This window comes from Apodemus sylvaticus, chromosome 2 (assembly GCF_947179515.1).
Source record: "Apodemus sylvaticus chromosome 2, mApoSyl1.1, whole genome shotgun sequence".
Taxonomy (NCBI): domain Eukaryota; kingdom Metazoa; phylum Chordata; class Mammalia; order Rodentia; family Muridae; genus Apodemus; species Apodemus sylvaticus.
In genome coordinates this window covers 83,878,244-83,950,332 of record NC_067473.1, presented here as the reverse complement: position 1 = coordinate 83,950,332, position 72,089 = coordinate 83,878,244, and the positions used below count along the sequence as shown (strand labels likewise).

Below are 72,089 nucleotides of genomic sequence, written 5' to 3'. Positions count from 1 at the left end.
AAAGTGACAGTGCTGGGGTCTCAGGCACAGGAGAGCTGGCAGGCCGACCAAATCAGCTACCACCTATTCCCAGATCCAGACCTTTGAGTTGGCCTACCCCAGCACCTACTCCATCTATGATCTGATGGAGCAAATGAAGAGGCCAGTCCTGCAGAACCAAACCTGCAGGAAAACCATGTCATAGGGCAACACTAGAATATCTGAGAGGAGACTGGTCTGGATCCAGTATTGGTAATGTGGAAGAAGCTAGAGGCCTTGAAAAAGTGACTCATTGTAATTAACATTGGTCAAAAGAGTATACTGTGTGACACACCATGACACACCACAGCTTCCTCAGCAAGGATGTTTTTAATTTTTTTTTATAAGGGAGGTTGCAATGGCAGAGGAAAGATTCTGAGGGACATGAGCAGGATTGGGATGCATGATGTGAAATTCACAAAGAATTGATTAAAAGTTAAAAAAAAAAATCCTGTACTAAGACTTGGCAGAAGAAAAATGCAAAATGAAGCATTTGAGTAGTGAAAAACAAATAATAGTTATATTGTCATCATCATCATCATCATCATCATCATCATTATTATTAATTATATTAATCAGGGTTCTCTAGAGTAACAGAAGTTATAAAATGAATATCTATCTATCTCTATCTCTATGCATCTCTCTATCTCTATCTCTCTATGTCTGTCTATCTATGTATATATTTGGTTTATTAGAACGACTGCACAAGCTGTGATTTATCTAGTTCAACAATAGCAGCCTATGCATGAAAGTTCTAAGAATCTAATAGTTGCTCAATCTTTGAGGCTGGGTGTCTCAGTTGATCATCATTATACGCCAAAATCCTGAAGAAGCAGGCTCTAATGACAGAAGGACTGGGCATAGTAGCAGAGATGAGAGGAAAGGAGGGGGAGAGATAGATAGATAGATAGATAGATAGATAGATAGATAGATAGAACTTCCTTCCTTTAAGTCCTTTATATAAGCTTCCATTAGAAGGTATAGATCAGATTAAAGTTGGATCTTCCCACTTCAAAAGATCCAGATTAAAGATTTTTACTCAAAGTCCTGAATTAGAAGTGGGTCTTTCCACTGAAATGACCTAAGGTGAAAAAAATCCCTCACAAGTGTGTTCAGTCATTTGCATTTTAGTTAATTCCAAACCTACTCAAACTGACAATCAAAAATAGCTATTGGGGTTGTAGTGATGACTCAGTGGTTAAGAGCACTGACTGCTCTTCCAGAGGTCCTGAGTTCAATTCCCAGCAATCACATGGTGGCTCACAACCAACTATAATGGATCTGATCGACAGTGCACTCATATACATTAAATAAATAAATAAATCTTAAAAAATAGCTATCATAAGTCCACCCCTTGTCAACCTGACACACAATCATGTCTCATTAGGCCATGCTTAATTTCCAAATGAAAACAATAGCCAGGCTATAATTACACCTAAACATGATAAAGCTATCCCATGTATCATCATAAATGCATTATATATTTAACCAGGCTATAATTATTCCCAATATGTTATAAATAGCCCTTGTAAAATTGCATTTATTAAATTTAGTATTTAGGATCTAAAATTCAGAATAGGCAGCAATGTCCCTTGATGGACATTCTTTTAGTATCTCAAAATTAAATATGATAACCATTAATAATCTCTTAACTGATGCTACATTACATGATCAGAAAACGAGAAAAACTCAGAAATTTCTACATATCTGCACATTCACACTCTTAACAAAAATACAACAAAAACAAACACTCCTGTCAGTTATAATCTTGAAACTGGTGACAAGAACTTAGCTGGTATTTATAAGTACCATTCTCTACTTTCCATTCTGTATTTCCTTCACCCTCAGCAAGTACTTGAGCAGGTCTTGGTTCCTTTCCTAGAGGAGTGACCCATACTTTCATTCCTGATGGGTCTGTGCCCTTTGATTGTTGTAGTTCCCCACTGACTTTAATCACAGGGCACAGTAGCACCAAGAGACACCCTAATGGATCTTCTGAATCCCAGACATAATCCTTTTAACCTCCATTGAGGAGAAACAATCAATTTCCCCTTGGTAATCTAGATCAATCACCCCTCCTAAAACTGATATCCCTTTCTTGACAAGGGGTGGACTTGTGATAGCTATTTTTTTTTTAAAGTAATTCCAAAGTAGGCAGGGGTAAGTCTGAGCTTCCAGTGCAATGGACTGTCGTGGCTTCTGTCAGGAGTACTCCCCACCAGGGAACAAAATTTCTAGGCCGGCAGAACTTAGAGTTGCAGGAATAGGAAGCAAAAATTTTCCTAGTGGGTCATTAGGGGTGATAGTGACTGGAATTATTCCCTTTTCCATTGGCTACAGACCATGAATCACTGAACAATCACATCTGGCTGTTTCTCCTTCCAAACAAAATGTATGGAAGTTCTGCCAGATTTCCCTTCATCAGTGTCTTTCAGGGTTGCTCCAGAAAGGAGATGTAATAATGATGCAATTGTTCACTTCTAGATAGTGTCTGCATAATGTTCAGAACCATGAGCAAACCAGGGCCTAGTCTTCTCTACTTCAGACAGCTGATGGAAGGACACACCCCATAAAGCTATAGGTGCCAGCTTTGGCAGGAGACAGCACTGTAACAGGAGTAGAAACCATAGGAATTTGGAGAACTTATTCATGTAATTTGATTGTGTGCTCAGGACCTGCTTGGGCCTGACTAGATCCATTTGATAATAGATTGCTGCTATGCAATCATACATAATGACTTGTGGATCAGATAACAGCCAGCTCAGGATGAGCAGCTTGGGTCAAATAGTAGTGGAAACTGAGCTAAGGCCCAATGCTAAGAGCTAGCTCTCAAAGGGAGAATAGACTGCAAATGATGGTAGAGTCTTGCTCCAACATCCCAAAGGTCTCTTCTGTGATTCACCGACAATGGCCTGCCAAAGACTCTTAAAAAGCATATCTATCTGTCATTCCATGAACCATATAGTCTGCAGAATTCTGCAGTGGTAGAGCAGCCTTCATAGCAACCTGGATCTGTAGAAGAGCCTTCTGCTGTTTTAGGCCTCACAAAAAATTAGAAGCTTTCCAAGTCATTTGTTATATGGGCCAGAGTAATATACTCAAGTACCTAATGTGATATCTCCAGGCTTTCTGGGCATTTTGTCCTTCCATTCAGGACTCCTGCTGACAGATTGACTCAACAAGTTTAAATCTTGAAGCTAGGAGTCTGCTAAGTTAATAATTCTATGTTTTTTTAATTAGTCATAGGGTGATACAGTTCTGACAGAGTTGGGTAAGAATGAGTGGCTCAATAAAACTAGCCCAAGACAAGGTAGTTAGACTCTAGCACTGCAGCATTCCAGTCTTTCCAGAGTATTATAGTTCTAATCTGTCAACCAGTCCCTGTACGCAATCTTCCTCTTTTGGAGGGGGCTGGGAGTGTTGGTTTCTTGAGACAGGGTTTCTCTGTGTAACCCTGGCTTTCCTGGAACTTGTTCTGTAGACAGCGTTGGCGGGAACTCTTGTCTCTACTTCCCAAATACTCAGTTTAAAGGGGCCTAACAGCACACCCAGGTTCAATCAATCTTTTCAGGAGCTCTTGTTCATAGGAGGATGAGTTCACAAGAGGGAGTTTGTTGTTAATTTATAGGTGTGAGCTTTAGAGAAAGAATCACTGCTGGCCTAGGGACTTTGGGTAAGATTCATGGCAGGAGCTGAAGTGAGGCAACCAAGAGGTTGGTCACTCCAGTTGTCCCAGTCATGACTCTTGCGCCCCCTCTACATTGTAGTCATGTCCTCATATATAGATTGCAAACAGGATGTTCATTTGAGGGAAGAGAACAAACAAGAAAACAGAAATCCTTCCTGAAATCCCTGTCCTCTACTCCAGCCACTGCCTTTCAGCTGCAGTGTTGAAACTGAACCAAACATGGTATCTTGCACAGAGCAGCAGTTTCCTGCCATGAAAAAAAAATCCGATGGAGAAATGGTTGTTCCTATAATAGCTTATATGAAATTAGGCCTAATGTCAAAGGTATAGGATTCCTTGGATTGATGGGAGAGAGGAGTGGGGAGGAGGGGCTATGATTGAGTTTCTGTTGCTGTGATTAAAAATTATAACCAAAAAGAATCTTGGAGATTAGAGGGTTTATTTCATCTGAAAGATTCTAGTCTATCACTGAGGGAAACCAAGGCCAGACCTTAAGGTAGAAGTTTGAAGCAGAAGCCACAGAGGAAGGCTGCTACTGGTTTGCTCCCAGGCCTTCTGAGCTACCCTTTTATAATACCAAGGCTACCTGCATAGGGATGGTACTTCAAATGGTAGGCTTGTGTCTCCTATGTCAATGAGCAATAAAGATAATGCCCCACATATGCCACAAGCCAATCTGTATAGGCAAACACTCAACCTGTACTTCCAAGGTGACTATAGTTGTGTCAAGTTTACAATACAAACTAGACAGTATACTAATAATTTCCCCCTTTTATGAAAAATAGATTTTTCTTTCCTACTATATCCTGATTACCGTTTTTCCTCCCTCTACTCCTTCCAGTTTCTCTCAACCTCCCCTTCTCATTCAGATCACTTTCTTTCCCTTAATAGAGAATAGTCTTCTAAAGGGTGATAACATTGTATTGTATTGTATAGTATTGTATTGTATTGTATTGTATTGTATTGTATTGTATGGTATGGTATGGCATTGTATTGTATATGATAAAACAAGACTAATTGATCAGAATAGGAAAAAATAAACCAAAGGAAAAGAGACCAAAAAGTCATTATACACACACACACACACACACACACACACACACACACATCACATACTCAGGAATCCCATAAAAAAAAAACACTAAACTGGAAGCTGTAATACATACATAAAAAGATATAGAGAAGAAATATGAAAAGGCTCCAACACATCTCTATGAGACAAGGTACCTCCAAAGATGCCATTGAATATATTTTCTGTTGGCATTTACTGTTGGGCATGCAGACTACCCTTAAAGAGCAGTTTGCTTACCCACTGAGATTCCCTTGGAAAAAAACTAAAATGTCATTATGAAGTAGTTATCAATTGGAGGTTGCTGCTGGGTTAGGCATGGTGTCATGTGCTCGCTTCTTTTCTCAGCTCTGGGGCACAATCTGGTGCAGACCTCTGCTGGCCCTGTGCATGCTGCTCAGTCTCTGTGAGTTCACATGAGTGCAGATATTGTTGGTTTACAGGACCTTGTTTTCCTAGTGTCCTCTATCTCTCCTTTCTCTCTCTCTCTCTCTCTCTCTCTCTCTCTCTCTCTCTCTCTCTCTCTCTCTCTCTCTCCTTATTTTTATTATTTACTTATTTTATTATTTTATATATGGGTATATACTGTTACTGTCTTCAGACACACCAGAAGAGGGCACTGGATCCTATTTCAGATGGTTGTGAACCACCATGTCATTGTTGTGAATAGAACTCAGGACCTTTAGAAGAGCAGTCAGTGCTCTTAACTGCTGCATCATCTCTCCAGAAGGCCCCTCTGTCTCTTAGACTCTTTCTGCCTCCTCTTTCATGGGGTTTCCTAAGCCCCATAGGGAATGTATTTGATGAAGGCATCTTGTTTAGGGATGAGTGTTCTAAGGTCTCTTAATCTCTACATGTTGTCTGGTTGTGGGTCTCTGCATTTTTTCCCATTTGCTGCAGAAGGATGCTTCTCTGATTGTGGCTGAGCATGTCATTGATCTATGACTATACATAGCATATGAGTAGATGGAATGTCATTAGCAGTCACTTTATTGCTATGCTTTATTTTTAGAACAGTAGTAGTTGGTTTTCCCATAGGTCCCTGAGTTCTTGGTCTCAGGTTCTTTGTCATCAAAGCAGTGTCAGGTATGGGATTCCTCTCGTAGACTGTACCTTAAGTCAAAGAAGATATTGCTTGGCTATTTCCATAAGCTTTGTGTCACCATTCCACTAGCTTATCTAGACAGGACACCATTGTAGATCAAAGGATCTGTGGCTGGTTTGATGTTTACAAATCTCCTTTGGTGGATTATAGAGTATTTTTCTGTACCAAAGATGCTGGACCGGTTTGAATATGTTTGGCCCATGAGAAGTGGCACTATTAGGAGCTGTGACTTTCTTCGAGGAAGTATGTCACTGTTTATTGGGTTTTGAGGTCTCTTTTACTCAAGCTCTATTCAGTGTGAATGAGTCCTGGCTGCCTGCATAGGAGAGTCTCCTTCTGGATGCTTTTGGATCAAAATGTAGAACTCTCAGCTCCTTCTACAGCCTGCTGGCTGCCACGCTTCTTGCCATGGTGATAATGGACTGAACCTCTGAAACTGTAAGCCAGTCCCAATTAAATGAGTTCCTTTATAAGAGCTACTTTGGTCATGCTGTCTCTTCATAGCACTAAAACCCTAATTTAGACAGATGGCAAAATGTAGCTGGTCTTTAAGATCATGTAGTAGTCAAAATTATGGATCTGATACTCTGGGGTCAGTTAGTTTTGGATCCTTTGCTCATTTTTCCTGTGTTTGTTTACCAGTTTATCATCTGCTAAGATGAGTCAGGATCTTGCTGACCATGTCACTTTAGAAGCATTGAGGTCATTTCTCCATGTTGACTACCCTTTTTTGCAGAATGAATGTTGGTTAGAGTCAAACATCAGGGTTTCCACAGCTTTTCTGACCACATAGACAGAGCTGCAGGACCTTATGAGAGATGCCTCATCATCTCTTAGGACATGGCTGACCTTGGAGGGTAAATATCAGAATACATTAGCTTTCATTTAGTTCCTTTGTCCACATTGGCACAGAATTAGTTATTTTTCAGTTGCTGTAATAAAACACCATAATCAAGACTACTTATAGAAAAAGAGTTTATGGGTTTTGGTTTATGGTCCAGAAGGTTAATGTGATGGTTCAAATGAGAATGGCCCACATAGGCTCGTCTATTTGAATGTTTGGTCTCCAGTTTGCAGAACTATTTGGGGGGACTAGGAAATATGGTCACTAGAGGTGTGTCACTGGGGTTAGCTTTCAAATTTTAAAAGCCCACATTATCACTAGTTAGTTTTCTCTCTCTCTCTCTCCTTCTCTCTCTCTCTCTCTCTCTCTCTCTCTCTCTCTCTCTCTCTCTCTCTCTCTCTCTCTCCATTCATGCTTGTGGATAAAGATATAAGCTCTTAGCTACTGCTCCAGTGTCATGCTTTCCTGCCGCTGCAGTGTTCTGCCCCATGATGGTCATGATCTCACCCTCTAAAACTGTAAGCTTCCAATAAACCCTTTTACTAGTTTCCTTGGTCAGGGTGTGTTTTCACAGCAGTAGAAAAGTATATAAGAAAGGTAAGTGCCCATAATGATGGCGACAGGCACGGCAGTAGGAGAAGGAAGCAGAGAGCTCGTATCTTGAACAACTGCAAGCACAAAACAGTGAGTGAACCATAAGTAACACCAAGCATGACAAATACCAAATCCTGTAGTTTCATGTCTGCTGCCAAGAGGCCTAGATAACTCCACCCCTCCAGCTGTTTCTCCTGTATTGCATATCTCTCTTGTGCTGCTCCCATTCCCTGTACAGAGTTCTGCTTGGCAGATATATCATGACTCTGACATTTCCCAACATCTTAGAGTTTCCAACAGACATGGTTTCCAGCCAGGCTTCACTTTTATATTTTTACACAGTGGTGCCTCGAGGCATACTGCTCGTTCTCAGGGCCTTCACACAGAGACTGCTGACATGTGCCACCTGGTACCATCAGCCCTCTGAAACCAAGGAGGAAGAATCTAGTACCTACTGCTCTTTCACTGCTTTGCTCTATAGCCAGCATCAAGTAGATGGCACTACCAAGTTCTATCATCAGGCTGGGATGGACTTTCACCCACTGATCCACATTAGCAGCAGCCTTGATTTACTTTCTAGGAGCAGAACATTCCTCAGCACTTTTTGTTTCAAGAGTTGGATGCTTAGCTGAGTGGGATCTTGCTCTGAAGACAGCCTTCCCTTTGTTCCAGGGCAGGGCAGGTGCTTCTTTTATATTTGTTTAATCAGTTCTTATTTTATGTGCATGGTTGTTTTGCATATTTATTATAAGCTGCCATGTGGGTCCTCGGAATTGAACCCCAGTCCTTTGGAAGAGCAGCCAGTGCTCTTAACCACTGAGCCATCTCTCCAGTCCCAGAAATGCTCTTCTTAATGGCCCTTATGCTCATCTCTTGGCTGTAACATTTAATTCATTGGTGATCACATTCTCTTCAAAACTACATCTGTGTTTCCTTTTACTCCACTTGCTCTTTTTCATTGATTACTAATACCACCCATGCTGCAGACTAAATATTATGCTTTCTTGAAATTGCCTCCATCAACAAAAAAAAAAATCGTGTGTTACTTTTAAATTTACTCTCAGAGAATTTTTAGGAAAAAGGAAAAAGGCAGCCAAATTCTTTGCCAAATCTCACAAAAGTTGTCTCTAGCTCTGCTGCTGAAATTGCTCCTTCTGAAATCTCTTGAATTGGGCCTCCATGGTCCATATTGCTTTCAACATTACTGTCTTTCTGGTTCCTACAAGGGGATGGCCCATTAGGCACTGCTTACAGCATTCAACTGCTTTTTATGTCCTGAGTAGCAAAATTTCTACATTCCTCCAAAACCTAATATGGTCTGGTTCATTACAGCAACAGTCTAACCATCTGGGTGGAATTTCTATATTAATAACTTTTATGTTTCTGTAACTATTTAAAAACTATTTCTTAACAAAATCAGAATTTACTTTAAATGTTTGGTTTTACTTAAGTTTTATCTAAATGGAACATTAAAGTTAGAAATAAAAGATTTATGTAGCCTCTAGGTGTTGAATAAAAAGACGTGGAGGTCTTAAGAATTTGAACAAGGATGGTTTCTGTAGATCAGCGGTTTGAACACTTGGTTCAAACACATGCCACACCATGACTGTGGCAATGTATACAAAAACAGAAACAAACCAATGTTTATTTTGGCTTACAGCACTGAAGTTTGGAGTCCATATCAGTGAGGACGGCATGGCTGCAGCAGGAGGAGGAGTGTGTGTATCTTGAACAAAGCCAAGTGTGGCATAGAATCTTTAAAACCTCAAATTCCTCTCCGGTCTATAGTAACACATTTCCTCCCACAAGGTTGCCACTCCGAACCTCCCCAAGCAGCATCACCAACTGGAGACCAAGTGTTCAAACATCTGGTCTACAGAAGTTATCCTACTCAAACTATTAGTCCCCAAGTATGTTTATTCAACACCCAGGACATCAATTTCATCAATCTTGTACTTTCAATTGTAGTGTAACATTTGAATAAAGCTTAAGTAGAACCAAACATTTAAAGCAAATCCTGATTTTGTTAAGAAATAATGATTTGTATATCATAAGAAAAATATACTGATTTAAATAGAACTTTGCTGTTAATAAGTTCAGCTTTGATCTTAGAAAATTTAGTATTATATATATCATCTGTTTCATTATTTACAGACCTCATGTAACTTATTAAGACCTTCCGTGACTTCTTTTTGTTTGTTTGTTTTGGGGTTTTTTTGTTTTTTTGTTTTTTTGTTTTGTTTTTATTCAAGACAGGGTTTCTCTGTGTAGCCCTGGCTGTCCTGTAACTCATTCTGTAGACCAGGCTGGCCTTGAACTCAGAAATCTGTCTGCATCTGCCTCCCAAGTGCTGGGATTACAGGCATGCGCCAACACCTCCCGGCCCTTCCATGGCTTCTTTAGGCTTCCTAGCTTTTTGATTTTGGATGAACACTTACCATATGTGTACTGGTTAGTTTTGTGTGTCAACTTGACACAGGCTGGAGTTATCACAGAGAAAGGAGCTTCAGTTGGGGAGGTGCCTCCATGAGATCCAGCTGTGGGCCATTTTCTCAATTAGTGATCAAGTGATGAGGGCCCCTTGTTGGTGGTTCCACCTTTGGGCTGGTGCCCTTGGGTTCTATAAGAGAGCAAGCTGAGCAAGCCAGGGGAAGCAAGCCAGTAAGAAACATCCCTCCATGGTCTCTACATCAACTCCTGCTTCCTGACCTGCTTGAGTTCCAGTCCTGACTTCCTTTAGTGATGAACTGCAATGTGGAAGAGTAAGCTCAATAAACCCTTTCCTCCCCAACTTGCTCCTTGGTCATGATGTTTGTGTAGGAATAGAAACCCTGACTGAGACAAATATGGAAATTTTTTTTTACTTTAATATTTTTATAATTATATACTTTTGAACATTTTATAATTATATACTTTTGAACACAACTTCTTCCCTATTTACGGTAATATAAACCATAGTTCTCTAAATGAAAGAGTTGATATAATATAGTAAATATATCATATCATATATCATATCATATCATAAAAGATATTTCCATGTCTGCAATGAAAAGGACAACTTGCAATGTCTGTTCCGTTCCTGAGAGCAGATGTCTATGCAGTCTCAATCTAGTGCTGCAATCCCAGGGAGGTCCTATAGAACTGCTAGCTTTCATTCTACACTGGAACCCAAAGATGTAGTTTCTAAAGCCAGAGACTCAGGAACAGGATAGATAAACTTGCGAGTGAACCTAAAGTCCAACGGGAAAAAGGCACCTTCCTTCTTCCATGTTTTTTAATATGAATTACCACCATAAAGTGTAGGTCAGATTTAGGGTAGGTCTTCTCTTTTTTTTTAATTTTCAATATTCTTTGTTTACATTCCAAAATCTTTCCCCTTTCCCACCCCCCCCCATATGTTCCATAAGTCCACTTCTCTCCATCCATTCTCCTATCTTCCCCCCTTCCTTTTCTCTGTCCTGGTACTCCCCTACAATGCTGGATCAAGCCTTTCTGGGATTAGGGCCCTTTTCTTCCTTCTTCATGGGAATCATTTGATATGCTAATTGTATCTTTAGTATTCAGAGCTTCAGGGCTAATTAATATCCACTTATCAATGATTGCATTCCATGTGTATTCTTTTGTGATTGTGTTACCTCGCTTAGGATGATATTTTCCAGTTCCAACCATTTGCCTAAAAAAGTCATAAATTCATTGTTTTTAATTGCTGAATAGTACTCCATTGTGTATATATACCACATTTTCTGTATCCATTCTAGTTGTCTGATTAAAGAAATCCCTCATTGGAATGTCCAGAATTTAAAAAAATGATACAGAGAAATGTGAAATAGGAAAATCAATAGAACTGAGAACCGTAGTAGCATACACTCCTCAATTCAAGAGTTACTTTGGTTTGTAAGAACCAACTGAAAGCTTCCTGGGAACTAGGGTAGCATCCGATTCCAGATATGCCTTAATGGCAAGGACTCAACTTCCTGACAAGCAATTAGTACCCACAAATCTGGAGAAATCAAGCTTTACTTTTTAAAAAATGTATTCTTTGACATAACAAAAATATGATTGTCTATTTCAGATATGGCATCAATTTATTTTCTGTAAGGATTTGGAGCAATTAAGTGGAGTTCTAAAAAAGAAAAAACTATCTATTTTGGCCTATGGCTGTAAGAGAATCTCTAAGTTCCCCCTTAGAACCCAGGAGATACATTAAATAAAATAATCCCTCAAAATCACAAGATCCTATGCTAAATGTGGTAGTTGAAAAAGAATGGTCCCATAGGCTCATAGATTTGAATGTTTGATCACTAGGGAGTAGTGTTATTTGAAAGACTTAGGAGGGTGGCCTTGTTGGAGAAAGTATATTATTGGAGATATCTCTTTACAGTAATAAAACTTACTAAGACACTAGGGATCTAGAACTCACTTTAGTCTGATATAAAAAAGGCATTGGACTTTTAACCTACAATCATGGATCCCACTCTCCAGTCCACAGCTCTGCTTGCCTCCCAGAGGTCTTCTCCCATCTGGGACACTCAGGACACCCAACTCCATCTTCTAATCCATGCCTTTACCTGCAACTGACAATCTGCACCCCACTTCCCAGCACACAGCTATGCCTGCCTTTTGGGGAGGCTCACTGCCAGCCATGACAACCAGTACCAAAGGCTTGCTACTCCCAGGGACTAACATGCCAGCCAACACCATAGACAACCAGATAGCTAAAGGCAAGTAAGTGCAAGAAAACAACAGAAGCCAGTACAGTATGGCACCATCAAAACCCAGCTCTCCCACTACAGCAAGCTCTGGATTTACTAACCTACATAAAGAGTGAGATTATGACATTAAATCCAACTATGAAGATATTATAGGCCTATAAGAAAAATATGAATAATCTCCTTAAAGAAATACAGGAAAACACAATCAAACAGGTAGAAGCCCTTAAGAAATAAACAAATAAATCCCTTAAAGAAATACAGAAAAATACAATCAAACAAGTGAAGGAAATGAACAAAACAGTCCTAGACCTAAAAATAGAAATACAAGCAATAAAGAAAACACAGAAGGAGGCAACCCTGGAAATATAAAACCTAGGAAAGAGAACACAAACTACAGACTCAAGAATTATGAACAGAACAGAAGAGATGGAAGAGAGAAACTCAGGCATATAAGATAAAATAGAAGAAATTGATACATTGGTCAAAGAAAATGCCAAATGTTAAAAGTTTATAACTCAAAACATCCAGGAAAATTGGGGCAGTGAAAAGACCAATTAAGAATAATAGGAATAGAAGAGGTAGAAAAATCCCAGTTCAAAGGACTAGAAAATATCTTCAACAAAATCATAAAAAAAAAAACTTGCCTAAAGAATCAGGTGGTTATAAATGTACAAGAAGCTTATAGAACACAAAATAGATTTAACCAGAAAAGAAACCCTCCACACCACATAATAATCAAAACACTAAATGGACAGAACAAAGAAAGAATATTAAAAGCTGCAAGGGAAAAAAGGCCAAGTAACATTTGAAGTCAGATATATCAGAATTAGACTGACTTCTCAAAAGAGATTCTGAAAGCCAGAAGATCCTGGATGTTTTGCATACCCTATGAGACCACAGATGCCAGCCCAGATTACTATCTCAGCAAAACTTTCAATCACCATAGTTGGGGAAACCAAGATAAAACCAAATTTAAACAGTATCTTTATAATCATTTCACCATACAAAGGATACTACAAGGAAAACTCTTAACATAAGATGGGTAATGATACTGAAGAAAACACAAGAAATTAATCATCTCACAGGGAAACCAAGAGAATCGCATACATACATACAGAAACACCAACAACATAAATTAACAGGAACTAACAATTGTTGGTCATTAATATTTCTCAACATCAATGGGTTCAATTCACCAATAAAAAAATGATACAGGCTAACAGAGTGAATTCGTAAACAGGATTCATCATTCTGCTGCATATAAGAAACACACCTCAGCAACAAAGATGGACACCACCTTAGAGTAAAGGGTTGGAAAAAGGGTTTTCAAGCAATCAAACCCAAGAAGCAAGCTAGAGTAGCCATTCTAATATCTAATATAATAGACTTTTAACCAAAGGTAATCACAAGAGATGAGGAAGGACACTTAATGCTCATCAAAGGAAAAATCCACCATGATTAAGTCTCAATTATGAACACTTATGTCCCAAATGCAAGGGTAACCAACCACATTTGTAAAAAGAAACATTATTAAAGCTTAAATCACACATCAAACCCCACACTATAATAGTGAAGGAAGTCAACACCCCACTCTTACCAATGGACAGGTCATAAAAACAGAAACTAAACAGAAATAATGAAACAAACAGATGCTATGAACCTAATGGATCTAACATATCTGCAGAACATTTTACCCAAAAACAAAAGAACCTCAGTGAACCTTCTCCAAAATTGGCCATATAATCGGGCAAGCTCCAACCAATACAGGAATACTGAAATAACTCCTTGCATCTTTAAATTCACAATAGATTAAAGCCCAAATTCAACAACAACAGAAAACCTACAAACTCATGGAAACTGAGCACCTTTTTGCTCAATGATCACTGGGTCAGGGAAGAAATAAATACATTAAAGACTTTCTAGAATTTAATGAAAATGAGGGCTCAGCATACCAAAACTTAAGGGACAAAATGAAAGCATTGCTAATAGAAAAGTTTATAGCACTAAGTGCTTTCATAAAAAAAAAAAAAAATTGGAGAAAGCTCAACTAACAACAGCACACCTGAAGGCTTTAGAAAAAAAAGAAGCAAACGCACTGAAGAGGAGTAGAAAGCAAGAAATAATCAAACTCGTGGCTGAAATTAATCAATTAGAAGCAAAGAGAACAATACAAAGAATCAACATAACCAAGAGCAGATTTTTTTTTTTGAAAAAAATAAACAAGATTGACAAACACTTAGCCAAACCAACTGTAAGGTAGAGGAGAGACAATATCCAAATTAACGATCAGAAATGAAAAGGGAGATATAACAACAGAAGCTGAAGAATTTCAAAAATTCACAGGTTCAAAAGCCTGTACTCCCCAAAACTGGAAAAATCTAAATGAAATGATTGATTTTCTAGTCAGATACCAGTTACCAAAGTTAAATCAAGATCAGGTAAACTAAACAGTCTTATAAGCCCTAAGGAAATATAAAGAGTCTTAAAAAGTTCCCAGCCAAAAAAGAATCCCAGGTTACATGGATTTATCACAGAATTTTATTAGATTTTCAAATAAGAATCAATGCCAATACTCTTCAAACTATTCTACAAAATAGAAACAGAAGGAACATGGATGGCCAAATTCTATGAGGCCATAGTCACACTTATACCTAAACCACACAAACACTCAACAAAGAAAGAATTTCAGATCAATTTCTCTTATGAACATGGATGCAATAATTGAAAGAAAGAAATCATATGATCATCTCATTAGATGCTGAAAAGACTGTGACAAAATCCAACACCCCTTCATCTTAAAAATGTTGGAGAAATCAGGAATGCAAGATATATATTAAACATAATAAAAGAAAGACACAGCAAGCCATTAACTAACATCAAATTAATGGAGAGAACCTTAAAGCAATCACACTAAAATCAGAGGCAATACAAGGCTGCCCACTCTATTAAATATGGTATTAGAAGTTCTAGCTATAGCAATAAGGCAATAAAAAGAGATCAAGGGAATATCAATTGGAAATAAAGAACTATAACTATTTGCTGATGATATGAAGTATACATAAGTAATGCTGCCCCCAATTCTAGCAGAGAACTCCTACAGCTGATAAATAGAAATCAGTAGCTCTCTCTTATACAAATGATAAACAGGGATGAGAAAGAAATTAGGAAAACAACACCTTTCACAATAGCCACGACTAATATATCTTGGTATAACTCTAACTTAGCAAGTGAAAGATCTGTAGGAAAAGAACTTCAAGTCCCTTAAGAAAGAAATTGAAGGTATCAGAAGGTGGAAAGATCTTTCATGATCATGGATCAGCAGGATTGTAACGTAGAAAAGATGGCCATTTACCAAAAGCCTTCTACAGATTCAATGCAATTCCCATCAGAATTCCAACACAATTTTTACAAATCTTGAAATAGCAATTCTCAATTTCATATGGAAAAAGCAAAACCCAGGACAGCTAAAACAATACTGAACAATAAAATAACTTTTGGAGGAATCACCATCCCTGATCTCCAGCTACTATAAAGCAATAGTGATAAAAAAAAATTCTCTGTATTGGTATAGAAATGGACAGGTTGATTAATGGAATTAAATCAAAGACCAGAAATAAACCCACACACCTATGTACACTTGATTTTTGAATAGGAAGCCAAAACTCGGAAATGGATAAAAGAAAGCATCAACAAATGGTGCTGATCTAACTGTATGTCTGCATGTAGAAGAATGCAAATAAATTCATATTTATCACCCTACACAAAACTCAATTCCAAGTGGATCAAGAACCTATGTAAAACAGGATTCATTAAATCAAATAGAAGAGAAATACATGTGGGAAATAGCAATGAATGAATTGGACAGGAGACAACTTTCTCAATGGAACACTGGTTGCTCAGGCTTTATGATTAACAAATGATAAATGGGACCTCATGAAACTGAAAAGCTTCTATAAAGTCTACAGATTTGAAAAAGATCTTCACTAATGCTACGTCTGACAGGGCTAGTATCTAAAATATATAAAGAACTAAAGAAGTTAGAGTCAAACAAATCAAATAATCCAATTAAAAAATGGAATACAGATCTAAACAGAATTTTCAACAGAGAAATCTTGGATGGCCAAGAAACACCTAAAGAAATGTTCAATATCCTTAATCCTCAGGGAAATGCAAATCAAAACCTCCCCAAGATTCTATTTTTACAGCAATCTAAAACTCAAGTGATGCCTTATGCTGGTGAGGATTTGGAGAAAGGGGAACACTCATTTATTGTTGTTGGGATTGCAAACTCGTATAACAGCTCTGGAAATCAATCTGGCAATAGAGATAGTTCTACCTCAAGACCCAGTTATACTGCTCCTAGGCATATAGTCAAAAGACGATCCACCATACCACAAGTACATATGCCCCACCATGTTCAGAGCAGCTTATTTGTAATATCCAGAAACTGGAAACAACCCAGATATCTTTCAACCAAAGAATGGAAAAAGAATATGTGGTTATTTCCACAATTAAATACTACTCAGCTATTGAAAATAAGGACATCATGAATTTTTAATGAATGAAACTAGAACCTGCAGCTGCTGGGCCAGCATGTGGGGTAGAGGTGGGGGAGAATCTCTAGGATGTGCCAGAGACCTGGGATGGGGGAGGCTCCCAGGAGTCAAGCAGATGACTTTAGCTTAGAAGCATAACAACAGGTATATGGAACCTGAGGAGGCCACCTCCGATCTTCTTGGACATCATTTGATGTGTGGATTATGTTTTGGGTATTCCAGTTTTCTAGGCTAATAACCACTTATTAGTGAGTACATACCATGATTGATCTTTGGAGACTGGGTTATCTCACTTAGTATGATGTTCTCCAGCTCCATCCATTGTCTAAGAATTTCATGAATTCATTGTTTCTAATGACTGAATAGTACTCCATTGTGTATATATACCACATTTTTTGTATCCATTACTCTGTTGAGGGATACCTGGGTTCTTTCCAGCTTCTGGCTATTATAAATAGGGCTGCTATGAACATAGCATAGGACACTAACCCACCCACAAAACTTCTGACCCCAAATTTACCCTGTCTACAGGATATGCAGTGACAAAGATGGAGCAGAGACTGAGAGAATAGCCACCCAATAACTGGCCCAACTTGTGACCCATCCACGGGCAAGCACCAATCCCTGACACTACTAATGATACTCTGCTATGCTTGCAGACAAGAGCCTGGCATAACTGTCCTCTGAGAGTCTCTACCCAGCAGCTGACTGAAACAGATGCATATGTCCACAGTCACATATTGGATGGAGGTCAGGGACTCTTATAAAATAGTTGGGGATGGACTGAAGGTCCTGAAGGTGATAGGAACTCCACAGGAAGAAAAATAGAATAAACTAACTTGGAGCCTTAGGAGCTCTCAAAGACAGAACCACTAGCCAAAAAGCATACATCAGTTGGACTGAGCCCTGCTTCCCGTCCCCCACCCTGCCACACACACTTAGCAGATGTATCCATGTGGGTTTCCCAACTAGTGGAGCAGGGGCTGTCCTTAAAGCTGTTGCCTGTTTGTGGAATCTGCTCCCCCACAGGGCTGCCTTGTCTGGCCTCAGTAGGAGAGGATGAGCCTAACTCTGCAGAGACTTGGATTCCAGGATGGGAGGATACCCAGGGAGGCCCCACCCTCTCAAAGGAGAAGAGGAAAGGGGATGAGGGGGGAGGGACCTTATGGGGGAGAGACCAGGAAGGGGCATTGATTGGGATGGAAATTTAAAAAAAAAATGCATTTACTTTATCACATAGGAACATTGAAAATACATTTTGTAAACATAGCCACCCTTCTTAATGAAAGAACACCTGAGTTAGGTTAGCATGCATGTAACAGAAGCCATGTGTGTATGCAGCAGGGGCAGGTGGTTGGAAATATAAGCGTCTAAAAGCAAAGCAGTGAATCAGAAGGAAACAAGGAATCATGCAGGAGAATGAGTTCCATTCCAAATAACACGAAGAAAATCCAAGGTGATGGGAACACTGAAAGAAATGAGGAGGCACAGGAAAGTGCACTCGGTGCTTTGCACTGCTATGGGGGAAATGGGGGAACAGTGACAGAGCAGAGAGGGTAGGGTGGCGGGAAGCATTGTGTGTACACTCCAAATTTTGCCGATATCCCCAAGAAAGGGAGGAAGGGATGGGAGAAAATAGGAACCGTTTCCCTCCTTCACAGGAGACAGAGTCAGTTCAAAAGACTTATATACCTGGGACAAGACAGAGTGATAAAGCCTCAGATTGAATCCCTCCTAGAAAAAGCTTATTCAGAGAATATTCACTGTAGGTTTGACCCACCAGCCATTGCTTATCAACCTATAGTCCTAGAACAAGATCAATCAAGTGATTGATTGATGGTGACTTCTGATATTATGAAAGACCAAACAAGTGAAAGATCTGTATGACAAGAACTTCAAGTCTCTGAAGAAGGAAATGGAAGAAGACTACAGAAAATGGAAAAATCTCCCATGCTCATGGATTGGCAGGATTAATATAATTAAAATGGCCATTTTGCCAAAAGTAAAATACAGATTCAACGCAATACCCATCAAAATCCCAACTCAGTTCTTTATAGAGTTAGAAAGAGCAATTCTCAAATTCATCTGGAAAAACAAAATACCCAGGATAGCTAACGCTATTCTCAACAACTAAAGAACTTCTGGGGGAATCAGTATCCCTGACCTCAAGCAATACTACCGAGCAATAGTGTTAAAAACTGCATGGTATTGGTACAGTGACAGGCAGGCGGATCAATGGAATAGGATTGAAGATCGAGAAATGAACCCACACACCTATGGCCACTTGATCCTCGACAAAGAGGCTGAAAACATCCAGTGGAAAAAAGACAGCCTTTTCAACAAATGTTGCTGGTTCAACTGGAGGTCAGCATGCAGAAGAATGTGAATTGATCCATCCTTATCTCCTTGTACTAAGCTCAACTCCAAATGGACCAAGGACCTCCACATAAAGCCAGACACTCTGAAGCTAATAGAAAAGAAACTGGGGAAGACCCTTGAGGACATCGGTACAGAGGGAAAGTTCCTGAACAGAACACCAATAGTTTATGCTCTAAGATCAATAATTGACAAATGGGACCTCATAAAATTACAAAGTTTCTGTAAGGCAAAGGATGCCATCAAAAGGACAAATCAGCAACCAACAGATTGGGAAAAGATCTTCACCACCCCTACATCCAACAGAGGGCTAATATCCAATATATACAAAGAACTCAAGAAGTTAGACCTCAGAAAACCAAATAACCCTATTAAAAATGGGGGTACAGAGCTAAACAAAGAATTTTCACCCGAAGAACTTCGGAGGGCTGAGAAGCATCTTAAAAAATGCTCAACATCATTAGTCATTAGGGAAATGCAAATCAAGACAACCCCGAGATTTCACCTTACACCAGTCAGAATAGCTAAGATTAAAAACTCAGGAGACAGCAGGTGTTGGCAAGGATGTGGAGACAGAAGAACACTCTTCCACTGCTGGTGGAGTTGCAAATTGGTACAACTACTGTGGAATCAGTTTGGTGGTTCCTCAGAAAACTGGGCACATCATTTCTGGAGAATCCTGCTATACCACTCCTGGGCATATACCCAGAGGATTCCCTGGCATGTAATAAGGATACGTACTTCACTATGTTCATAGCAGCCTTATTTCTAATAGCCAGAAGCTGGAGAGAACCCAGGTATCCCTCAACAGAGGAATGGATACAAAAAATGTGGTATATATACACAATGGAGTACTATTCAGCCATTAGAAACAATGAATTCATGAAATTCTTAGACAAATGGATGGAGCTGGAAAAATATCATACTAAGTGAGGTAACCCAGTCTCAAAAGATCAATCATGTTATGCACTCACTAATAAGTGGTTATTAGCCTGGAAAACTGGAATACCCCAAACATAATCCACACATCACATGATGTCCAAGAAGAACGGATGAGTGGCCCCTGGTTATGGAAAGACTCAGTGTAGCAGTATAGGGCAAGTGGGAAGGGGTAGATGGGGGAACGGGGGGGGGGGGGAAGAAGGCTTATGGGACTTTCAGGGAATGGTGAGCCAGAAAAGGGGAAATCATTTGAAATGCAAATAAAAAATAAATTGAATTAAAAAGAAAAAAGAAAAAAAAAGAGATCACCTGCCCTATCCCCAGAGAAACGTCTTAATGTACCTTTGTGATTGTACATGTGCCTGGAGAAACTGAGTTTCTTTTCTAAGTTCCTTGTCTTGTTAATAAAGTGAATTAAAAATGGTCTTGCTAGGAAAAGAAAGGGCCCTTTATTAGAACTTGAGAGAAAAATAACAGGGCAAGCAAACTGTAAATCTTAGTAGTTGCCAGGGAGGAGGGAGATTGAAAGAATGATATACCTTTTAAATTAAGTAAAGACATCATCAAGCAGTTTCATGGCCAAAGATGGGGTGGGGATTCAGAAGGTTTAGAAAGCTCATTGTAGACGAATGAAAATAGATCCATACTTACTACTTTTCAAAAAACTCAACTCCAGATGACTCAAAGATTTCAACATAAAAGTAGATACATTGAACCTGATAAAAGAGAAAATGGGGAATAGCCTTGAACTCAATAACATAGAAGACTATCTGACCAGAACACCATTAGTTTAGGCTCTAAGATCAAGAATTAATAAACAGGACCACAAGACATAGAAAATTTTCTGTAAGACAAAGGACACCATCAGTCAGATCAAGTACCTACATAATGGGAAACATTATTTCTTGTTTGTTTTTTTAACCAATTACACATCCAATAGAGGTCTAATATCTAAAATATATAAAAAACTCAAATAATCATTTACTTAAAAAAATCCAATTAAAAAATGAGGAACAAATCTAAACAGAATTCTCAATTAAGAGATCTCAAATAACCAAGAAACATCTAAAGAAATGTTCATCATCCTTAGCCATCAAAGAAAAAGCACAGAACTAATTTATAATTCTGTCCTACACCTGTCAGAATGGTTAAGATTAATAAACACAAGTGAGAGCTCATAATGGCAGAGATGTGGTGCAAGAGAAACTTGGAGTAGCCTCCATTGCTGGTGTGGGAGTGCACACTTGCACAGCCACTATGGAATCAACATGTGGGTTCCTCAGAAAGGTGAGAATCAATCTATGTTAAGACCCAGCTAAACCACTCTTTGCCACATATCCAAAGGACACTTCGTCCTACCACAAGGACACTTGCTCAACCATTCTCATTGCTTCTTTATTCATAATAGCAAAAAAAATGGAGACAATTTAGATGTCTGTCAACAGATGAATGGATAAAGAGAATGTGGTACATTTACACAATGGATTATTATTCAGGTGTTGAAAAATGACATCATGAAATTTGTAAGCAAATGGATAGAACTAGAAAAAAGTCGTTCTGAGTGAGACCCAGAAAGATAAGTATGGTATGTGTTTGCTTATGTGTGGATATTAGCCATCAAATAAATGATAATCATAGACTCAGAGAGGAATGGGAAGGTTGAGGAGGGAGACTGGGTTGAAGAAAGGAATCCAGAGAGAGACAGCTAGAATTGGCAAGCATTTGAGGGACAGTATGGGAACCCAGTTCAGTGGATACTTTCCAAAATATATGAAGGCAATTCTAAAAAAATTCCCAAATGATGAGGGAAAAGGAGTCCCAACTAGCCATGTCTTGACACCAAGTGAAGCTTCCAGATATGGGCCTGGGATACATCCTCCTGAGTTGTTGGCCAAAAGGGTCCTATGGAAATTCCGAAATAACACTGGCTGTTGCCAAGATGGTAGGCGGCTCTCCTCAAACTGACAGGAAGCCCTATTGCTGAAGACTACACCTTCATAACTCATTAAACTTGGAGAGGGTGAGCTGGTGCCTACATAGAAGCTTCACTCTTACATCCTAGTGTCTTTGGTGAGGATATATGAGAAAAAATATTTTTAATAAATTAAATAAAATTTATTAAAAATATTAATAAAAGGGGTGTTGAGATGAGTTAGAGAGTGAGAGATAGCAAGAGAGCGAGCAAGTGAGAGTAAGAGAGAGCAAGAGAGAGAGTAAGAGAGAGAGCAAGAGAGAGAAAGAGCGAGAGAGCGAGAGCAAGAGAGAGAGAGCGAGAGCAAGAGAGAGAGAGAGCGAGAGAGCGAGAGCAAGAGAGAGAGAGAGAGAGAGAGAGAGAGAGAGAGAGAGAGAGAGAGAGAGAGAGAGAACACAGAGTCTCTGAGAAAGTGTACTTAAGCTTTTGGACAATATCTGAAAGAAAAGTTACTCAAAAGAAAAAAATGGAGATGTTGACCCAGATATTAAATAACCTTAACATTGTTGCCCAGAGAGACGCTGTGTAACGACTATAGGAAGGGAAGATAACTGCTTATTTCATTAAGGGGATAATTATTCCTCCCTTTTCCTAAGCACATCTTCAGATGACTCAGCTATTCTATGGAGTGGACTCCATGCCAGATGCTTGACAGTGTATTAACTCTTGAGGGAGGGAAGAATATTGTGCAGTGTTTTAATCATGGGTCAGTTCAGAATATTACATCTCCATTTAGAGCCATAGGTATTCCACATTTTTGACTAGGATGCCTAAGGAGGACTTATGTTTATCTTTCTAATTCACCAGGAAAATAGGAGGAAAGGTTCAAGGCCTGTGGGGAGGGGCCTATCCTCAACAACCTCGCAGGCTATTAATCCCAGTCTAGCTTCTTAATAATGCCAATCAGAAAGAGATTTTACATCAGTCACATAGGTCTGACAGCTTACCTCGGATGGCCTTGCAGGAGACATGGGAGCTGGAATAATGATGTGTGGGATGACAGAACTGAATTCTGTGTGTGCGTGTGTTTGTGTGTGTGTGCATTATCTATGTATGTATGTATGTATGTATGTATGTATGTATGTATGTATGTGTGTATGTATATATGTATGTATGCATATATATCTCAAGACCTAGAAGGTATATGTATGGTGTGTGTGTGTGTGTGTGGACTCCTGAATTTGTTCTCTTCCCAATGTGCCACATTGAATACATCTCCTTTTTTTGATGCAGTTGGTATACTGAGAACTGGCATGCAAACCTTGCTTTTTAAGGCTGCTAGGGCCCAGGTTTGTACTTTGAACTCTGTTAACATTAGAAGCAGTGGCACTGTGGGGCAATCAGGTCTGTAAACACAGTGCACGTTTACTGAATTTCACAACACTTCATTGCTAGAGATCTTGGACTCTGCACTAAAGGGGGAAAAATCACCAAATAGGAAAGTAAAAAATAGTCAATATTAAAAAAAAATCCCCAATGTAATCAGGTGTTGTGGTGCAAGCTACTTAGGAATCTGAAGCAGGACTGTGAGCTACAAGGTCTAGGGCAGCAGTGTCATTTTTTTTTTTTTAAGTAAGCAAAAGGAAGTGAAATTAGTGGTTTATTTTAATGCACAGTTTCAAGTTGACTCAATCAAGAAAAAAATAAACAAAACTGACTTTTTATTCTTTCTCTATATGTTGAATGAAGATCAACCATCAAGGGCACATCACATTCTGATTCTGGAGCCAATTAAACCAAATACAGCAAATCCTGTAGGCATTAGGGTGTAGTATAGCCCAGTGATTAGAGCACTTGGCTAGCATGGATAAGCTCTGGAGTTGACCTCCATTGCTGAAAAATAAATAAATAAATAAATAAATAAATAAATAAATAAAGCATAAATTACATACAGCATTGACAGAGAGGGATCTCTAAAATGCAGTAATAGGAAATCATGAGTCACATACAAGTGCATATCCTGAAATATGTACAAGTCACCACATATACATACCATTATAGAACATATTCAGATATTTACATAATCACATTTTCTTTGCAGAAAAACTTCCATAAAGGCAGCTTCCTAACTGGGTGATACTGTGCATGCCTTTAATCCCATCACTGGGGAGGTGGAGGTGGGTAACTCTGTGAATGGGAGGCTAGCCTTTTCTACATAATGAGTTCCAGGACATTTGAAGTTACATACTGAGACCCTGTCTCAAAAAATCAAAAAAGGCAGGAGCTGTTATGGCCACAATTTCTGGAAAAAATATTACTGGGAGGTCAATATACCCCACTATTACTTAAAGAATTCCCAAATGTGCTTATCAATTCATCAATCTTAACATGTGCTCATGTAGTTCTCCAATGATTAAAAAGTAGACTTTCTCAGTCTGTCTTCTCCACCTCCACCTCTGATCTCTTTTGTCCTCAGTGGTGTAACTCAGCCTAATCTCCTTGTGATTCCTCAATTATGCATACGGACTTCCCTCAGGACTTTGTCCTGGCTAGTCCTCTTTTCTGAAATGTTCTCTATCAATCTGAATCTTGCATTTCTTCACATCCCTTGGATTTTTCTTCAAGCAGTGACTTTTTGGTGAGGCCTACTGACCTACAAATTCAAACCTGTAGTTCTAGCAGGTTGCATTCATGATCTACTTCATATTTCGTTGTGAGTGTATTAATTACTATTAACTTTCTCTTTCTCTTGCCAAATGGGTGGGTCATTTTTTCATAGGCTTACACTTGTATTTGCTGTGCTCTGGAAGGGATTCTTAGTTCTTTAAATTGTATTTAAATTGTTAAATTTTTCTTTAAATTGTAAGTAGTATGCTAGTTGGCACTTGAAAATGTGATTATTAATTCATCAATCTTAATAAGATTAGACTTATATTATTTTATATGCATCTTTAATAAATATGCCAATTATACAAATGGAATATTAGAACAAAATGTCTGAGGAACTTCCAGCTTCTACACAATAGTTTGCAGATTCCTGGCTCAATGCTAAATCAGGTAGAGCTCACAGAACCCAACAGTGCACAGCCTGCTAACCTGGAATATTCATGCTCAAAGAACTAGGAGTAAACCAGGCATGGGGACTTGTATGAAATCCCAACTATTACTTTCTTGTTGGGAGCAATAGGAAGACAAGAGCCAGCAGATTCCTCATATGGCAATGGTTGAAAAGTCAGAGCAAAAATTGTGCTTATTATGCTGTGGGTTTCCTTTATTTTTTCCAAAAGAAAATGCTATATCCTGAAAGTGTGGGTGGAAACTGATACTGAAGCTTATTTAAGAAAAAGAATAACATGTTAATTTAGGATAATCTATCCACATAGAAGCAGGGGATGGAAATAATTATTTTCGTAGAATAGGATTTTAGAATAAACTCTAATGCTTAGCAATTGTTCGCCAGGAGTAAGAGTGTTCTAATTACTACCTGCAAGTCACAGCTCTTAAAGGTGGCTGTTTCAGTTGTATGTATATGTATCTGAAGTGTTTCAGTATAAGGGCCAAATCTTATGTTTTTTATATGATGGTACTCTCAGAGTAATTATTGGATGTGGATTTTATAACCAGTCTAACAAACTGGATGATAGCATAAATAGATCTATAAACATTAAACAGACCTATAAATAAAAAAAAAATCGACTGTGGGAACCCTGCCTACTTCTACCAAGGCCCAGATCCAAAGCTCTGAGTTGACCCACCCCAACATCTATCCCATCTATGAACTGCTGGAGCATGTGAAGGGGCTGGTCCTTCAGATCCAAAGCTGCAGGGTCTCCATGACACAGGGCAGCAACAGGATATCCAAGAGGAGTCCTGTGAGGATCCAGTAAGTGTGGCAGAAGCCAGAGGCCTGGAACCACACCAATGACTACTGCAAAGAAGTGTGGATAGAAAGCTGATCATGTGACAAATGTGACGCGCTATTGCTTCTACATACTACATTTTAAAAGTTATTTTTAATTTTAATTTTTTAATCTTTCTTTTGGGGGGTTTGCAGGGGTCAAGGGTGGATATGGAAGAATGGGGAGATGAGTTGCATTGGGGTGCATGATGTGAGATTCACAAAGAATGAATAAAAGTTAAAAAAATGCACTGTTGCAGAATGCTAACATGCTAAGTCAGCTTCAATCGCTTCTTGAAACTTTTAATTAGCCCTAAAGCTCTGAACACTGAAGTTACAATTAGCATATCAAATGATTCCCATGAAGAAGGAAGAAGAGGGCCCTAATCCTGGAAAGGCTTGATCCAGCATTGTAGGGGAGTACCAGGACAGAGAAAAGGGAGGGGGAAAGATAGGAGAATGGATGGAGAGAAGAGGACTTATGGGACATATGGGGAGGGGGAACTGGGAAATGGGAAGGCTTTTAGAATGCAAACAGAGAATATAGAAAATAAAAAAAAAATGTTTTAAAAAAGCATTTAATTGGTGGCTGGCTCACAGTTTCAGAGATTCAGTCCATTATCATCATGATAGGAAGCACGGCATTGTGCAGGCAGACATGGTACTGGAGAAGGATCTGAGAATTCTACATCTTGATCTGGAGGCAGCAGGAGGAAACTGTGTTTCGCACTGGACAGAGACTGAGCATAGGAAACCTCAAGGCCCACTCCCCACAATGACACACCTACTCCAACAAGGCCACACACCTCCTAGTAGGCCCAATCGCCATGGGCCAGGCATTCAAACACATAAGTCTATGGGGGCAATATCTATTCAAACCACCACATGAGGTGATGGAGGCATCACAAGCTCCTGATGTGTGTACTCTGTCTCGCCACAGGGCCACAATCAATTGAGCCAAAGACTTGAGGGCTGAAACATGGGAAGCAGTGAGCTAACTGGTTTCTCAGGTATGTGGTCACAGCAGTGAGAGCCTTTCTAGTGCTGGGAAATAGCTGCTTCTCAACTCCACCTCTCAATGGACATATCCTCCGGTACTTAACACATGGCTTCCAATCTCGAATGCTGCCAGTTGGTCTTCTGTTGCTCACTCTCTGACTTTATTGGAGATCAAAAAGGGACCAATGTTTAGTTTGCAGCGATGACAATTGTGAAATTCCCAGTTAAGCGTGCTTGCGAACACGCCTACACTGTGATTCAGCGAACCTCAGAATGCCTACACTGTGATGGCTGTCTGAGACTGTTGGGAGGTAGCCCAGGAACCCCCAGGGAGAGGTGAAGAGTGGGCCGTGCTGCACACCCTCTTGAATAGCCTTATGACAGCCTATGGCCTGTTCTGACTGGCTTAAGCTGGTTAGCTGAAGCATTCCTTTGGTTCTTTCTCCTGCCTAGTTGTAAATGATGACAGAGTTGTTGATATGATATATTAGCAGCATTTAACCACAAACAGCACCAATTAGTTACTTCATAAAGTGGCCTTCTCTAGCATGATGTCTTATCTCAGCTCTAAGGGGCTGGGAGGTGAAGACTGGAATCTACAGCTCCAGCCTGAAGAAAAGCTGTCAACAAGTGGTCTCTGCATCTAATTCAAGGTGACAGGCAAGGATGATATATTCTAACCGAGGCATTCCTGACTCCACACAACTTCATAAGGATAATAAAGGCTGTCCATGTTCTTATGTTCAAAAAAAGAAAGAAACTTTTATTATTAATTAAAAATTAAATACCTACATTTATTATTTTTTATGTTTTGTTTGTTTTTGTTTTTGTTATGTGACCCAGGCTGACTTCAAATTAAGTAATTACCTTTTTTAGCTTCTTAAATGCTTTACAGGCATGTACCGCCACATTGGGTTTTCTTTGAAGTGTTTTGTTGTTGTTGTTGTTGTTGTTGTTGTTTTGAAGTTATAATTTTACTATAATATTTTCCTTTCTATTTCTACCTCCAAACTCTCCCATATACTATTTCCTACTTGCCTTCAAATTCATATCCTCTTTGTTTTTCAATTGTTGTTGCATTCATGTACATACATATCTATGTCTATCTCTTTAACATCTATTTATATATGTGTATATAGATACATATATGTATGTATATATATGTATGTATATATTCCTAAATATATTTTGTTTAGTCATATACTGCTACCTATATATATGTTTTCAGTTTGGAATCAGACAAGCATTTGCTGTGCTCTTCCCCGGAGAAGACAACCTTCCCAACTGCCAACTTACTCAGTTGCCTGTAGTACTTTGTAAAGGGTTGAAGCCTCATAGGCTTTTTTTTTTCTCCATCCAGGTTGGCATGTTTGTTCATGTCAGCCTGGTTTGGTTCCAATTTGGACAGTCATGTTGGTGACATTATAGGTGTAGATTCTGATGTTACTAGGAGACACAATCCTTAGCAAACTCTCTGGCCTGTTGGCTTTTAAAATCTTCCTGTCCTTTCTTCTGTAGTGTTTCTTAAACCTTCAGATTGGGAACATTTTGTAGGTATATCCAATGAGACAAGGCTCCACAACTCTGCAATTTTACAGGTTGCATTTTAATGTGATAGTGTCCATATGTTGCAAAGAGAAGTTTCTTTAATGAGGGTGAAGATGAATGTTCATAAATTGTTAGAGATTATGGTTGTATAGATTATCCTCTGGTAACCCGGACATTACTAGCACTAAATTGTTAGTTAAGTTCCCAGCATCAACATGGTCTCTTTGTTGAGCAAGTCCTAAATCAAATTAGAGAGCCATTGGTTACCACCAAGCTATGCATGCCACCACTGCACCATCGCAGTTATCATGCTATGCTGGTTGTTTATGTGGTTCACAGGTGTCATGGTTGGGAAGGACAGTTGGTTGCCTCCCTCCTTTGGAAGCTTGCATGGTGACCTCTGGTATTTTGAAAGCTAGTCCTCAGGGAGGAGACTTTCAGATCAGTTCCAACTCAGGTAACTCTGAACCCTGTTTCTGATGTACATGGTGTCTTCATCAAAATATTAAAATATAAAATTTTTATTATTATTTTTGGTTCTTTGTAGTTGTGTTATTTTTGGACACAGGGTCTCAGTATGTGCCCCAGACTGGCTTCAAACTCAGTAGCTTTCTACAGCACTCTTGGGAGTACTAGCATTACCAGCATGTTCCACAAACATTGGGTTTTCTTTGAACTTTTCAAAGCCAAACATCAGAACAGAACAAGGAGGCCCTGGGATGTTTTCCTCATTAACTCTTAGACTAATTGTGTTTGAACTGGCGGACAAGATGCTTGAGGGCAGAGAATGAGCGTAGGTGTTACGAGTGGTTGGAGTTTGAAGCATCAAGGTCACAGCATAGTTTCTGATTCATGCCCAGAATCAGCATGCTAGAAAATGGAGAATAAAAGGAGAGCAGAGACTGAAGGAAAGGCTGTCCAGAAACTTCCTCACCTGGGCTTCCATCTCGTATACAGCCACCAAACCTGGACATTATTGTGGATGTCGGGAGGTGCTTGCTGATAGAAGCCTGATATGGCTGTCTTCTGAGAGGCTCTGCCAGAGACTGACAAATACAGAGGAGGAAGCTCTCAGCCAACCGTTGCACTGAGCTCAGGGGTCCCTGACTGAGGAGGTGGAGAAGGGACTGAGGAAGCTGAGGGGGTTTGCATCCCCACGGAGGGAGCAACAGTGTCAACAGGCCAGACCATCTGCAGCTCCCAGAGACTGGACCACCAACGAAAGAGTACACATGGAGCAACCCATGGCACTGGCCACATGTGTGACAGAAGATGGCCTTGTTGGACATTCTTGTTGGGAGGAGAGAGCCTCGGGCCTAAGGATGTTCAATGCCCCAGTGTAGGGGAATACCAGGGAGGATGGGAGTGGGTGGGTGGGGGAACACCTTCATAGAGGCAGCAGGAGGTGGGGTGGGAGAGGGGGTTTCTGAAGGGGAGACCTGGAGAGGGGAAAACATTTGAAATGTAAATAAAATATCCAAGGGAAAAAAAGGATGGCAAGTACTACTTAGTGTTGTGTTTGTTTTGATTACTTTCTCATAGGGCTAAAGATATAAAGTAGAATACACCACCATTTTGTATATTTACTTAATAACACATTCAAATGTTTGTGTATACCACTTGCAGCAGAGAAAGTGGTATAAAGTAAGGAGAGATGTAAAAATAGTAAAGTTGGGCCATGGGTGTGCCTAGTGCTGGGGTTCCTGTCTAACATGCTATATCCCTAGCACTGCCAACAAACCAACAAAATCAATCGTAAAAATGGGTAATAAGCAATGTTACCTAACTGCTAGAATGCACACAGTACTGTTACAATGGTTAATCTTCATTGTCTACCTGATTGGTTTTAGCATCACCATGGATACAGAGCTCTGGGTGTGTGTAGGTTTGTCTGAATACTTTAAACTAGGAGAGAGGATCTACCTTGATTGTGCACAGCCCTGGGCTGGGGCTCCAGGTCTAACAAAAGGAAGAAACTGGCAGAGCAGCAGCATTTACCTCCAGCTGTGAATGGAATGTAACATAACTTGCCTTTCTGTCCCCCTTTCCCTGAAATGATGGACTGCATTTTTTAATTGTTTTTTTATTTGATATATCTTTATTTACATTTCAAATGATTTCCCCTTTTTCTGGCACCCCACTCCCTGAAACTCACATAAGCTCCCTTCCCTCCCCCTGTTCTCCCATCCACCCCTTCCCACTTCCCTGTTCTGGTTTTGCCCTATACTGCTACACTGAGTCTTTCCAGAACCAGGGACCACTCCTCCGTTCTTCTTGTACCTCATTTGATGTGTGGATTATGTTTTGGGTATTCCAGTTTTCCAGGCTAATATCCACTTATTAGTGAGTGTATACCATGACTGATCTTTTGAGACTGGGTTACCTCACTTAGTATGATGTTCTCCAGCTCCATTCATTTGCCTAAGAATTTCATGAATTCATTGTTTCTAATGGCTGAATAATACTCCATTGTGTATATATACCACATTTTTTGCATCCATTCTTCTGTTGAGGGATACCTGGGTTCTTTCCAGCTTCTGGCTATTATAAATAGGGCTGCTATGAACATAGTGGAGCCTATATCCTTATTACATGCTGGGGAATCCTCTGGGTATAAGCCCAGGAGTGGCATAGCAGGATCTTTCGGAAGTGACATGCCCAGTTTTCTGAGGAACCACCAGACTGATTTCCAGAGTGGCTGTACAAATTTGCAACCCCACCATCAGTGGAGGAGTGTTCCTCTTTCTCCACATCCTTGCCAACACCTGCTGTCTCCTGAGTTTTTAAACTTAGCCATTCTGGCTGGTGTAAGGTGAAATCTCAGGGTTGTTTTGATTTGCATTTCCCTGATGACTAATGAAGTTAGTCATTTTTAAAGATGTTTCTCTGCCATCCGAAGTTCTTCAGGTGAGAATTCTTTGTTTAACTCTGTACCCCATTTTTAAGAGGGTTATTTGGTTTTCTGGGGTCTAACTTCTTGAGTTCTTTGTATATATGGGATATTAGCCCTCTATCTGATGTAGGGTTGGTGAAGATCTTTTCCCAATTTGTTGGTTGCCGATTTGTCCTTTTGATGGTGTCCTTTGCTTTACAGAAACTTTGTAATTTTATGAGGTCCCATTTGTCAATTCTTGACCTTATAGCATAAGCTATTGGTGTTCAGTTCAGGAAATTTCCCCCTGTTCCAATGTCCTCAAGGGTCTTCCCCAGTTTCTTTTCTACTAGCTTCAGAGTGTCTGGCTTTATGTGGAGGTCCTTGATCCATTTGGAGTTGAGCTTAGTACAAGGAGATAAGGATGGTTCAATTCCCATTCTTCTGCATGCTGACCTCCAGCTGAACCAGCACCATTTGTTGAAAAGGCTATCTTTTTTCCATTGGATGTTTTCAGCCCCTTTGTCGAGGATCAAGTGGCCATAGGTGTGTGGGTTCATTTCTGGATCTTCAATCCTGTTCCATTGATCCTCCTGCCTGTCACTGTACCAATACCATGCAGTTTTTAACACTATTGCTCGGTGGTATTGCTTGAAGTCAGGGATACTGATTCCCCCAGAATTTCTATTGTTGTTGAGAATAGTTTTAGCTATCCTGGTTTTTTTTGTTATTCCAGATGAATTTGAGAATTGCTCTTTTTAACTCTATGAAGACTTGAGTTGGGATTTTGGTGGGTATTGCGTTGAATCTGTATATTGCTTTTGGCAAAATGGCCATTTTAACTATATTAATCCTGCCGATCCATGAGCATGGGAGGTTTGTCCATTTTTTGAGGTCTTCTTCCATTTCCTTCTTCAGAGTCTTGAAGTTCTTGTCATACAGATCTTTCACATGTTTGGTAAGAGTCACCCCAAGGTACTTTATACTGTTTGTGGATATTGTAAACGGTGTCAATTCCCTAATTTCTTTCTCAGCCTGCTTATCCTTTGAGTATAGGAAGGCTACTGATTTGCTTGAGTTGATATTATAACCTGCCACTTTGCTGAAGTTGTTTATCAGCTGTGGGAGTTCACTAGTGGAGTTTTTTGGGTCACTTAGGTAGACTATAATATCATATGCAAATAATGATAGTTTGACTTCTTCCTTTCCCATTTATATCCCTTTGACGTCCGTATGTTGTCTAATTGTCCTAGCTAGCACCTCAAGTACAATTTTGAAAAAATAAGGAGAAAGGGGGCAGCCCTGTCTAGTCCCTGATTTTAGTAGGATTGATTCAAGTTTCTCTCCATTTAGTTTGATGCTGGCTACCGGTTTGCTGTATATTGCTTTTACTATGTTTAGGTATGGGCCTTGAATTCCTGTTCTTTCCAAGACTTTAAGCATGAAAGGATGCTGAATTTTGTCAAATGCTTTTCAGCATCCAATGAAATGACCATGTGGGTTTTTTTCTTTGAGTTTGTTTATGTAGTGGATTGCATTGATGATATATATTGAACATTGATTGATGCATATATTGAACCAACCCTGCATCCCTGGGATGAAGCCTACTTGATCATGGTGGATGATAGTTTTTATGTGTTTTTGGATTCAGTTGGCAAGAATTTTATTGAGTATTTTTTGCACTGATGTTCATAAGGGAAATTGGTCTGAAGTTCTCTTTCTTTGTTGAATCTTTGTGTGGTTTTGGTATCAGCATAATTGTGGCTTCGTAGAAGGAATTGGGTAGTGTTCCTTCTGTTTCTATTTTGTGGAATAGTTTGAAGAGTATTGGTATTAGGTCTTCTTTGAAGGTCTGATAGAATTCTGCACTGAAGCCATCTGGTCCTGTGCTTTTTTTGTTTGGAAGGCTTTCTATGACCACTTCTATTTCTTTAGGGGTTATGGGACTGTTTAGATGATATATGTGGTCCTGATTTAATTTTGGTATTTGGTATCTGTCTAGGAAATTGACCATTTCTTCCAGATTCTCCAGTTGTGTTGAGTATAGGCTTTTGTAGTAGGATCTGATGATTTTTTGAATTTCCTCAGTTTCTGTTGTTATATCTCCCTTTTCATTTCTAATTTTGTTAATTTGGAAACTTTCTCTGTGCCCTTTGGTTAGTCTGGCTAAGGGTTTATCTATTTTGTTGACTTTCTCAAAGAACCAGCTCCTGGATTCGTTGATTCTTTGTATGGTTCTCTTTGTTTCCACTTGACTGATTTCAGCCCTGAGTTTGATGACTTCCTGTCTTCTACTCCTCCTGGGGGAATTGGCTTCTTTTTGTTCCAGGGCTTTCAGGTGTGTCATTAAGCTGCTAGTGTATACACTCTCCATTTTCTTTTTGGAAGCACTCAAGGGCTATGAGTTTTCCTCTTAGCACTGCTTTCATTGTGTCCCAAAGATTTGAGTATGTTGTGCCTTCATTTTCATTAAATTCTAAAAAGTCTCTGATTTCTTTCTTTATTTCTTCTTGTCCAAGATGTCATTGAGTAGAGTATTGTTGAGCCTCCATGTGTATGTGGGCTTTCTGTTGTTTTTGTTTCTATTGAAGACCACTGTTACTCCATAGTGATCTGATAGGAGGCATGGGATTAGTTCAATCTTTTTATATTTTTTGAGGTCTGTCTTGTGACCAATTATATGGTCGATTTTGGAGAAGGTACCATGAGGTGCTGAGAAAAAGGTATATTCTTTTGTTTTAGTGTGAAATGTGCTATAAATATCAGTCAAGTCCAATTGGTCCAAAGCTTCAATTAGTTTTATTGTGTCCCTGTTTAGTTTCTGTTTTCCTGATCGGTCCATTGAGGAAAGTAGAGTGTTGAAGTCCCCCACAATTATTGTGTTAGGTGCAATGTGTGCTTTGAGCTTTAGTAAAGTTTCTTTTACGAATGAGGGTACCCTTGCATTTGACGCATAGATGTTCAGAATTGAAAGTTGTTCTTGGTGGATTTTTCCTTTGACCAGCAAGATGTGTCCTTCTGTATCTGTTTTGATGACTTTAGGTTGAAAGTCAGTTTTATCTGATATTAGAATGGCTACTCTGGCTTGTTTCCTGAGACCATTGGCTTGTAAAATTATCTTCCAGCTTTTTACTCTAAGGTAGTTTTTGTCTTTGACATTGAGGTGTGGTTCCTGTATGCAGCAAAATATAGGGTCCTGTTTCCTTATTCAGTCTTTTTATTGGGGAGTTGAGTCCATTGACGTTAAGAGATATTAAGGAATAGTGATTATTACATCCTGTCATTTTCGATGTTATTTTTATATTTGAGTGGTTATCTTCTTTTGGGTTTGATGAAAGAAGGTAACTGCCTTGCTTTTTCCAGGGTGTCATTTCTCTCCTTGTATTGGAGTTTTCCTCCTATTATTCTTTGTAGAGCTGGGTTTGTAGAAAGATATTGTGTAAATATGGTTTTGTCATGGTATATCTTGGTTTCTCCATCTATGGTGATTGAGAGTTTTGCTGGGTATAGTAGTCTTGGCTGACATTTGTGTTCTCTTAGAATCTGCATGAGATCTGCCCAGGATCTTCTAGCTTTCATGGTCTCTGATGTGAAGTCTGGTGTGATTCTGATAGGTCTTCCTTTATATGTTACTTGGCCTTTTTCTGTTGCTGCCTTTAATATTCTTTCTTTGTTTAGTACATTTGGGGTTTTGTTTATTATGTGATGGTAGGTATTTCTGCTCAGGTCCAGTCTATTTGGAGTTCTGTAGGCTTCTTGTATATTCATGGGCATCTCTTTCTTTAAGTTGGGAAAGTTTTCTTTCATAATTTTGTTGAAGATATTTGCTGGCCCTTTCAGCTATAAATCTTCACCCTCATCTATACCTATAATCCTTAGGATTGGTCTTCTTATTGTGTCCTGGATTTTGTGGATGTTCTAGGATCCAAGTTTTTTGAATTTTGCATTTTCTTTGACTGTTGTGTCAATGGTTTCTATGGTATCTTCAACATCTGAAATTCTTTCTTCCATCTCTTGTATTCTGTTGTTGATATTTGCATCTATAGCCCCTGATTTCTTCTCAAGGTTTTCTATCTCCAAAGTTGTCTCCCTTTGTGATTTCTTAATTATTTCTACTTCTGATTTTAGATCCTGGATGTTTTTACTTAGCTCCTTAACTTGCTTGTTTGTGTTTTCCTGTAATTCTTTAAGAGATTTTTGTGTTTCCTCTTTCATGACTTCTGCTGTTTGACTCACTTTCTCCTGCATTTCTTTAAGTTTGTGTGTGTGTGTGTGTGTGTGTGTGTGTGTGTTTCTTCTTTATTGGCTTCTATCTCTTGAGCTTTATTCTCCTGAATTTCTTTAAGTGATTTTTGTGTTTCCATTATACAGGTTTCTAGCTTATTCATGTTCCCCTGTATTTCTTTAAGAGATTCATTTATGTCCTTTTTGTGTTCTTCTAGCAGCATCATGAACAGTGATTTTAAATCTAAATCTTGTTTTTCTGGTGTGTTTGTGTAAGCAGGACTTGCTGATGTTGGAGAGTTTGGTTCAGACACTGCCATATTGCCTAGATTTCTGTTAGTAGTATTCCTGCATTTGCCCTTTGCCATCTTGTTATCTCTTTCGTTAGTTGGTCTTGTCTCTGGCTGGTGTTTGTGCCTCCTGTGAGGCTGTAGGGCTATTTCTGCAACACTGGATGGCTGGGTTTCCCCTGTTACAAATTGCTGATGTGCTGTCCTCCTCCTGGGTGCCCTTGGAGCCCTAGTGTGCCTTGACCCAGATTGTGTGAACCAGGCATTGCCCGTTTGCTCCTTCAGGGAGTGCTGATGGTGTATGCTGCGGGACCATTTCTGAGTGCTGGTCACTCTGCTGGGCAGCCGATCTCCCAACAGGCTTGGTGCACACAAGACTAGCCTAGCTGCTGAGGCCCTCAGTCTAGGCAAAAGCCTGGCAGGCTAAGGCCCAAGCAAAGTTCCCCTCGGGCTATGACTATTAATTGGTTCTGTCAGGTGGCTAGGAAGGCGGAGTGTGCGAGCACTCTCTGTAAGTGCTGGGAGAGTCTATTAGGCTAACAACCTCCTGGCCGGGTTGGCACACAGATGGTCCACCAAGCAGCCCAGGGCCTGGGGGCAATCCAAGACCTGTCAGGCTTAGACCCCTGCTATGTTAGCCTCGGGCTATGACTCTTAGCTGACTTTGCCTGCTAGAACTCTCTGGCGTCCAGTAGTCAAAATGTCACGCCGGGCCTGGCAAACAACCTACTGGCCGGGTTGGCATAGCGATGTCCCCCCCCCACACACCAACAGCCCAGGGCCTGGGTGCAGACCGACGCCCATTGGGCTTAGACCCCCGCAATGTTGGCCTCGGGTTATATTTGCGTACCTCAGTCTGTCTGATTTCTCTGGTGCCCCGATGGACTGCATTCTTAAGGTATAAGAACAACAGCAACAATGATAATATGAAAAAAATACTTTTTCTTTAAAAGTTGTTTATCAGGTATATGGTCAGAGAAATAAGAAAGGTAACTAATGCAATATGAATGATCAAAACTAACAAGTAGGCAGGCATGGTAGCACGCATTCTATAATACCAAAGCTTAGGAGGGCTGGGCAGGGGATTGAAGGTTTGGACCTATTTGTTCTTAATAGCAAGTTCTGAGAAAACCAGGCTGCATGGCAAGACTTTTTCTAATACAATAATAACAACAAAAATCAGTCTTTTTCTATATTAGTATATAGAATATATATGTTATATTTACTATGACTAATATAGTTATATAATAACTATAATAGTTATATAACATACAATACATAATACATAATTAACACATATCATATAACATATACAACAGATACACATAGTATATAATATAATATATATTATATATAATTTATAACATGTGAAGTATGAAATAATACAAGTAATAATATATAATTGATTATATGATATAGACTATAGAGTAGAATATAAAATACAGTGATACTAGTAAGAGTTACTATAACTAATATAATTAAATTCATTACATATGTATGTTATATTAAACAAAGAAACTACAATGAAAATAACCTGAATGTGTCTTTGTCTCTTTGAAATGCAAGAGAAGTAGATATGAATATACAGAGATTGAAAACTCATTTGGGAAACATAAACAGGTGTGTCATAGATATTACTAGATCCCCTGTTCTGTATAGTTACTATAGTTCCCAGCATGCTAAGCCAGTGAGAGAGTGGTGTGAGAAGAGGAAATTCAGTCAATCAAAGAAATAGACAAAAACAAAAGCAAGATTGGAATAAAGGGCATGTGGGGAGAAACCATGGAGAGAAACATTTACCACCAAGAAAATAGGCTCGGAGGAAAAGAAGAATTTTATTTATTTATTTATTTATTTATTTATTTATTTATTTATTCATTTATTTATTTATTTATTGAGTTAGAGCCTTTCCCTGACTTGGAACTTGCTTTGGTAGGTTAGGGCTGGCTGACTAACAGGCTCCGAGGATCTGCCTGAGATTGTTAATGTGAACCAACAAACAAGGCTTTTGCGTGTGTTTTCTGGCATAAACCTCAGGCCTCCACATTTGTAAAGAAAGCGCTTTACCAACTGCTCATTCACAGTCAAAAGGAGGGCCAAGTAACATGACCAGTGATATGAGGTGGGGATGAGACAGTTAGGGAGATATGACTGAGTAACCTGACTTTATACTTTAAAGCACTGTGTGTGTTACTCTTATGCAGACGTGCTATCCCTTAAGAAGATAAGTTCACATTGTCCTTTAAGACAGTAACAAGAAATTCAGCAACTTATCATGGATCATTCTCACTAAAGTGTTTTAAACAAAAGAAGGTATATATACATATTATATATCTCACATATATATCATATACATATATATGGTATATATAGCACACACACATATATAGCACACATACACACATACATATGAGTCTGCCTCCCAACTCTATGTATGTATGTGTGTGCTTGTTCATGTATATGTATGTGGGTGTGTGCTACAAAGGATGTGGAGGTATATCAGCAAACAACCTTGTGTTGGTTCCCTGCTTGCCTCTAGCTTGAGAGAGTCTCAAAATTTGGAGAATTTGCCTGACTCTATATCTCAACTCATAACATTACTAAGACTGCAGACACCAAGTGTTGCATCTGGCTTAACTTGGTCAATAGAGATCTGAGCTCATCTCCTTTGGATTATCAGGCAAGCTCTATGTTCTCTGAGCTATCTTTCCAACCCTCAACTCTCTCTCTCTCTCTCTCTCTCTCTCTCTCTCTCTCTCTCTCTGTATGTATGTATGATATACATACTGTACATATACACAAATCCACAGTGCACTACTAGAGATCAGAGGGCAGCCTGAAGGGGTAGGTTCTCTTTTCCTACCACCGAGTCCCAGTGATCAAACCCATCAATTCTCACCACCAGTATGGTAGTTCCCAACTATCTGAAACTCCAGAAATCTGTCATCCTCTTCTGATCTCCATGGGTGCCTGGTTCACATATGGTATACATACATACATAAAAGTGAAACATCATTATATGTAAATTGGAATAATAATGAAAATAAGATTATAAAGAAAAGGTCTGCTTGTGCTGCTGTAAGATAATATGTAGGAACACATATGACCATCTGTGACACCAGTTCTAGATGGTCCAGTGCACTACAAATATCAGGCTCCCCATGATACACAGGCATACATGCAGAAGGATTCAGGAGATAAGAGAATACTCAAACACATAAAATTTAAAGTATATACATATTCACACACACACATATACACATACATGCACACACAAGAAGACAGGCAGAGAGAGAGGGCTTTGGGGGTATGAGTTGAACTAGAAACTGTTCTGAGCAGGCAGAGGATAGAACATGAAGAAGTCTCTTTTATATAATACTAGAATTTCAATTTTACTTAGAAGATGCAATTAAAGTAGACATAAGTTCATGTTGTGGGCAATGAATAAGTGATCCCTAGATACAGAGGGATCACTTTTGGAAAGCCATTGTCCCATAGTAAGGAGGGAGCAGAGGGGACAAATCAGTCACAAGTAGGGAAGCTATCTCCTGGGTTTCCCTTGAGGTTCTGAATGGGAGGCACAGCCATTTTTGTATATAGACATTTGGTGCAAGTTAGGTTCAAGTCCCATTTCAGAAACTGGAGTTGAAGTGCCCGCAGGCTGTCAGAGGCATTTCCAGCATGCAGGGACTTTTTTGCTTGGGGGCTCAGAAGGGGATCTCAGTTGTGTGTGAGCCTGAGAGATCTGAATTTGAGTCTTGGGTCAAGCATCAAAGAAACATTAAGAAAACTTATTGAAGATCTTGGGGCTCTAACAGTCAAAAGGCTGAAAACTGACAAGTGGCTGCTCCCAGTTTAGTAAGAAAACAGGAAAAGCATAAATACTACTTCCTTCCTCCCTTTCTCCCTCCCTCCCTCCCCCTCTCTCTCCCTCCCCACCACCATGAGTGTTGTAATTTTGGAGCATGCAAATGAGTGTCACCTCCTTGCATGCACACATACAGAGCCCAGACCAGGAAACCTGGGAGCTTACTTTATTGTTCTCTGTCTTCTTAACAGGACCACTCACTAACCTGGAAGCTCACTATCTTGGGTAGGCTGGTTGGCAGGGAGCTCTGGGGCTCTGTCAGACTCTGCCACTTAGTGTTAGGATTATGGACGAACAGTGGAACAGTGGTCATTCCTGACTTTTTACATGGATGATGAGAATTTGAACTTAGGTCCTGGTGCTTGCACAGTAAACTCTCTTACCCAATGAGCCTTCTCCATGGTCCTATACTGTTATCAATGAGATAAATGATGTGAGTGTGGGCTGATGAAGAGAGGAGAGTTCAAACAGAAAAGAACCACTGCATTTAGCCAGTAGGAAGACCTTTGCAGATATATGTTTCTTTGGTTCGGTGGGGTTATGTGAAAGGACCAATTGAGTAGGAGAATATTCAATTTAGGTACAAAAAAATAGAGCTTGCAGTTTTTGTTGTCTGCAGGTTTTTATCTACTCAGAAATCACCAATGAGCCAGTGTGGGACCTGAGAAAATGATGAATGGTACCAGTTCTTTACCCACTTTCCTGTCTCTGGGAAATGTCTGCTTTCTTCTGCTTTTGTCTGCATACTTCATTATATATACACTTTCTAGCAGTGACCAGGGCTGCTATGATATGATTTTTCTATCCGTGTTTTTACCTTTACAGAGCTAGACCTCCTTAACATCTGAAGACTAGCCAAGGATCGACTCTATTCAGGAATATGAAGACCCAAACAGGTCAACTGGTACAGACAGTGCCACCCAAGCCAAACATTTAAGTAAGAGCTATGAACAGATGCAGTTCCTGAGAATCATAGTTTAAGACAGAAACTAATATGGGATCTTGAGATAAACCCTTACTCTTATTGTTACCTGCAGAGGAGAATTGAAACTTAATGGATACTGGGTTGTGCTTCCTAGAATTTACCTTCAGGACTGAATGATCTCCTCCTTCGGCTGCTAGGAGCTTTTGTTTGCCTTTTTCTCCAGGTATTTCTCTGGCCAGAGAAAGCTTTTCCACTCACACCCATTTTTTTTTTCTGATTACAATCTCAAGAACAGTCTATATCCAGTGACTGGTCAGTTGAAGGATAATAAAGACCTGTTTCCCTGTGGGCAAAGATGTAGGGGACATTCTCATTTTAGAGCCCCTTGTGTAGTAAACTTATTCTATTGTAATTCTATTGTACCCAATTTATTGTCTCCTCAGTCTCCCTGTGACTTTATCCCAAGAACATTCTCTAATAAACTTTCTGAGCAAATCTGTCTCAGTCAGCTTGCTGGTGAATGCAACTTGTGAAGATACATTAAATTGTTAGAAATAACACTGTAAGATAATAATATCATAAGATGTACACTATATCTCATATATTACATATACATTGTAAGTACAATGTACATTATAATTATATTGTAAGAATAATATTAAAAGATAATATAAGTAAAGGTGCCCAAGGCAATTCCTGGAACACCTATGATGGTTTGCTTCCTTGACCAGAGGGGATTTTTCTCATCGCTCTTACTGAGACCACATCACATCCATGTTCTCCCAGCCTCTGCATGCTGTGTTGTATAGCATTCTTCTAGGTTTTAATGTGTGCGCATGTGTGTGTGTGTGTGTGTGTGTGTGTGTGTGAGTATATCTCAGTATCTCATATCTGTGTATATATGTATGTATGTATGGTGTGTGTATATGTGTTCGCTGTATGTGTGGTGTATGTGTATGTGTATTGCTGCATTTGCTCCAAGAGCACTTGCATTATAGAAAGGGCAAACTTAACACTTGTGAAATCTTGTGCAGCTTCAGAGGGAATAACCATGGAGGGTCAATACTTTGTACTTGACTGTCTTGAAGTTCTTAAGTTTTTACATTAAAGTTCTGAATGTACACTTGGGGATCTGCAAAATATGCAGCCAGTATTGTCTCTGGTTTTCAGCCTCTTAATATATGGTATGATGACTTGGTCCTTGAAGGAGCCTTGAAGGAGCCTTACACTTGATGTGTGACCACGATCTTAGTGAATTTACTGGTTAGATCTTTCTTGGCACAGCAATCCAGGTGAACACTGCTGCTTCCCCTATGACTAGCTTTTCTCACTTCTCTCTTCTCATAAGACCCATTAGGGAGGTAACTGCCATTTCCCCAGACCCTACTAGACTTACCATACATGTACAGTTAACTTGACATATTTGTCATTCATCAGTCAACTTACTGGACACCCCTCTGGTCATCTCTGGGGTATTTAAAGAGTTTAACTCACTGATATTTGTTCCTTTGTTATTTATGTTCACAGAGGTTTTTAATATATTTCTCTATTCTAATTTGTGTGACACACTCAAGTTACTATTTATAACGTGTTCATGCAGTCATTATGTTAGTTTCTGTATCCCCTCTTTGTACTGTACTTTTACAACATCACAGGGCTTTTAGCAGAAGGTACATCATTTGGTACTGATAGGAAATCACTTGTGTTTTTGCTGATAAAGAGGACATGGTGGAACAGAAGGAACTTAGCCTTTAAGCCAAAGGGATCTGGTTTGCATTTTAGGTCTTGCTGTTAGTGGCTGCTGCAATGTTCTCTCTCCTCATCTGTAAAAATGAAAATTAGAAAGGCTATCTCCAAGTTCACTTATCTCCCAGTCTACTGCACAGCTGTCACAGGACCAGAGGTCTGAGTAGGCTGCTAGGGGAATGAAGCCATCAGTACTCTTATGCAGCTCCAAAACCCATGAGCCTCAGTGACTGGCAGGCAAGGTAGGCTGATGCATGAAATAGTGGCACAACTTGTTATATATACAAATGTTATAGCCAGTTGTGTTTTGACTGGATTTGATGGCTCATTCCATAGGAGAAAGTGAATGTTTGTTACTGTAAATCTGGACAAGAAATCATGGCTGTGGAGCTCATGGGCCAGGAGTGAGCTTACTACTACTTGACTATAGAGACAGTATCCAACTGTTTTCTAACTTGCACTCCTATATTCATTGATGTTGTCAGAGCTCATCAGATAAACTTCTCTGTGCAGTGGACAGGGGCTTAAAGAAAGCCCCAACTGTCCAAAATGGAAAGACAAAGTGTCTGTAATGTGTCCAACCATGAATGGAACATCAATATCCCATCCCCTCCCAAGGCTCAAAGACTGAAGGAGCTGGAGGAAAGGGAGGACCAGAGCAGAACTGTTTTCCAGATGTGACAGATGTCTACACCCAGGAACTCACAGCAGCTTTGTGGCTACCTGTACAAAACCAGTACAGGCAACATTCCATCATGGGGGTTGGGATCTGAATCTCTCATGAATTTGATGGCTTCTAGGGGAGCCTCTATGGGCATCAGGTCCAAATGAGATGCACAGACATGCATGTAAGCATAATCATCATACACTTAAAATAATATTTTTTAAAGAGGAAGAAAAGTTTCTGTGTGTGCTATTGTGAGAGAACACATGTAGAGAGCATGACACATGGAAACATCATGCCTGTAACACTGTTCCTCTCAATTTTGGTTGTATAGAGCTGGGAGTTCTGAATTCATTTATATTTCCAAATACATAACTAGAAATTGTATATGTAAACATTAAAATATGATATTTGGGTCTGGGATTTAAATACTTATTCCAGTTGTATTGATACTTACCATAAATCTTAGTACTTGGGACATGAGCAGGACGGTCAGAAGAATTCGAAGCCAGCCTCAGCTACACAAGTTTGAGGCCGCCTTGTGCTACACAGTAGAGCAGAAGAAAGTAAAATGAAACAAACAAATAAAAATCAATGTTTTCCCTAGAATAAATTAAAGTAGAATTCAATGTAGTAGTTTACTCATTTAAGGGCTAATGTAGCTCAGTGCTTGGCTGGATTATATAAAGCCATGGATTCTATTCCAAGTTCACATAAAAACTGGGTGTGGTGAGTCTCAGCACTCAAGAAGAAGACAGAAAGATCAGAAATGAAAAAAAAAAAATCATTGTCAGCTACATACCAAGTTCAAGGCTTGGACTATGAATCCCAGACTCCAAAAAATTACAAACAACAGAAAGAAGAGTTCCTCTTTGATAAATACTAATTACCATGCTGCTAAGCATATACAAAAGACCACTGACAAGCTCTCCACATCAGCTCCATGGAATCTATGCGTCCTGGAAAGGTTCTTGTGTCTACAGAGTGTTCATGCCTACATCCCATTCAGTCAAAACACAAGGCTCTTAAAAAGTTCTGTGGTAAACACATGATGCTGACTCCAGTGTAATGCACAAACATCTGTTTCTAATTTTTATATTATAAAAATGCTGCAATGGAATATCTCACAGGTTTGTTTTTTTAAAGATACAGGCAAATTAGTAGTATGAAAACTATCCTGATGTTTTCTCTGAGCAACCACTAAACATTCTGAAAGATGGAACTAAAAGGGAAGATAAATAAGAGATGGTGGAACAGGCCAGAGAGCATTCTTGCTGAGTGAGGTGAAGGGGAATCACTCTTTTAAGGCTGTTTTGGCAACTTAGTAAAACTGTCTCAAAATAAGTGAAAAAGGCTTGAAGACTTGGTTTAGTTGAGGACCCCTGCCTAGCCTTTCTGAGGCTCTAGCTTAAATCCTCATTACAAACATTGTAAGTATTTTTTTCTTTCTTTTTTTTTTGTTTAAAATTTTTTTTATTCGATATATTTTTTATTTACATTTCAAATGATTTCCCCTTTTCTAGCCCCCCCCACTCCCCGAAAGTCCCTTAAGCCCCCTTCTCTCCCCCTGTCCTCCCACCCACCCCTTCCCACTTCCCCGTTCTGGTTTTGCTGAATACTGCTTCACTGAGTCTTTCCAGAACAAGGGGTCACTCTTCCTTTCTTCTTGTACCTCATTTGATGTGTAGATTATGTTTTGGGTATTCCAGTTTTCTAGGTTAATATCCACTTATTAGTGAGTGCATACCTTTTGAGTCTGATTCACCTTTTGAGTCTGGGTTACCTCACTTAGTATGATGTTCTCTAGCTCCATCCATTTGCCTAAGAATTTCATGAATTCATTGTTTCTAATGGCATCTGAAGAACTTCGGGTGGCGGAGAAGCATCTTAAAAAATGCTCAACTTCATTAGTCATTAGGGAAATGCAAATGAAAACAACCCTGAGATTTCACCTTACACCAGTCAGAATGGCTAAGATTAAAAATTCAGGAGACGAATTTGATAATTGCTCTTTCTAACTCTGTGAAGAATTTAGTTGGGATTTTGATGGGTATTGCATTGAATCTGTATAGTGCTTTAGGCAAAATGGCCATTTTAACTATATTGATTCTACCGATCCATGAGCATGGGAGGTTTTCCCATTTTTTGAGGTCTTCTTCCATTTCCTTCTTCAGAGTCTTGAAGTTCTTGTCATACAGATCTTTCACATGTTTGGTAAGAGCAATTATCAAATTCATCTGGAACAACAAAAAACCCAGGATAGCTAAAACTATTCTCAGCAACAAAAGAAAATCTGGGGGAATCAGTATCCCTGACCTCAAGCAATACTACAGAGCAATAGTGTTAAAAACTGCATGGTATTGGTACAGTGACAGACAGGAGGATCAATGGAACAGGATTGAAGATCCAGAAATGAACCCACACACCTATGGCCACTTGATCCTCGACAAAGAGGCTGAAAACATCCAATGGAAAAAAGATAGCCTTTTCAACAAATGGTGCTGGTTCAACTGGAGGTCAGCATGCAGAAGAATGCGAATTGATCCATCCTTGTCTCCTTGTACTAAGCTCAAATCCAAATGGATCAAGGACCTCCACATAAAGCCAGACACTCTGAAGCTAATAGAAAAGAAACTGGGGAAGACCCTTGAGGACATCGGTACAGGGAGAAAGTTTCTGAACAGAACACCAATAGCATATGCTCTAAGAGCAAGAATTGACAAATGGGACCTCATAAGGTTACAGAGTTTCTGTAAGGCAAAGGACACCATCAAGAGGACAGATCGGCAACCAACAAATTGGGAAAAGATCTTCACCAATCCTACATCAGATAGAGGGCTAATATCCAATATATATAAAGAACTCAAGAAGATAGACTCCAGAAAACCAAACAACCCTATTAAAAAATGGGGTACAGAGTTAAACAAAGAATTCTCACCTGAAGAACTTCGGATGGCGGAGAAGCATCTTAAAAAATGCTCAACTTCATTAGTCATTAGGGAAATGCAAATCAAAACAACACTAAGATTTCATCTTACACCAGTCAGAATGGCTAAGATTAAAAATTCAGGAGACAGCAGGTGTTGGAGAGGGTGTGGAGAAAGAGGAACACTCCTCCACTGCTGGTGGGGTTGCAAATTGGTACAACCACTCTGGAAATCAGTCTGGCGGTTCCTCCGAAAACTGGGCACCTCACTTCCAGAAGATCCTGCTATACCACTCCTGGGCATATACCCAGAAGACTCCCCACCATGTAATAAGGATACACGTTCTACTATGTTCATAGCAGCCCTATTTATAATTGCCAGATGTTGGAAAGAACCCAGGTATCCCTCAACAGAAGAGTGGATGCAAAAAATGTGGTATATCTACACAATGGAGTACTATTCAGCCATTAGAAACAACGAATTCATGAAATTCTTAGGCAAATGGATGGAGCTAGAGAATATCATACTCAGTGAGGTAACCCAGACTCAAAAGGTGAATCATGGTATGCACTCACTAATAAGTGGATATTAACCTAGAAAACTGGAATACCCAAAACATAATCCACACATCAAATGAGGTACAAGAAGAAAGGAGGAGTGGCCCCTGGTTCTGGAAAGACTCAGTGAAACAGTATTCAGCAAAACCAGAACGGGGAAGTGGGAAGGGGTGGGTGGGAGGACAGGGGAAGAGAAGGGGCTTACGGGACTTTCGGGGAGTGGGGGGGCTAGAAAAGGGGAAATCATTTGAAATGTAAATAAATTATATCGAATAAAAAAAAAAAGACAAAAAATTCAGGAGACAGCAGGTGTTGGAGAGGGTGTGGAGAAAGAGGAACACTCCTCCACTGCTGGTGGGGTTGCAAATTGGTACAACCACTCTGGAAATCAGTCTGGCGGTTCCTCCGAAAACTGGGCACCTCACTTCCAGAAGATCCTGCTATACCACTCCTGGGCATATACCCAGAGGATTCCCCACCATGTAATAAGGATACATGCTCTACTATGTTCATAGCAGCCCTATTTATAATTGCCAGATGCTGGAAAGAACCCAGGTATCCCTCAACAGAAGAGTGGATGCAAAAAATGTGGTATATCTACGTTAAGTATTTTTTTCTAAAGCATCTTGACATTAACTGGTAAATAGAACTTGACTACTGAAGAACCCCCCTCCCCAACTCGCCCTTTATAATGTTCAGATCACAGACACAATAAACAAAGAACAATCTGAATGCCACAAAACAGAGCTGGGGGTTAGGAAAAGTTTATTATGTGCATTTTATTAAGATGTTTTCAACATTGAGACCGGTGATTTTGGTTTGTTCACAGTTACTCCAGCACATTAACTTGCTACAATCGTATTGTACCAAGTAGGACATTGACAAATTACAAAAGAAATATTCACAAGAGAAATGCAGCAGAAATCCAGTTAATTTAGGTCATACTACAGTGCTGACTTTTGTACTGGAACCCAACCACCGGTCAGTCGCTCTTGGTGGTGGGACACATCTGAGTTCTCACAGTCCAGAATTCTGTAATACCATGGACCATTCCAACCAACAATCAATCAATGGGAGCTGCCACAGAAACTTCTGGTCTTCTTCCAGCTGCCCAAAGCAGCAGGGGAGTCAACATTTGTTTTCTTCATCTTGTTAAACACAACTTGTCATTCCCGCTGAAGCCATTCTCATAATGAAAACTAAGAAATTCAATGTATGGGAACAGCCCAAATATTATGGTCCCATGTTTTACATGCACAGGTACATGGGAAACCCTCACAGAAAGAAAAACACAAACACATGGCTACAGTTGTATAACTCCAAGTGTGAGCTCTCTAGGTCCCATCCAGAAACATTTCATAACATGAAAACATGTTATGTTACCATGATATTAATTCCATGTCCATTCTTAGAAAATTAACTAATAGTCAAATTTTAAATGATTTCTGTATTTCAGATTATATAAATGCTACTACCTCTTCAAAATACAAATTATTTAATGCTGTAATATGGAAAAACTCATATCACATAACATACAGAAGCAAAACTGATCCTTTGACCCGAGACCCAAGGGATCCTTTGACCCGAGAGGGGGAAAAGAAGCCTGGATTTGAAGCAGCTAAGAGACACAGAGAATCCTAACAAGTGAACAGCTGACAGGAAGCAGGACAACATTTACTCTTGAATTGATAAAATACTTAAGAATTATGATTATAAGCTATCACAATACCTTTTAATAACATTTCACCAAATAACTGATGGCAACACAAATTTTCTACATACTGTATGTAAATGAGAGGCACACATAAATACAATACACTTTCCATATTATACCATTTATACCCACATGGCAATCCCCTAGCTAAATTAATACTAAATAAAAAGCATGTAAGAACAGTCCCTTATTTTCCACTCTTGTACCATTTCCAATAACAGAGGCACACATATGTACTTATCAGTAAGGCTTATAATATACTCTTTAAATTATATTTTAATACCAAGACTTAGAAAATAAAGACACATGTATTTTTTAAAATTAACATGTAGTTTTATTCAGGTTTGATCTTAACAAATGTATGTTAAGAACACCTACAGGAAAGGATGCAGCCCAGCTCCTATGGAGACCAGTACTTTTTATGCTTAATCAAGGATGACTGAATTTGGGTTTTAAATTTCTTTCAGGTAAAATCACGCATGAATGCACAGGCCTATAATCTCAGCACTCAGGAGACTGAGACAAGTCTGCCCCCCACACACCTCACCACTAACCTCACCACTAACCTCACCACTATCATCAAAGACCTGTTCCTGATGAAACAGGCTCAAACGCACCCAAAGGTCATCTACAGAGTCCCCCTTGTCAGGTCTAGAACCCACCTTCATCTGCGAATGACCCTCAAACCTCTGAACATCACAAGCTCACTCCCAATCCTAGTTTCAAAGTAAAAGGGGGAGGAGGAATGGCACTGTGAAGAACATAAAACAGACATGGAGCACACACACCACGTTGCCATTTTTATGCTTGAGAATTCTGCTGTGCATATTAGTTCACAAGTTCTTCAGACTCTTAAAAGTCGTTTTCGTCATATTTTTCCAACACCTGATTCAACCAGAAAGCCCCAAGCTCTGCTAGTCTCCCATGCCTCCCTGGACAGCGAGCACATATTCTATTCCTTCCCGTGTATGTTGTCCCTTGACATGGGGTCTTGCTATTCAGGGTTACTGTGCCTCAACCTCTCCAGATGCTGGAACTGCACAGGTAAGCTAACATGCCTGAAAAATGTTGTTCCTTTCAACTAACATCCATGAAAAGACCTTAAATTCTTTATTGAGAATTTATTCCTTATTCCTACTAAATATTTTAAACAACAGTTAAAGCAGAAAAACATGCCAGACTTGAAGGTATATATATTTCATTATTTTCCTTTTGTTTCTGCCACAAAATTCCAAGTCACTTTCAACTTTTTCTGTTTTTCTCATATTCCATAACTTTATATTTGAATTACCACATGACAATATGTCTGTCCCTGTTCTTTGGTTACCCACATAAATCACACATAATAACATGCCTCTTATAGCCATAGTTGTTGATATTTTGTTTTGGGAGACAAGCTGTGGCTCAGGCTACCCTGGAACTTGCTCTGTAGCTCAGGCTTATTTCAAAGTTACCATCCTGATTCTCTTGTCTCCTCCTTAAGTCCTGAGATCATAGGTACAGGCCACCAAACCTGGCCCCCATATTTATTTTTAATCCATAGTGGTTATCTACCAATGACCACTGATTCTTTACTACAGAGAATCTGACACTCAATGTGTTTGAGTGTCCTTAGTGATAAATATATCAATAATTTACAGCTAGCTGATAAATGCGCCACAAGATTGTTCCCTTTAATTTTATATTACTTCAAAATATACATATATACACTCACTGCACATATACCACATTTACATTACCCTGTGAAAATATAGATTAATTCCAAACACACATCCAGGGATTCACAGTTTGACAGAAATTTTACATGCATGTAAAAGGAGTGTGGATTTACACCCCTAATTTACTTAGCAAGCTGACATGTCTGAACATCCTTTTTAAAAGATTTATTTTTTTCGAAGGAATCTTAGAAATGAGGATATTGAAGACATAAAACCACAAGCTATGTCTATAGCAGTATAAGTCATTGTAATGTTATCTTTACTAACAAAAGACCCAACTTGCTTACTGTGTGCACAGAAAAGTGATATAAACATACTATACACAAAACACACGGCAACAAGCTGACACAAGACCGACACTGTCTGTGTCCTACTTTACATATTTTGGCCAAAGACTCTGTACATTCTTCTCTGGAGATTAAGGAACAGTGACAACTATATAGCATATTTAACTCCATAAAAATAGAGTGGATGGGGAAGGGCTACAAATATTTAAAATACACAAGAGAGCTATTTATAAATATGTATACACATTAGCCATGTCTTTTGCAAGGTTAAACTTACTAATAAGTGATCCAGAGTGCACGACTCAGTAACAGAGAACCTAGGTTTTATTATTACTCATTGGCACATTTATTCAAAAACAACCCTGTATGCCTCCCTTGGGATTCCTCCTTCCTCTGGGTATATGCTCTTATTCTTCTTCAAAAAAATCTATGCTTGTTCTGTCTAAAAAATTAAAAATTAAAAGGTACTCGGGAAGGTGAGTAGGAAGACCATTTATAGTCAGGAATTCAAGGTCAGCCAGTGAGGACCTTTCAACAGAGAAGGGGAAAAGAAACACTTGCAAATAGCACATAGACTAGCTATCAAAATTCAGGAAAAAACCTGTCCAACTGAATAAACAACTTAATAAAAAGAAACTAAATCTGCTTCTTAGTCTTAAATAATTAGAAAGCCCCAGATTCAATCTCTAGCCTTACAAAGGAAACACATATATTTATCACTCATCAAATGACGAAAACCACTTCTCCCATTCAGCTCAGAGACACACAACGGCTCCACAGCTGTGTTACGGTGTTTACACTGAGCATGTGCAGTTGTCCATAATGATGATGAGAATTTATGAAAATACTACTGGGTATGTGGCTGGTAAGCTTATACTCTGTTGGGATCTATCAGGTCACAATGACACACAGATACAGGTTGCCCTCTGCGTGTTACCAGTTTTTCTTAAACCCTGACACACTGCTGCATGGGAACACGGAGACAGAGCTGGCGATTAGGCCCATCGCCCGCTGGAGGCAAAGCTTCTGCTGAATGAGAAGGTAATTTCAGAGTTCTTGTATTTTCCCCAGGCACCAAAGGGCACCACTACTGCGGTGCTGTTGTCTTCAGTACCATACTGTATTGCCTGCAGGTGTGGGGAAGAAAAGACATGCACTGGAGTCAAGGGACCTTGCACAAACACATAGCATCCTTTTTCTGGAAGACCAACTGGATCTACACACACTTTGCAATACAAAAGTAATTACCTAACAAGGTTTGGAATGGTTTCACCCTGTATCCATGTGCCATATGGTTATTAAGTGTACAGAATTTACAGATGGTTCAACTCTATCCTATCCTCCACTGTAGCAATCTAGGCAATAGAAACTACCTGTGCTCCCAAAGAGGACATACCCAAAGCCCTTAGCCTGGTACCAATCATGGTCAAGCCTTAATAATTGCTAATTCCTACCAATGAATTTGCTTGTAGGAGTGTAGGCCAAGAAATGAAAGAGATTGGGTGAGAGATATAAAGGAACAAAATATAACATCTTTGTATGAAAATGCGGCTAGAAACTTTATATGAATATATAGAAACTTTATATACCACCTTAAAATTTAAAATCTCAAAAATGGATATACACACACGTGTGTGTGTGTGTGTGTGTGTGTGTGTGTGTGTGTGTGTATGTGTGTGTGTGCAAATAAATAAAAGTTAAGGTAAGGTCTTATGTCTTAACCAAAAAATCTTAGTACTTTAAAGTCTGGGCCAAATTGAATCTCTCAATTCAAAATGTAAAAAGTGGAAATATAACATAGGTGTTGAGTTAAAACATAGTCAGTGACTTGAAGCCACAATCTATCAGGACAGACTAGAAGTAACTTTTACATGTTCTTTTCTGGCTATTACTGGTTTTCAAGTTTTAGCTCTGACTGATAGGAAATTCCATTCATTTACCTTTCTGCATTTTCATGGGTCTTTTTTATCACCCACATTAGGAAGCAAAGGTTGACCACGCTTTCAAGGCTCACACTGGATATTTCCTCGGAGCCTCGCAGGTCCAGCTCAAATATTTGGTTCAGGATCCTTGGCTTGACTAGGTTTGAGGCTCAGCTTTGTCTGTTTTCCCCTTTTATGAAAAGCTTGACCTCAGAGGATCATAGTGATGCTGGTTTATGTTAATATACTTGAGTAAAATATTACTTTATTATTGTTATAATTATTGCTGCTCTTTCAAGATGTGTTCAAACTTAGAAGGTACTACACATTTCCTTAATGTGTGACCTGTAAACATTTTCTCATGAGAACTATTATGCAATCAAGAATCAAATTCACTGTAACACTCCAGCTAGAACTCCATTTGCCGGTGTGCTGTCTGTCCCTAATCCTCTCCTCTCTCCAAATTTCCCACTAGAAGCTCTGCTATGTCACCTGCTCAGTCACTGCATGTGCTGCTTCTTTAGGATCATGGCACTGGTTGACAAAGTCACAGATCTCTTGACTATTCACCATGAAGTTAATCCCATCTGTGGTGAGGACCAGGAAACTGTCATCGGCATGGTAGAGCTGCAAACAGAAGCAAACAAATGTGACAACAAACAGGACCATCCCTCCGAATGACTCAATAACTTGGAAATTGTATCTATTCTGCAGAGAGCTCATCTGTGCGAGTGCTCATTGGAAAACTGAAAATGTAGCTAAGAATCAACACTACTCAGGATAAACCAAACATTTATCTAGCAATATCAAGAAAGAGCCAGACAGAGAGCTGAATGCTAGATCTAACGGATGCCTCTATAATTTATTTGACAGGGGTTGGGGGGTTGGGAGGGACTTGATATGCTTTAAGTCTTGGTATTGTTTCAATTTATTTCCTTGTAAAACGAGGATAGCTTTTGTATCTTTTTCTGAACAGAGGCTGCCACACAGTAAATCTTATATGAGTATTTCTTTCATAAAATAAATGTGAGATATCTTCCTCATGTGGAAATCCTTCCTTGAACTATAAGCATTCATGCCCTGTCATTTTTAAAGTCCACATCATACTGTGTGGACTCAGGAGCTCTGGAGCAGGAAGCAGCAGGCCTTGTATCACGTTGTGGCTGGTTTAGAGTAGCTGGCATGGAGCTGTACAAATAGAAGTGGTTCGCTATTGAGCTCAGTGGAGAAGCAAAGCCGAGGATGACTTCCAAGCAGGGATAATGAATCTGAATGGCAGGCTTTGGAAAAGGAAGGGCAGTAGAGGCCCTCTACCAGAGGAAAACAGAAGCCAAGTTTCACCCTCATCAGGCCAGAAATAAGCCTCTTAAGTTTCTTCACGAATTAATATTCCTTTTAAACCATCTTTCCTTCAGGTAATCGTCCAGGACAGCCAGCCAGCACTAAGAGGCATTCTCTATGCGTGACTCAATGTTCCTGATTCCTCCTTACCTTAATCCTTGTTGTCTCAGGCTCTGCTATTACACCACTGGCTTTAAGATCCAAGTCTCCGATACTCCTTGTCATCGCAAGTCTGCCATTCACATGGGGCTGTCCCAGACTATTCCAAGCTACAAAACCACCGCATTTCTTGATCCTGGTAAAGAAAAAGTAAAACTATTAGTAATAACAATAACAATATAATATGCAAGAAACTACGGCACTGGTTGAAATACCAGTTTTACAAACGAAAATTTAGAGCCTAGTGTTTCAAAACATACCCATAATCTAGGAACTTGGGAAGGCAGAGAAGGAATTTGAGTTTAAGGCCAGCTCATGTTTCAACAGCAAAACTTAATTCCACAATAAGATATAAATGAAAATTTTAAGCCATGTATGGTGCACACAACCAGATAATCCCAGCATGTGAGAGGCCAAGGAAGCAGGGTACAGATGTAAAGGCAGACTGGGCCGCACGAGATGCAGACTCAACAAACCCAAAACAACCAAAACAAGAAAACCTGTACTGCAGTAATGATTGGGCACCTGCTTGCAAGAGGCCCTGATGCTTTACATCAGCTGGGAGAGGAAACTAGAACACTGTTTCTATGGCAACTATAGCCATCACCCCATAACAAGGCATGGTGACAGTACCTTTCTTTCTCATCTTTTCTTTCTGGAGTATGGTCAGTGGTCAGCTTCATGGGTTTTCCTTTTCTACACAGAAGAGCCCGGCTGTCTCCAACACTGGCTACCACCAGTTCAACACCATCTCTCAGCAGGGCTACTGTTGCAGTAGTCCCAGAAGTCAGGAGGCTTGCTACAAATATTATAAAATAGAGTATCTGTTAGCGATAGAAAGAAATGCTCAGATACAGAGTTTTTATTACAAAATAAAACAGGAGCATGATAACTTCAGGCTGGGAGAAACTATTCTAATGTAACAAGAGCTATGCAAATGAAACAAGCTCTGTAAGTGATGCAATGCAGGGAAGCGATTTAACTCTGTAACAAGGCTCCTGCAAACAAAATGCTTGGTAAACTAATTTGGTGAGCAAAGCACCAGTGTCTCCAAATGGTCTGTGTGTAAAAAGCAGGGCTGATGAAAAGTAATAATTACGATGCCTTAGCATGCCTAATGGTGTCAAAATAAAACATGAAAATGTCGCTAGTCTGGCTGCTATGACAGGATGACAGATCTGCCTTTCCTATTGTCATGAGATTTGGGTTCTTCTCTTCTATTCTTTACTCCCATCCAGTCAAAGCACTACCAGTCAACAGGTGAAGAGAGAAATGTGAAGTACAACCCATTTGTTCTTCAAGTACTACTGTGTATATTCTTCCGTCTAGAACCATGTCAATTCTTACACACACACACACACACACACACACACACACACACACATCTCTCTCTCTCTCTCTCTCTCTCTCTCTCTCTCTCTCTCTCTCTCATTGACAATGAAATTCAATCCAGGTCCTTATAAACGTGGTATAGTTAACACTATTAGCCCCCAAAGTATCCACTCAGAGAATCTGCAGACAAAAGCAGAGAAGCAGAACCAGCTGCAGTGTATGCAGCCTTGCCTGGACTAGAACACGTCAGCCATGTGCATTTCTCTGCCATCAAGTAAAGCCCAGGGTTACTAGGCTTGAGGTCGCTACCCTTTCTTCTAGCCAAGCAAATCGCATTTATGTGTTTTCCTTGACTTAGTCTGACATGATCTGTTCTATATCATTTACTACTTACTAAAAATATTTAAGGTACATTGAGCCTTGTAGAAAGTGGGAATACTGTGAAACTATAAACCAAAAACAATATAGCAAAGTGGAAGAAATTGAGAAATAACTTACAAAGCAGGATTTATCTCTAATAACATTGTTAATTCTTTAAAACATTGTCAATTTTTTAATTTGATTAATTTTTAAATTTTGTATTCGCAATTCCACATCCAATCACTTGACTGTGCTATGTAATATTTGTAGAAAACCTACTGATCATCCAAAGGTGACTTTTACTCTACTAGGTGGTTTTAAAAAACTTTGATTTAATTGACCACCAAGGCTTTACAAGATTTTTTAAAAAAAGACAACTTTTAAAAATCTACCAATAAAATAATACATTTTAGAAAGAGATGAATACATTTTCCAGTCATTATATTAAAATGCCTGCTCTAATCAGAAAAATAAAAAGGAAAAACATGGATAAAGTATACTCAAATCTTTTGCAGTCATGCTAAGTTTGCTCTTCTGGGACACAGCATCTACAGTTGGACTGTCTTCCCAATTATCTCTTGATTTTGGAACCTTTAGGTCAAAGCAAGGTTATCACAGCAACACTAAGATATGTCAGTGAATGACATAAATGTTTTAACAAAAACATTAGTGATGCATAATATTACAACTGTTATAGCTTTGAACTTGAGATTAGTCAAAAGACTATACCACAATAGAATCTTAGCAGGTCAATCAACTATTTTATTTTCAAATTATTTTAAAAGGCAGGAAATTTATTAGATGAACACAGGCATTTATTAGATGCTACCAGTCCAGGGGATCCTGTATTCTTCATGTTAGTTACCAGCAACAGTGGTCTTTAACTGAGGACAAAAAAGAACTAACACTTTATAAATGCAATTTCAATTTGGGTTGTAGTTCCCAGCTCTCGATCAACTCACCTTCACAGTTTCAAAATCTGAGGATATGGGGAAAGTGGTTTTTTTGTTTTTTGTTTGTTTGTTTGTTTGGTTGGTTTTTTTTTGGTTTTTTGTTTGTTTTTTTGTTTGTTTGTTTGTTTTTGAGGCAGGGTTTCTCTGTGTAGCCCTGGCTGTCCTGGAACTCACTCTGTAGACCCGCTGGCCTCGAGCTCAGAAATCCGCCTGCCTCTGCCTCCCCTGAGTGCTAGGATTGCAGGCGTGCGCCACCACAGCCCGGCTGGGGAAAGTGTTAAAACTAAGATTTACTCTGGCTCGAGATGCATGGAAGACTATAAATACATAGTGAATCAGACCTTATTTTCATTTAACCCAGAGGTAAAAATTCTCACTTTCTGCCCTCCTAACAACAAACCTAAAAACTAAGACTTTTGTCACTTAGCTTTGACACTCATTGGATAATGTCTTCTGCAAGTCATCTCAACTAATGGGGCAAGGAGGATGTGGGGGCCCTTCCAGTAGTTCAGACTAGGAACTGCTGGATTCCTTCACCTGAGACAAAATTAAGCAGATCTGTTTTCCACTGAAGCCCGGCATAGAGTGTCCACAGGCCCCAGGTCTAGAGCTGCTGAGCAGGCCCAGTTCTCTGCCACAAACAACGCGCACAGAGGCAAACGGGAATTTCACCCAGAAATTAGGCTCAAACATAACAAACCTGCAACACAAGGGGGAGCAGAGAAAGAGCTGTAAAATAAGGGGAAGGGTTTCTATTGGTGAAAATTTCACTAGCAAGTCACATAATACTCCAGGAGCTGACAAACCAATGAGTTCAAAACTCAGCAGCTTAAAGTTAATAGTTATTGATCATTCCAAGATAGAAAAAAAAGTATGTACATATGCATCTGTACAAAAAGAGACCAGTGGTGACTCTGACATGCATCTGCATATGTGCACACGTGCGTGTGTGCACCCCTCCCCCGAACACTGAATAGCTGACCCTGAACACAGGAAAATCAGTATTTTTGTTGAGACAGAAAAAAATGCATTATAAATTTGGTTTGTAGCAATATTAGAACTATCCCCTAAACAAAATAATTTATATTTGATAAGTAGTACATAGTGTATGTGAACTATAGCATATATGAGAGGACTGGGGTTTTAACAGGCATGGAGAAGCAATCAAAGCAGCTCCATGGCAGAAACAGGACATAAGACATTTGTTCATAGGATATTTGTTCATAGCAAGACAGGAATTTAGCACGGAGAAGTTTTTCCTGTAGGATAACTTAAATTTGTTGTTTACAGGAAGGCAGTGTGGATCTTGACTGATAAGGCATATTTATATATTTATGTAATCATAAACGACTATTTCTGCCGCTCTTTACCTCTTTCCCCAGTGATGCAGGTCAATAGAACAGAAGAAAAATAAGCACAACTTGAACAGCAACAGAAAGAGAAACATCTAAGATCAATCCCAGTGATTATTAAGCTGTGTAAATAATAATCCAGATCAACCAAAATTGCTGAACTGTTTATTAGAAATGGGTGGTCTTGACATGTACGATTCACGAACACCAGAAAGAAATTAACGACCCGAAGCGGTTAACAACACAATTAAGAGCAACAGTTCAAAGCTGTTCATATCTGGTGACCTCCAACATAAGAGGGGTTTTCAAAAACACTGTGCAGAGCTACAGGACTAGCTCAGTGGTAAAGTATTTGCCCAGAGCCCTGGGTTCAACCTCAGCACGGAAGCAAATCTGCCTTTAAGGCTCTTGTTATTTTGGAGTTCAGTTCTCAACCAAAAGCCACACGTAAAGAACACAGAATTTGAAGCTCATGGTGGTGCCCATCCATAGCTCCCACTCTGAGTCTGCACAACTCTCCTCCTGATCTGTGGTTCTGAGGAGCGGTGCTGCTTTCCTCACAGAAGCACAGCACGTTTCCAGTAGTTACAGTGTAGATCGCATTATGATCTGTGTTTGCTATCATCCACTTCGTTTTAAGTGGCTATTTGTAGAAAATAAAGTGATGGTGTATTTTAACTATTTGGTTGCCTTCATCAAATGTGAAAAATGCATGACATGGCTCAGTGGTTAAGAGCACCGACTGTTCTTCCAGAGGTCCTGAGTTCAATTCCCAGCAACCACACGGTGGCTCACAACCATCTGTAATGGGGTCTGATATCCTCTTCTGGTGTGTCTGAAGACAGCAACAGTGTACTTAAATATAATAAATAAATAAATAAATAAGTAAATAAATAAAGTAAATATTTTTTGAAAAATTTGAACGTGATGTCAAAATGGTTGGAGATCTAGCTCAGTGGTAGAACACTTGTCTAGACTGTAGGCATGAGGTCTCTTACAAAATAATCCCTACCTTCCTGGTCTTACAGGAAGGGCTCAGCAGAAGTGAAAGTAAGGCAGATGTAAAGAAATGAGAAAAGATAGTAAGTAGAAAGGGTAACTGTAGTCCTATAGAATGTTTGCTCGCTAGTCATAAAAACAACCCTGCTCTCTCTCTCTCTCTCTCTCTCTCTCTCTCTCTCTCTCTCACACACACACACACACACACACACACACACACACACACACAAGAGTATTATCTACTTTTAAAATACTGAAAGTGCTACAATATTTCAGTTAAAAATTTAAATTTCTCAAATTTGGATAACTTTGAAACCTTAAGAGATAGAGTTAATTTTCTTTTGCTCCAATCCTGAAAGGAAAGCAAACAGTATTCTGTCTTCCATAACTTTAATATATTTGATACATAGTTCTCTAATGCCAATTGCCAGATTTTGCCATCTGGAAGATCTGTACAAATACATCTTTAAAATATCCCCAAAACTCTGATAATTTTAAAAGCATAAATATGCACACAGTGCGTAACAGAGATGTTATAACACTTTTAAAATAGCACATCATACACTGCCCTATCTTGTTTTCTCTTATATTTTGAAGCATATGATCATTAAGAAGCAGAATATATTTTAAGACATCTTCATGAAGTTCTGAGATTATCCCAAAGGATGACAGAGAAACTAGATTAAGCAGTCTAACTTAATTTTATTATTAGAAATATATGATATTTTAGTTCCTTATTTAACTATTTGATTATGTGAGTCATCTAGAGAGTCACTTTAACATATACATATTAAATGTTATGAATTGAAAGGCTACTGAAATATAATGATTAAAAATAAATTTTTTGAAATTTGATACCAAGGCTAGTATTGATGGTTTTAATCAACAACATTGATTAGATCAATTTTTACGAAGCTAGTTTGCACAGATGTAGGGTTAATAAATCTTAGTATTGGCCATATGTCAATGTTCTTAAATACTGTGTTCTACAATCCATGGGCAGTAAATACAGCTGTCTGTAGAACAGGTGGAGCATAATACTGACATTATAGCCGGTAAATATTGTAGTGATGATGCAGCCCAATTCACAGCCAGCCTAGTAGTGGATAAGAACACACGACACCACTGTTGTGATGAAAATGCTAGATGTAAGTATGTGTACTTTTCTCTGTGAGTTTGAGGCCAGCCAGGTCTACATAGCCAGTTTCAAGCCAGCCTGGGCTGCTTACTGAATCCTACCCAAACCTCCCAAAAGTAAAATTATGACAAATTGTTTTACTGCTTCTTGTATTAGAACAAAAGCTAAATTTTAAGCATAAACTTTACCCTCTGTTAACTCCTCTCTTATAGAAGCAGAGGGGAACTTTTGGGCCAGTAGTGTCAAAGGAAGAAGAAAGCAAAATAGTTTAAAATAATCTACCAAGTGAGAACTTTATCTCTAGACAAATGGAGAAAGCATGGGTTATAAGGTGTTTCTGAGGGGTATGATGGTCAGTAAGATCTCCGTGAACAGGAAGGGGTTGGGGATGGAGTAGAGAGTTCTCATTATTAAATATGCAAATGAATGAAGCTCTAATCTGAAGGAATCATTTCTTTGAGTTGAAACATCTTGAGTGTGAAATGGAGAAAATTTCTGTCTGACTGAAATGGCGTTTCTGTGGTGTACTTTTCTTATGAAGGAAAAGAGAGAGCTAAGATCAACATTCCCACACAACCCCATTTCCAGTCAGTTAGGAGGCATACATCGGATGAGGTTTCAAAGTTAACATTAGTAGAAATACACTCTTAGGGAGCTAACTAAAAAATACTAGATAAATTTTCCTGAAATCATTTTGATAAACTTAGTCAAAACTAGAACACTCATTTTCAAACTTATACACAGGTTTAAAACTTTTTTTAAATCCACCTGCCACATCTTTCCTTATACTTAACAAAAACAAAGATATCACTAGTTACCACAGGAAAGCTGCAAGATTGAAAAGCAGAAGACAAATATTTCCCTTCTGACTATACAAATGGATGCCAATTAGCCTTTGCTATTATACTTAGGACCTATTGCTAATATCTCTTTTCCCCCCAAATTACTTATTTTGTCCATGCATGTGTCTGCATTAAGTGTATGTGGACATGCCACAGCACAGATGTGAAGGTTAGACGGCAACACATGGAAATTGTTTCTCTCCATGTGAGTCCTGGGAATAGAACTCAGATGGTGGGTGGGGCTTGGTGGCAGCACCTTTACCCATTGAACCGTCTCATTGATCCCCTATTTCTTCTTATAGTAATGCTAAACAATTATCAACTTATCAGACATGATTGTCCTGTAGCATTTGCATTGGCGGTAAGGTGATGAGGGATGGGATATTCTTAGTACAGACATCTTGTCCATAAAATTACAAATCAAATAGGTTGAAACATTTAAAAAATCTTTTTAAAATTAAAATTCAGTAATTGAACCATTTTGGAGCTTCCCCTCTTAGAAGGTTTTTATTTACCATAAAAGTGAGACACAATATTATTAAGTTCAGATTCTAAACAGTATTTAAAATGATTCTTCACATGAAATTAATTCTACAAAAACTCCCCACAAATAAACATGCATTAAAACTCCCGCCACTAAAGGCCTACGTTGTTTTCTCTTCACTTGCCAATCCTCAAGGGTCTGAGGAATGCCACGGCTCACTTACCATCAGCAGACAGGTGGGCATAACTTGAAAAGGCTTTGTCTATTTCTAGAAAGGCCAAGGTCAGGACAGTTTCCAAGTCTTTCTCCCGAGGAAGCAAATCCCTTTGTGGAGAGGAAAGAAAGCTGTGATCATTTTGAGGTAGGTTTCTCTTTCCACAGGCAACCTTGCAGCAGTCATGCCACACAACAGACTTCATGGCTTTCCTCTTGGGTGCTTTTGCGGAAGATCCAAGGATTAAGGAACATGCTTTGCATGTAAAATACGTAAAGAAAACAACAAACTCCAAGTCCCTCCGCTTTCTGTTAAGTTTTGATTACACTTTTATTTATTTTGTATGCTCGCATGCTGTACAGTAGGTCTGTGGAGCCTAGAGGACAGCTTTGGGTAGGTAGTTCTCTCCTTCCATCATGTGAGTCAAGTCAAGCTCAGATTCAGCCTTGGTGGTAGGCACCTTATCCTCTGAGCCATCTCACAACCCTGAAGTCCCTGCTCTTAAAAAATTCTCAGTGCTACAAACCTGATGGGTTATTAGATCCTTCATATGGAATTAAATCACTGAGTCTGTCCATCGAATGAGATAAATCATGTGAAAAAATCAACTCACAAACTGCCTTTAACTATACAAAGGAAGGTTAAAAAAATAGTCAATGGTCATAACTGCCACCTTGTCTCCTGTCTCTAGACAAATGGAGAAAGCATGAGTTATAAGGTGTTTTTGAGGGGGCTAAAGGTCAGTGAGGTCTCAGTGAACAGGAAGGTGCTGGAGATGGAGCTGAGTGGTAGAGAGTTCTCATTATTAAATATGCAAATGAATGAGGCCCTAATCTGAATGAATCAGCAACAGTGTGATTTTCAAAAATATAGTAAATATGGTGGTTTGAGTGAGAATAGCTCCCATTGGCTCAGATATTTGAATGCTTGGTCCCAGGTTACTGGAACTGTTTGGAAAGGATTAGGTGTGGCCTTGTTGGAGGAGGTGTGTCACTAGGTGGGCTTTTGAGGTTTCAAAAAACCACACCATTCTCGGCAGGTGCTCTTTCTCTTCTCTTCTCTTCTCTTCTCTCTCTCTCTCTCTCTCTCTCTCTCTCTCTCTCTCTCTCTCTCTCTTCTCTCTGCTTCCTGTTTGTGGGTAAGGATATAATGACATAATCTATTGCTCTAACACCATGCTCCATGCTCACCTGCCTCTAACCATATTCCCCACTACGTCATTGATGCCCCTTTGACACTGTAAGCAAGCCTCCAATAAACTTTCTTTTATAAGTTGCCTTGGTCACCATGTCTCTTCACCAAAAAGAAACTATGACAATAACTAAACCTACCTGTACTGATTACATTCTTCTTCAGAACCAGGAGGTAAAGTGTTTTCTGTACAAACATGAAGACTTGCATTCATCTCCCTATCTCCCATACAAAGGCAATGTGTGTCTTTACAAATAACCGCAGGGATGGGCTCAGGGATGGTCTAGCCAAAACACAGAGCTCCAGATTCAGTAAGAGACTCTATCTCAAAAGTTAAGGTGGAGAATGATATAGAAAGACACTGGTGTTAACCCCTGCCCCCCCACACACACACATGCACACACATTAAAAATTTCCCACGAATTAACTTTGTACTTTATAATTTACTGAAGGTGGATATAAATCTAGGGCTGTAGATTCTGAAACCCATTTCTGGAATGCAGAAAATCCCAAGTTCTAAATGCTATGTTGACTACCATTCACTGATGAAGTGGCATGTGGTCACTCCAGTAATTTGGTCCACAGTGGATGTTTCAGCCAAATGGAGAACATTTCAACAGAAAGCCTAGAGGAACTTCAAAACCAAGGGGATTATACATACATAACACATTTCTCCATGTGTGTGTGACAGAAGTCAGCAGCTGCAGGGCCCCCATGTCCATCATAGACTGCGAAGTATAGCACCTCTTCTGTCAGTTGTGCAAACCCAAACCGATCTTCGTTCTCTTTCCGTTTGCCGATGAGGGAGGCAGAGCCCACGTTCTCCAGGCTAATTTTGGGAATTGGCTTGCCATACTTGATGCTAGGTGGCAGCAGAATTGGCTCATCAATGCGGTTATCCCAGATCCCAAAATTGTCCCAAGTGGCTGGCTGCCCACTTCCGTCAGGATCAAACCGAGAACACCTGGGCTCCGAAGTGGAGCAGTAGCAGGCAGGAGTCACCTGCCTGTGATCCTGCAGGAGAAGGGAGTTTAACAGCACTCTCTTCTTCACCTGGTTCCCACCACTTCTCACCAAAGTAATGAAGGCCGCTGATAACATAATGCAACTCCAAAGGCCCCAGTCACAGGGAAAGACAAATAGAGCAGTAAGAGAATTCCGTGAAGAAAAATGATGTACCTAGAGGTAGGGGAAAGACAGAGTCACAGTCAGTAATTCAGAATACTGCCATTACATCACCAGCCACCAGAGACAAAAGCCATAAAGTCTGGCATTGTGTGTGTGTGTGTGTGTGTGTGTGTGTGTGTGTGTGTTAGGTACCCTACATTCTATTCTTAAGAACACTGAATCAAAAATTTGTCTAACCCTTCACAATGTTTCAGTTCTATAAATACTTGATAATATGCGCATACAAATAACACATGCTTCTCCGATTTAACTTGCTATGGCTTTGGGACGTGGTTCAAACAAACATTGTGATTCAGCTAGTATGAAGTAAGGTCACCCTGTACGCTTGTAATCAGCTGTGACCATACAAATGCTGGTGATCAGGCCACATTTTGTAAGTAAATATCCTTTCTTCACATACTCAGTTGTTCTGAAGAAAAGATAATGCGAATGTTAACAATAATACCCCTTCCTAAGGCTAGGATTAAGAAAAAAGCTGGTTAATAGAATATTTGTAATAATTCTGTACTCTAAGAGCATCTAAGTTTTAACAAGTAACAATTTTTATCAGTTTCCTTTTTGCCTTAAATATTTTTGTTTATTAAGAATTTCATAAAGTGTACTTTTCTCAGATTCACCCTAACTCTTCCTACCAAATTCCCCAAGAGACACTCCTACTTCCTATCCCCTCCCTTAAAAAAAGTAACTCATCAACTCTAGTTTGAGCTGCCCAAGCACTCCTGTGTGTGGGGTCATCTTGGCTGGGGCATAGTTGACCTACCAGGAGCCACACATTTGAACTGACTCTCCCTTTCCTAGAGGCCATCTACTGACCTTAGCTCCTCAGTGAGGGCTGGGCACTCGTGTCCCTCCCCATTCCACACTAGAATGCTGATTGGCTTTGGTACAGGTATCCACAGCTGCGTTGTGCTTCTCAGTTCAGCAGGCCTGTCATATACAGAAGTCCGTATTTGACTATGGTTCCTCATCTCCACCAGTGATTTCTGGCTCTTACAGTCTTTCCACATCCTCCCCAGAGATGGTCCCTGAGCCTTGGAGATAAGATCTGATATAAATGTCAGATCTGACTTTTACGATCTGTTAACTACTAAACGATGCTTTTTATGTTAGCATGGCCAATGTCAATTGGTTCCATGTAAACATTGCCTAGCAAAATGAGCCAGTTTCAATGGTGATTTGTGGTAGGTGCTCATGAAGACGTAAGTGAGGAACTGGGCACTGTTAATGACAAGCAGCCCAGATTGTGAGCAAGTGATCTATGCATTTACAAAACAGTGTAACCCTCCTTTCCTCTAAACACTGTTTCAAACAATCAAAATTATTATAATGAAAATGAACTTTTAAAAAAACTATCTCTTCAGGGCCTGGAGATACGTATGACTCTATCAAGCAACCTCTCCAAAATGCACGCACGCACGCGCGCACACACACACACACACACACACACACACACACACAGAGAGAGAGAGAGAGAGAGAGAGAGAGAGAGAGAGAGAGAGAGCTAATTGAAGATCATATATGCAGGAATGTATTACAAATTTCAAACAATAACTTTCAGGTGAAATTTTGGAAATTCAGCTTAGCTAGAGGTGGAAAGGGTCAACATCCTATTTAGCAGGTAAAACAGTCAAAGAATACAATAGCAAAGAATTCCCTTGGAAATTGTGATGAGAATGGAAGTGGGTAGAGAGATGAATAGCTAACACTGAGAATGTTCGGAAAAGCCATATTAACTTCCTACTAGTTATACATACACATATAATATCCTCTGTGTGGCTCAGGGAGAGGAAGAGAGAGGAGAGGAGGGAGGGAGAAAAGGACAGAAACCCTTTGCAGAAGATAATACTCCCTCCAGAAGCTATAGGTAGACAAAAAGCCCAGTGCTAGAATATCTTTCTTATCTTAGTTATTGGTCAGGGGTGTTCCAGAAACGCCTTAAGCAACACAGGCTAACATCATTGCTCTTTGTTGTTCACCAGAACTATATGGAAAGTCCCCACTGCTGACACCGTCGTGCAGCTTGTCCACAGAGACTGTTGTGTCTATCTACACACCACAGCTTAGTGCAGCTCTCAAAGCTCACTGGAGGTGTGCATTGGAGGTCTTTGGACTGTTACTCATACAGAAATGCATAACCCATTCAAGGGAAGAGAATAATTGTTTGTAGAGTACTCAAGACAAAAGTGGAACATTCTACTACACCTCTCCTCTCAAGGGTCAGGAATAAGCTATTGTAGCTATGGGTCATAACTCCTTTGGGAGGTTCATTGACCCTTTCAAAAGGAGTTGCCGAAGACTGTCGGAAAACACAGGAATTTACACTTATGATTCATAACAGCAATTATAGTTATCAAGGAGCAACAAAAAACAATTTTATGGTTGGGGTCACCACAACATGAGGAACTGTATTAAAAGAATGCTGCATTAGGAAGGTTGAGAACCACTGATCTAAGAAAATGGAGCAGAAAGATGCCAGGACCCATCAACGAAGGTGTGGAGTGGGAAACTCTCTTCTGAACATGACACCATTACTGCAGTAGGAAACTCAGAGCAGCTGCAGTTGCCTGCACAAGACCAACCGAGTCAACATTCAAGGATGACAGGGGCATAGACTCATGGGGCACTCTCCCCACTCAGCCCTGGGGTGCTATGTACTGATGATGGAGAGGGAGAGTCAGCTTTTCTTTATGGATGTATCCCCCGCTAGGTTGACTATGCTTTCTGGATGGTTCCACACTCACGAATAGATGTCCACTATAAATTGGAACGAGCAGTCAAGGGGGGGGGGGGAAATAAAAAAGATACAAAGTTGAGGGGAGGTGGGATTGGGAAGTATATTTTGGAGGTGTATATTTTTATAAGGAAAAGTAGGGGGATATGTGCGATCAAAATATATTGTATGGAATTCTTAAAAACATTATAAAAATATTTTTGGCCAAATTTTGAGAGATACAGAAAATGGGTAGTACACACTATGTTGTGTCTACTTTTGAGGGTGTTTTTACAGTCCATGGGATATGAGTTAGTGGTCAAACCAAAAGACTCATACTAAATATGAGTGACACCATGGGACAATGAACAGAAAGGAGACACTCCCACAGGACAAGCCAACTTCGTCTCCTTGAGTGGGTATTTTTGGTGCTGAACCAGTGAACACCAGATTCCAGCTTCTTAAGCCTTTGGATGAAGATTCACATCTCCAGCATACTTACAGACCTTCACATTCACACTGGGATCATAAAAAATTCAAGTAGTACTTCTGGGCCCATTAGTTCTCACTAGAACGAATTATTTGGAAGCCTGGGTCCAGGTGGCCCCAGGATTTGCTCTCTGGTTCCCTGGTGAGGGGAGTGCATGTTCCCTTCTTGTGTGTCTTCCTGTTTTTGGGGTGACATCTGCCATAAAATGCTAACCAGGACACCTGCCAACACCATGCACAAGACCCAGAGCAACATGAGCGAAAGTCACTTAAGCACCTTACTTTTATTTATTTTTTACACCTATTTATTTATCTGTTTATATTATGGGGAGGTGGTGCTTTGGTGTACACGTGGAAGCCACAAAACTGCTTTAAGGAACTGGCTCTCTCCTTCTGCCATGTTGGTTGTACAGGGAAAGAACTCAGGGACAGAACACTAGTCTTAAGCACCTTAATCCACTGAGCTATCTCTCACTAGTCCTAAAAAAAGTTTATGTGAGATACAGGTGACAGCAATGAGAAATTGCAAACTAATATAATATAGCACATAATAGTTACTGATGGGGTAACTGATAGAGCACTTGAAAGCAAAAGATAACAGATATTATCAAAGCACCTTCTCTGGCTTGAGTCTGAAAGCATGCATCCATTTCATAGATACAGGACAGCAGACAAATGATTTAGGTTTTACAACAGGTCTTCTAGGGTACTCTTGCCCTCCTTTTATGTTTCTTTCTAATGCTCAAAAATAAATAACAAATGATAAACACAACTGCAGTCTCAGCAGAGAACAAATATTCACAAGACATATTATTGGATGGTAAGATTAGGTAAAAGTAGAGAGTAAGCCTATAGCATTTATCCTCAACTTGACCTTCCTTATATTATCCACACTGGTACTTTGGAAAGTCAGCAGCAGGGCAGTTCTGGAGAAACACCTGCAGGAAAGCATGCTGCTGGCAGAGGCTCAGTGTGAGAAGCTATACAGCTGGCTCCTCAGCGCTACAGAACTAGGTCAGCACCACCTACACAAGGAGCGTTATGTGGTTCCCTCTCCTTTGCAGCCACACCACAACTACACCACGCAGATCCCTTTCAGAGCCCCCAAGAAAGCTATTCAAAGGCAACTTGTGTTCCCAAGCTACATGAGGACTTTCAATTAAACCTGCTTACAACATCCAGGGTTGTAGCTTAGTGGCAGAAAATCCTCAATTCAAAATATAACACCCCCCCTCCAAAAGACCAAAGCAGCAAGAGAGAGAGAGAGAGAGAGAGAGAGAGAGAGAGAGAGAGAGAGAGAGAGAGAGAGAGAGAGGGAGAGAGAGAGATGCATCCTTGTCAAGAACAATTTTCCCTGCTTCAAGTTGGGAAAACAAAACAAAACAACAAAACAAAACACCATTAGCCTGAGAGGTCTAGGAATGTCAGCAAAAATAACCATGAACTGAACAGCAGATGAGAGCGGCAGAGTGAAGTGTGAAAGACTGCACTTAGAACAGCAGCAGAACTGGTGCCTTTAAACAGAGCGGAGCCTGACAGGAACCTGACAGGAGCCTAAGCAGTCTCTTTGTTTATCAGCTCCCAGAACCAGAGCTGGGATAATCTTATCAGTTTCTCCACTTAGAAGCAGCTACTTAACAAGGTATTTATAATCAGAAATGCCACTCTGTGGATTAGAAATCTAAGCTAACTGATGTTAGTAAGCCATTTAAACACACGTAAGCTTTCAAAGTGAAAGCATCGATCATTCCTGATACTACATAAAATATCCCAGAAAATCTAAGGGAATACAAAGTATATACATAAACAATAGATAAACTTTAAACTATGCCAAGGAAGAAAGTAAAGACAAATAACTTGCTTGGAATCCTATATATAAAATATAACCAATATAAAATATATTGGTAATATTAAAAGTAAAAAAAGGTAATCTTGCCTGAACTAAGTATTTTAAATTCTTTCTACTTTCCTATTTCTCAGCCCAAACAAAATGTATCACAACTCAACCACATCAGTCTTTAAAATTATGTCCAAAATTAAAAATATATTCTAAGGCCTGGAGAGATGGCTCAACAGTTAAGAGCACTGGCAGCTCTTCCAGAGGTCCTGAGTTCAATTCCTAGCAACCACATGGTGGCTCACAAGCATCTGTAATGGGACCCAATGCCTTCTTCTGGGGTGTCTGAAGACAGCAGCAGTGTGCACACATTTAAAATAAATCTTTTAACAAATGCATTCTAACTTATGTTCTCTATTGTAAATATCTGAAAAATATGCCTTTCTCCCCATCTCCACATCATTTGCGTGACTGTCTTCTTCCCTGTCTTCCTCCTCAACCTGATACCTTAAAACTGACAGGAAAGAAATGAAGGAATACATAAAATTGCAATGTTAGAACAACATTATCACCCTATAAGTCATTCCATCTAGCAGGAATTTCAGAACTAAAAGTTAAAGAAGCTGTGAGACTGTCATCACAGACTGTCTTCAAGACAGCCCTGTGAAACACTCTTCCAGAGCAGCAATCTCAGGCCAAAGACATCCAGAAAGGAGCTTTATGGGCTGCTCCATCCCTAGATTCTCAACACTTAGGAAATGGAAGCAGGAGGATCAGGAGTTAATGGCCAGTCTGGACTGCTTAACACCCAGTCTCAACAATAACAAAAACACCAGCAAAACAAACAAACAAACAAACAAACAAACAAAATCGCATCTGCCTTGTAAAGTTTGCAAGTCTCCATTTCATTTCATATCACAAGGACCCACAGGCACAGATGCGAGACTACTGGACCAACGTTACTTTTCATATTTCTCAGATGTTACATTTATTCAGCAGTTTAACTCCGGAGCTTTTCAATTTCATTTTTGGAAAAAGGAGTCACTATCAGATAGCAGATTTTGGCACTGAAATTTGAATGTCAAAAAATGATTCAAAGGGGAAGTTTATTTTTAATCACTTTACACAAGAGCCCTGCAGGATTAACACACTGGGGATTCTGGCACTCAACCTAGGGCTTAGGTTTTCCTCCCTCTAGGAAGCTGCTGAGGTAACCAGAAAATGGCACTTTGGTCCCATAATGGAAACATAAGATAATTTTTGATGTGTGTGTGTGTGTGTGTGTGTGTGTGTGTGTGTGTGCATGCATGTATGTGGGGGGGCGGGGCAGGCCAGTGCAAGCAGGCAGAGGTCAGGAGACTTGGCAGCAGGCAGGCACCTTTACTGGTCAAGTGGCATCACCAGTCCGAATTTTAACATTCTTACACTCCAAATTTCTTTGCCACCATCACCAGCAAAAACCCAGTGCACCCCAACAAATAACTAAAATCATCTGAAAACCTCAGAAATGTATTTTAGGAAACTGGCACTCTTGATGCCTTTATCTTTTTTTACAAGGAAAGAAAATGTATTCATTTACTGGAGAAAAGAAAACAACAAAATGATCAATGACTCCCTTCGGTTGTATGTGAGAGTCTGTTTTGACAGGCGAACTGAGAACAAGGTATTGAAAAGTAAGTATAACTCGGGGGCTGGAGGGATGGCTCAGTGGTTAAGAGCACTGACTGCTCTTCCAGAGGTTCTGAGTTCAATTCCCAGCAACCACATGGTGGCTCACAACCATCTGTAATAAGATCTGATACCCTCTTCTGGTGTGTCTGAAAACAGCTACAGTGTACTCACATAAATAAAATAAACAAATCTTTAAAAGAAAGAAAAGTAAGTATTACTCAACTCTGTGAAGGAGGTGGGTTGATGCAGACAAGGAAAAAGAGACTCGGATTGCAAGACAAACAAGAACCCATTATCCAAAGCTTCCTAGTGGTGAGCTGGTTTCCAATTTCCACAGGCTCCCACACACACTAGAAGGGCAACACAGTCCCTTCCGCGAAGCCAAGCCCTGCAGATCTTGATCTCAAGCTGTCCCCAGGTTTTCTCACCGGGGTACAGGTCCAGCAGGTCTGATCTACCGGGTTGGCATGCACTTGGGGGTTGGGAGCTTCACAGTTTCTATTCCTGCAGCTCCTACAAAGAAAACACCAGTGCACCTTTTGAGACTCGAATTTCCCAGCTATTTCTACCCAGAACCTCAATCTTTGTCTCCTCCGTGTAAATCTCTCACCTACAGAAAGCGTCTGAGAAAACCTGCACCACAAGTTGCATGCCCCTAAGATACAGTGCTCTCCTAGCAAAGCAAAACACAAGCTCTCAGACCCAAACCACCAGGACTCCGCAATCCTTCTCCACACCAGTCTCTTTACAAGCCCGGGCTGGATAGGGTCTTGGGCTGGTTTGCTGGACTTGACCCAAGTTGGACTCGGTGGGACAACATTCTCCTGCAGGGGCACTCCAGATTTCCTGTCATCCTGATTCCTCAGGCCCGGACGGACACTGGGGCGGGGGGCGGGGTGGGGGAAGGGTCCCGAGAAGGCTATGCCTGCTCTCGCAGGCTGCAGCGCAGCAAGGGGTTTCGCTGCTGGGAATCTTGGTGGCTTCGGTTCTCTTCGCTCGCTTTCTCTTTCTCTCCCTGGGACCCCGCCCATCTTACTATCCCCCGCTTCCCTGGCGCTCACTTCCAGCCCGAGGTCAAGTTCAAGGCGGACCAAGGCTGCGTTGGGGGAGCTGGATGCTCGGGCGCAGCCACCGTGGGCCTAGGCGAGAGCAGCTGCTCTCCACCTTCAGAAAAAGGGACCACATCGAACCCGGATAGATGCGCGTGGGACTCGGTCTGAGACAGAGTAAGCTGCAGGAACTCATTTCATCTTTCTCTTTCGCCTTCCCGGAGACCTCCGATGTCTCGTCAACAACCTAGGAGAATAAGCAAATTGGACTCTTCAGGCTCTTACCTCGTGATGGCCCGAGGTCTGTGAGTTTCTTAATTGTGTTATGGAAGGAAGGGAAGGCTTTCTTGGATGATAAATTAGACTGACTTCTCTGTTGATGCTGATCTCCAGAGCAAGCAATTAGGGAAGCTACAGTCTCCTCCACTCCTGGAAATTCTCGAGAAAAAAAAAATTCAACCGCAGCTGGCCAAATGGAGATCCGGAGGAGTCTCTTTCTGATGATTGACAGCAACATTAGCCAGTTGGTGCTCTGCAGAACTCCTTGCCCGCCCTCAATCTGAACCAATTACAGATCTAGATAGGACCGAGCCTCCTGCACGGGCAATTTGACCTCTCAGATTGCCAATTTAGTTCCGCAGAGCGACGTCAAATTGCGCCAGTAGCTGTTCCATGTTGCCGTTCCGCCCTCCCGAAGTGACTGGCGGCCTCGAATCAGGTGCCAGGGACGTTGCTTTTTGCCAGCCGCCGGAGGCGGGAGTGTGACTTCTGCCAGAGTTGTCTTGGCTGTGACCCAAGAAATCGA

The 72,089-nt window shown here is 39.9% G+C and overlaps 1 protein-coding gene across 4 annotated transcripts; it reads right to left on the bottom strand.

Moving 5' to 3' along the window:
* Positions 1–47,082: 47,082 nt before the first annotated feature.
* Ppm1k (protein phosphatase, Mg2+/Mn2+ dependent 1K) lies at positions 47,083–71,858 on the bottom strand. Of its 4 annotated transcripts, none has more exons than XM_052173819.1 (7): positions 71,570–71,858; positions 63,002–63,519; positions 61,159–61,259; positions 54,109–54,274; positions 53,467–53,611; positions 52,468–52,602; positions 47,083–51,180 (listed from the first exon to the last, which is right to left on the bottom strand). In XM_052173819.1, exons 2-7 carry the CDS (start codon positions 63,439–63,441, stop codon positions 51,049–51,051), a joined length of 1,119 nt encoding a protein of 372 aa, XP_052029779.1. In that variant the 5' UTR covers positions 63,442–63,519; positions 71,570–71,858; the 3' UTR covers positions 47,083–51,048. The 4 variants fall into 4 exon arrangements, with proteins under 4 accessions (XP_052029779.1, XP_052029780.1, XP_052029781.1 ...); XM_052173820.1 differs by lacking the exon at positions 71,570–71,858 and adding an exon at positions 70,664–70,677; XM_052173821.1 differs by lacking the exon at positions 71,570–71,858 and adding an exon at positions 70,459–70,640.
* Positions 71,859–72,089: the final 231 nt, after the last annotated feature.

Excerpts from the sequence above, each read along its gene's own strand:
- Ppm1k (XM_052173819.1), bottom strand. The coding sequence starts at position 63,441 with ATGTTATCAGCGGCCTTCATTACTTTGGTGAGAAGTGGTGGGAACCAG. Across the intron at positions 54,275-61,158 it reads TGCCCACCTGTCTGCTGATG|CAAGCCTCCTGACTTCTGGG; the intron begins GTAAGTGAGCCG and ends TAATATTTGTAG. Across the intron at positions 53,612-54,108 it reads AGAAAAGATGAGAAAGAAAG|GATCAAGAAATGCGGTGGTT; the intron begins GTACTGTCACCA and ends TTTCTTTACCAG.